Source organism: Simochromis diagramma, unplaced genomic scaffold (assembly GCF_900408965.1).
Source record: "Simochromis diagramma unplaced genomic scaffold, fSimDia1.1 OVJJ01000321.1, whole genome shotgun sequence".
NCBI classification, from domain to species: domain Eukaryota; kingdom Metazoa; phylum Chordata; class Actinopteri; order Cichliformes; family Cichlidae; genus Simochromis; species Simochromis diagramma.
This window is the reverse complement of record NW_024386772.1, coordinates 8,583,129-8,643,466: the sequence shown is the minus strand read 5'-3', so window position 1 is coordinate 8,643,466 and position 60,338 is coordinate 8,583,129. Positions and strand designations below refer to the sequence as shown.

General features: G+C 38.2%; 1 protein-coding gene across 1 annotated transcript; it reads right to left on the bottom strand.

Annotated features, from left to right (window-relative positions):
- Positions 1–288: 288 nt before the first annotated feature.
- hs3st2 (heparan sulfate (glucosamine) 3-O-sulfotransferase 2) lies at positions 289–33,037 on the bottom strand. The gene is made up of 2 exons (XM_040046872.1): positions 31,746–33,037; positions 289–1,765 (listed from the first exon to the last, which is right to left on the bottom strand). Exons 1-2 carry the CDS (start codon positions 32,252–32,254, stop codon positions 1,147–1,149), a joined length of 1,128 nt encoding a protein of 375 aa, XP_039902806.1. The 5' UTR covers positions 32,255–33,037; the 3' UTR covers positions 289–1,146.
- Between the last annotated feature and the right edge of the window lie 27,301 nt (positions 33,038–60,338).

Genomic DNA, 60,338 nt, shown 5'->3' with positions numbered 1-60,338 from the left:
TGGAGAAGTACCAAGGGCTCAGAGAAGAGCTCGAGAAGATGTGGAGGGTGAAGATATCAGTGGCCCACTGGTAATCAGAGTACCCGGTATGGTGACTTCCATGCTAGGTGAGTGGCTCCAGCAGATCCCAGGAACAACATCGGAGATCTCTGTCCAGAAGAGTGCAGTCCTGGGAACAGCTAAGATACTGCGCAGGACCATCAAGCTCCCAGGCCTCTGGTAGAGGACCCGAGGTTGAAGGGCATACCACCCGCAGGGGCGAGAGGAGAATTTTTTTGTTTTTTTTTTATCTCAATAGATTAGATGGTTGTGTATAAGTGATCTTGTATGATTAGTGCTTTCTAACTGGGACAAATGTCTTTATTATATCTCTATTATAAGATTATTCACACCAAGAATTTAAAAAAGATAAAACCTTGAATGTAGTCTTTTATTTTGATGATCACAACAAAAATGTAAGCACAGCAAGAGCTGAATGAGTTCAGCAAATTCTAACCTTTATCAGTAATACAGAAGCCTTTTTAATAAAGATGATGATTTTTATTCACATTTTATTTATTTTATTCACACAGTTTCTTAATTTTCCTTGCGAGCTTTTTTCAACAGTAAGGCAATAAAATGCATTGCAGAATAACTGACAGGTTGGTTTTATTATCAGTTTGGCGGTTTGCTGCGACATCATGTTGAGTGCTTTTTGACAGTAAAGACAGTGGTTCATTTCCAGCAGAAATACTGAATAAATAAGCAATCTTGTTAATGAATATTCAAGCAATCTTTTTATGTCTGGTGTGACTAAATGACTAAGCCTTCTAATTCATTAAGAAGGTGTTGGCTACTTCTTAATGAATTAGTTTATGGAGAACTATTTGCATGTTAATGAATTCCTAATGCCATGTATGACAAGAAAACTGTGTTTGTATATATTAAGTGTTTTCTTAAAGAAATTTTTGTCCCCAGAATGATCGGGAATGTTGTGAAATCATTTCTATATTTAAGCTTTGAAGTCAGAGTTCTATGTCATTTCTTTTAGATCTTTTCTTTAATCTACATATTTCAATAAACTTTTCTTTCAAATATTTTGTTAAAGATACATTTCTCCAGTGGTACAGGCATTTTAATAAACAACACTCTCTCAATAAGGTACATTCAATCCCACTTGAAGTCTTGTCCTACAGTTTCATAGAATTTGATGTTAAATGGTCTATAAAACTCCTGCAGCTGTTCTATGACCTCCTCCTCAATCTGTACATGAGTCCTACCCTTGGATTTACCGAGGCATCGTGGCTGGCTGCTGCTCTCTGGTTTCTTCAGGCAGGGGAAACCTTTGGTTCGATTAAAGTAGAAATGTTTGTCCGTAATAATTCGTTTCAGTCCCAAAAAGTCCTGGACACGTCCCATTTCCCCTGCTGGATCTGTTATCAGTCGCTCACCGCTCACAAAGTGCATTTGCGACAAGCGAAAGTATTGCAGCCAGTTCTCCAGGTGCACAATATACATCCCAATCCGAATGGCATTCCAGGAAGTATCAACAAGACCTAAGCTTCTGTTCTTAAAGGCCAGCTCTTCAAACGTGGGAATGTCAGGCTTCTTGGAAAGCGTCTGTGTGTAGTCAGAAATGGCTCTTGTGACTGGGTTACGCACCACAACGATCAGCTTGGTCTCATGGGACATGCTGGAAATGCGTCTGGGAGCCTCTCTGGTAACAAAGTAGCTGGGAGTCTTCTCTAATGTGATCTGGCTGTCTAGTGTACGTGGCATTAGTCCCCTGGGAAGAAAGACAAAAAATAAAATACACATGAATGAGTCACCAGGAGTTGTTATTTTCATGTCCAGGAATATTTCCACATGCTTTTATGTTTTATGACTGAAACACACACACACACACACACACACACACACACACACACACACACACACACACACACACACACACACACACAATCTTTCTTAGGTGGAAGTTTAAAGGCTGTCAGTTGGATCACAGAGCTAAAAAAAAAAGTGGGTGTTCAAATATTTTTAGGCAAGCAGCAATTCTACAGTGAGGAAGATCCAAAATCTTTGGTTAAGCATATTGTCATTAATCACAACCAAAATCAAAAGCACAAATTATGCATAATGGCAAATTAAAATTTATACTTAGTGTGTCTCTAATTGTTTTTATTATAGTTATAAAATTATTACTCACAATTGACAAATATGTCTTTTTTGGTCTTGCATTGAAAATATTAATTAATAATATAAGGAAAGAAGAAACAAAAAAAGCATTAATTAAATGTCAATGTCAAATCTTACTGACTTTTGTATAACAGCAAGAGAAAAATACAAAATATTTAAGAGCTAACAAAGAAAGTTGTCCGTCTTTTGCACTGCATTGTTAAACAAACACCCAAATAAACACGGTGTGGATGTATTTGTTAGGCATTCGATGCTGACAGGACAGCTTGTACAACCAAAACATGCATCATAATTATCATCATCATGCTGCCAAGATAATGGCTTTGCAAACCACAGGCAAATGATTTTATTCGTCCTATTTGTCACAAGAGTTTCCCTTCGCAGTGTAATATGTCATTCTGCTTTGGCACTTTGGTTCAATAAAAGTTGATTAATAACCATCTGGTGTTGGCTGTTGAGACAATGGATCGCCTGTTCACGATTCAGAGATCATCCATACTTCTCTATAGTTATGTCTTTGCTCTACATATTCAAGTGACTGCTGTAGCTTTGGCAAAATAACTCACCAATTTGATAGGAACAGCTCCGAGACAGTTCTTTTAAAATAGCCTTTTATGTTTATTATTACAGATGACAGAGTACCTGAAAACATAGCATTAATATTTTGTGTCTGCAATATGTTTGATATTTGGTGGTTAGGACAAATGCTGGGTTGATGGCATGTTAAAAAGAATGCTTAAATGTCTGTACTGTAAATGTCTGTGAAGGGTCTCAGTCATCCAGGTCATCGTAGTCTAAGGAGCTTGGGAAAAAAAAGCGTTTGGGCTTATTTAAGTTTCTTGAAGACATTTCACCTCTCATCTGAGAAGCTTCTTCAGTTCTAAGAGCAATTGGTGGAGAGTCCCAGATGAAAGAAGCCATCTACGTCCACTGTGAACCACCCTGCTTGAACAGAGGGGGTGGCTCACGACACCAACTGTCTGCCATCTATGTGGAGATAAAGTATCGAATTTCAGGAGCGGGACCACGCCTCCAAACATGTTTCTTCCGGTTCTTATCTATATATGTTCCCCCATTTCTACAAGCTGTTCATTCTCGTTTATGTGCCAATTCTTTAACTTCTTCACTTCTATTTAGTACATGGGGATCTGCTAGGCCCGGGAGCCACCAGCAGTCCCCTTCGAGGCCTTCCCCAAACCACTGCTCAATTCACGTCCAAGCCATTCACCTTCATCTACTAAAATGCTGTCTAACCTAAACTGAGGATGTGGGCCCAGCTAGTGAAAATCCAGCTTTGAGATCCCTTCCCAGACACCTTAACACTCACTCACACATTGGGCCATTTGTTCTCAGTAATTCACATGATAGGATGGGGCAAGGTCTCACAATCACCTGAAACCTTGGCTGATTGTGACCCACACCCGTTTTTACACCTTGGCTGTGATTAGGCAGAGGGGACAACAGGGAGTCCAAGACCCTCTTAGGGATACTCCCAATAGGGCTTAAAATCTGGGACTCGCCACCAATTGCTCTTAGAACTGAAGAAGCTTCTCGGGTGAGAGGTGAAACTTCTTCAAGAAACTTAAAGAAGTCCAGACGCTTTTCTTTCCAGCTCCTTAGACTCTGTATTGTACATGAAATCTCAAAACAACATACACCCAGATATAGTGTATGCTGTAGTAGACTGCACCGGGACACCTAAACCTCCAGGAGCTGCTCGTCTATAGAAACCCATGCTGTGAAGTTCCTGGCATGCATTTTTTATCACAGATGTTAATGCAAGAGGAGGTTTCAAACTCTGCAGTTGCTGGGCCAACAGAGTACTATGTAACTTTATGTTGTCTCTGACTTTGTTGCTGAGTTACTGTGCTTCCTTACACCTTCCAGTTTGCAATAATACCACTTACAGCTGATTGTGGAACAGCTAGCATGGAGAAAATTTCATGGACTCACTGATCACAATGATGGCATCCTATTCCAGTACCACGCTCAAATTCAGTGAGCTCTTTAGAATGATCTATTCCTCCACAGGGCAGACTGCATGGTTACTGGCTTGATTTTTGTACACTTGCTGCAATAGGACTGATAACACCTGAATTCAAAGATTAGGGATTCTGGCCCAGTACTCTTTTATCCACATAGTTTATCTAAAGTTGTGGTTGACACAAAGTTCACACTGAAACAATGCTGAAACATCAGTAAAATGTTTAAAGATTGTAAAGTGTCAAACCCTAACTCCCTTGTGTAGCGCTAATTAAAACAAACGACAGGTAGTGAGAGATGTTCAAAAAACACTGACATTAACTTCGGATGTTGGCGTGTCAGAAATATAGAGACCATTTTTGATGAGCCTTGAAGCCTTGGAGAATGCTTTCTGTTTGCTAGTCTTCAACATTCATTTGCATGAGTACTTAGAACACACACATAACATACTGATATGCTTCATGACTGGATCATATGCATCTGTGGAAAAAATACTATCTATGGTATTGTGGTTAGTAATTAGCCACATTTAGTGTCCATATAACCTCAGTAATTAGGTTCTGGACATGGCAAAAATAAACATTATACTTTTGATCTGCAAGTCCAGCACAGTGCTGGGTGACTTTAAACCATGTTACATAGCTACATTCTCAGCATGTGAATTGGTTTCTGGATATCAGATACATTACTACACAGTTCTGATGATAAATATCAAACTTTCTTTATTATTACCGGAGGAAGGCTTCGATTAAAACCTAACCTTTCTGAAAGCCTTTTCTTTCAAGGTAGGGGTAGCCATAGGTTACCTCTACAGTCTTGGAATTATTGATCCATTTAGTTTTATTTATGAATCCTTAGTTGTTGGCTCGGGTGCCTCGGGGCCACCAGGGAACTATTAATCTTTTATAAGAACAGCACCTTCCAAGCAAACAGCTTTGCTACACACTGGAAAAATAAATAAATAAAAATAAAAGGCGGTGCAGAACCTAAAGAGATCTTCAGTTGTCTTCTCGAATAAGTGTTTTTGTTATCTGATTTGTCAATTCCTTACGTTTTTACCACCCTCAGAGATGAAGATTGTGTAGTTGCAAAATAAATTCAATATGCACTGGTTAAAAACTGCAATTTAATATTACACAAAACTTAACATTAACACATACAGAGAAAGGGCACATAGTGTTTACTGTGCAAGCATATACAACTCTTTTTCTATAGAGAACATGTTAACACCTTTGCAGTGCAGGGAGAAGAGGCTGGGACTGTGACATTTATGAAAACGATAAGGATGTCAAATTTAGAAGATATTTGACAGGGATTCCTAACTCCCACTGGTAGTGAGCCTGTCTTTTAAGCTTGTTTATTCCCAGTGAGGCGCAGGACTAGACATGGATATTGTATTGACAAGATCTCCTTAAAGAAAAAGAACAAAAAAAACCACGAATCTCAAATACATTTCTATTTTTAAGTTAAGGGAGGAAAGGATGTTATAAGCTACTGTGTTAATAAAGCCCAGTTGTGAAGCCATCATCATCATCATCAACAACATCTTGGTGTTCTGAAGCCCGATGAGGCACGGCTGAGAAACTGAGGCGCACTGTGCTTTAATACCATAGCAACATGTCAATCACAGTCTAAAGCATACCTCCCGTATCTGCTGTTGAATCGTATGTGAGGCTGGACCAGGAAGTTGTTTTTTGTGAAACTGATCAAGTGTGGCTTGGAGTAATTGTCCTGTCTCCATCCTGATGGTATTCTACAAAGCACAATTAAATCATGTTATTTTGAACTTAAAGTTTTCAGTGTCACAAAGTTGGCTCCCTTTGTCCCTGATGCCAAACACATGAAGTCATCTGAAAATGTCACATTGTCTTTTATTTACAGTTTGCTTTGAGTTTCTTCTGAAGGAATACATTTATACACACAATTTTTAAACTGTCTTAATAACACTACTTGTAATATTACCAAATGAAAACTAAGTTGCAGTATTTTATTTTAATAATTAGTCCTTATGTGCTGCACCAGTGTCTTTTACACAAGTGGAATGGCAGCTCAAAGCACAGAAAATTGATCAGTTATTTTTGTAGGCTATTTATCACTCAGAATACTCAATCAATAACATTAATTTCACATTGATCTGCTATTTTCTTTATTAGTCAGGAGGGTGTCAGAACTCAATGGTCTAAAAATCTTGCTGTTTTAAAATTATCAGAAAAAAACAAAAAAACAAAAACTCTAATATGTTCTAAATGTTTTAGAGGCAGGTGTGGGTTATATATGTGTGTGTGTGTGTGTGTGCTACAGCCTTGCCTTTTTTACGTGTCTGCTTACATCTTCAACACATTCATTGTTATGTGTTCATGGTGAAAAAGAAACTGTGGCAACAGAACCAAAGCATAGCTACCTGCTGCCAAGGAGAGAGTGTAAATTAAGATTTTTTTAAAAGTGCTATATCATTTAAAGTTTTAAACTTAACACTGATCTATGACTCACTGTCACTAATATGTACGGAGGAGGTCAGGAGAGCAGTGCGTGTCTCCAGCCGTGTGTAAAACATCAGAGGCTCTGTCATGGTTTGGGGCTGCATTTCATCCAGTGGTGCTGTGACTCTTGTAGAAATTGAGAGAATTATAAACACAAAAAAAACCCCTGTCAGATTTTGATCCACCATGCAGTACTTCCTGGATATCATCTGACTGCCAACTGCTTAATTTTTCAGAAGGGTGATGATCCCAAATACACTGTCAGTGGAAATAAAGCACACCTGGATACACACAATGAAACAATAAAAGGCAGCCAACACCCAAAAAAGAGCTTTGAATGTGCTTCAAGAAGCCTGGAGAACTATTCCTGGAGACTACGTAAAAAAATTACAAGAAAGCTCGCCTAAGAGAGCTCACGCTGTGTTGAAGAATAAAATTGGACAGAGCAAATATTGACTGTTAAGCTTGTTAGAATTATACAAACTCTGTTTTCACCTTATATGCCTTATGTCATTCTATTTTTGCAGATGTTTAAGTGTTTTCTGATATTTTTTCATATTTCTCAGACTTTAACAATGTTGGAAATCAGCCATAGAGCTATACTTATCTACTTATAGCTTGTAGACCAGGTTGACTAAATCCACAAAGAGCGCAGAGTACTGGAGTACAGCATAGGCCAGCTGATCACAGTGTGCTCACAAAGAAAAATCTACTGGAGCTCACAAAACAAATTATCATGTGTCTTATAAGTCATTTTTTTTCATATATGCACTGTTACACCCAATCTTAGATGCTCGATTCCACTTTAACCTCTCGTGATGCTCAAAAGAGTGAAATGGTATGTCACATTTTATGCGAACCTGAAGCAGGAAGACCAGGTAACGAGAGAAACATGCAAAATACTTTTTATACTGTCATTACCTCTAAATGGAGTTTGAGGTTTTTGCCAAGAACGCCCAACTACATTAAACCTGCTTTGTAGTACACCGCTATTGCTTTTTGTTTCTAATAGGAGTAATCCACCAACCAGATTAAACCACATGGTCTACTGGCTTTTTTCATTTGTGACCTGCTTCTCCTGTTCTGGTCTTTTGTTCAAGACAAAAGGTTTTTACTTGAAAATGCACGTAGCTTTTTAAATAAACATGTTCACAGAGAAAACACTGCAGTCAGCCCCATGTTAAAATCACATTAACATTTGAAAGTAGGGTTGCCAACCGTCCCTTAAAAAACGGAATCGTCCCGTATTTCGAAACAAAAGTACACGTCCCGTATTGAGCTAATAAGGGACGCACTTTGTCCCGTAATACAGTGAGAATCAAAAGTAGTCTATAACTTTTAATGGAATTAACGCTTTGTTTGAAAACATAATTCCCAGCCCCTCTCCTGCTTTGTGACCAATGAGCTGACAGCACACTTATGACAATTCAGATTACGGCTCATCTCATTGGTCGAGGAAAGGTCGCTTACGGAGAAAATACCGGAAGACAACAGATGACCACAACAAGAAGCATGGCCAACAGGGAAACAAACGCCGACACTGCGGTGCAAGTCTTGGACAACAGTACACCTAAAGCTGGGCAAACACTGTGCGATTTTTTCAGTCACGTTATTCAGCTCCTGCTCAAACTGCACGATTGACTCGCAGGGGTTAGAAGTTTGCAGGTCACGATGCAGGGTCTCACACTATACGGCCCGATGCTCTGATGCGACCTGAGTGCTCACACTGTGCCTCCATAAAATGAAGGTTATAACAGAAATTCTGTCGCTCTCCCGCTCTGTCTTTCACTCACACAGACACGCACACCACCACCAACTTTGCTAAATTGCTAATGAAAAACATTAATCAGGCAGCTGTGATTGAGCAGCATGTAAATCCAACTATTTTCACGGTTGTTGTGGTCGTGATAATTTTGTGATGCCACATCGAAAAGGCTCGGATGAGCTTTCCAAAGTTCTACAAGTTGTGCCTCCATCGTTTGTGTCCAGATCACACGCTGCACTGCCGTGCTGCTCCGTCTTTTTCACCGACGTTTACGTGTTTGCGCGTGAGCAGTGTGAGCGGCTGTGGTGACACCCTCACGAGCGATTGATGATCGGGAGCTGGTCGTGAGGTGTTAATCGCTTCTCCTTACCCCACGTATACTACACGATGCACGATGAAGGCCAAAATCGGGCCGATCACCAAATCGGTCGCACGACTCAAAAACCGTCTCAAAATGGGCCAAAAATCGCACAGTGTAAGCCCAGCATTAGAGCAGCAATGTTTGTTCGCTCAGAGAAAGAAAAAAAGGCTTCAAAAGTACAGGGAGGAATGGGAAAAGGAAAACACCTGGCTGGAAAAGTGCACGATAACACCCATAAAGCGCACTGCACTGTGTGCCGGCGCACTTTTTCCATAGGCATGCTTCTAGTGGTGGGCACATGAAGAACATGAGGGGCGTGAAAGCTCGGGGAACCCTTAACCAATTTCTTGTCCACCAGGCCACGGCAGAAGCAGATATGGTATGTAAACACTGGTTTGTTTTTTTTAAACCCTCTGGTTAAGGTTAATATGGGCATGTGCAGTGAATATCAGCGCTATGTGGCCAGAAGTGTAATAATATAATTTATTTTGTGTAATAAACAACTGCAAGGATAGATGATTACAACAAATAGATGACTAATACATAAAAGTAATACATAGATGAATAATGATGATTAGTTAAGATGCTTAATCATGGGAACAAGCGGGTTTACAAACAGGAGCAGCTGATTAGCATTAGAAAAGCTGAAATAATACCTCAACTGAAGCCAATTGTACTAAATGCACTATATGCGCACAGTTACAAGAATATTTTTCATTCTATTGTTTTCTGTTAATTTATATAATTTTAAGTTGAGCAGGACAGAGTTCTTTTAAAGAAAGATTTACTTATATTCTCAAAAGTTAAGCATGACAGGCTTCTGTTTAAGAAAGAGACCTGTTTTACTGTGTTAATGTTGTCGTTTTGAGCTAAAAATAAATGGCTAAATGATCATTTGTTTCCCATATGGTCATATCACAAAGAATATGCATCTGCTTAAATCAAATTCAAGTCAAATGGTTAAAAAAAATTTCACACACAAAAAAGAGCTACAAAATTCACCACACTGGGAAGGGTGAACTGGGTTGCCGGGCCCTGGCCATGAGGTGTCCCTTATTTATTTTTCAGGGAGTTGGCAACCCTATTTGAAAGGTGCTAATGCATGCAGCATACATTTGAAATCAAATGCATCTAAAACACATCTGAAGGTGGTCTGACTCACAGTGATAGCAAGGTGTAAGTGTAATCGGTGTAGGTTTAATAGATTCTTCAGATATCACATCCAACATTATGAAAGAATTAAAGTAATGGATTATTTCCTTCCAGTATTAGAAAGTAATGACCAGTGAGCACAAAATAGCAATGTATGATTTCTTTACGTTACATACACTTGAACAAAATGCATTTTCTGCAAATGCAATCATTGGAAAACTTTGAAATAATGAATACATGTTTAGAATTTTAGGTTTTAATCTATTTAGTCCAGAAAGATTTATAAAATCTAGATTGAGTGGTAATAGTTATATAAATTTTTCCCATCAATGTGTGCTGGGAGGTGTTCAGCTGGTTTAGTTAATCTCAGACATGGATGCTTTCTACCTCAGCTTTTGTGTACATGTTTTATGAGCCCAAAACCAGGAAAATGAGACGAGGCCATTTAAAATATATCTTCAGGGAACATCTAGAAATCTATTTCAGAATTGAATAGGGCTGATTTCCCAGCCTGTACAGGATATCTCCACCAACTTTTCTCAGGCCTGAGTGGAAAGCATTACACCAGCAGTGAGTGTGATTCCTACTAAAACTATTCAGGCTTTTACAGTAATTGTCATTAATGGATGAATAAATCTTATATGAGTTAATTATTGTTTTCTGAGGGAATTTCTTGAACGAAGCACAATTTGTTACCAATTATGAAACAAATTGTGTTTTTTCTTCATTATCTGTTTACACAGGATTAGAAAGACAAAACAAAATTATTTTTACATTTATCTTCGGCTTTGCATCCTCCGACTCTCACGTTCTTTTTATGATTCTTTAAATAATTACCTGATGTTTCATCATATTGTTTAACTAGCTATAACTTCAGCCAGGGAGCAAAAAGTAAAATCAAATAATCAAACAATGATGGTCCTCTTTTATATATTAAAATCATAACCATTTAACAGGGACACTTTTATATTAGTGAGATATTTAGAGAGATGTTAATCATTAACACTGGAGCAAAAGTTTATTTGTCTGGTTATCACACAATTCGGTCGGGTATGGCTGATTTTTAGCTGAAACAGGCTGAATATTTTATTTTAATAAAGCATACACCTTTGCTCACTTAAACACACAGTAGTAGCAGACTCATTTGTGTGTCTCTTCATTACCGAGATAGCAGGAATCAAGCCCAAAGGAGAATATGCGATACCTGAGGCAGGTGTCTGAACCCATCGTCAAAAATTGTGCTTTTCAGCGTTTTTGTTTTTTTTCCCCCCTCACCATACCAAGAAACTATCAGCACTGCAGACGGCATCTGAAATAAAAAGATAAAACTGAGGGTTCCTGCAGCAGCAGGTATGCAAAAGCTGCTCACGAACTCTGTGGATAATAATTATTTGTAACTACAGAATATATAGATTTTAATTCCCCTAGACTTGCTTAGGGGGCAGTCACTGTTTCTGAAAGTTTGAATCAAAATGCTTCGAATTAAAATACACTCCCATTTGAACACTTTGCTTTTTGGACCTGCGAACACAAACACATGCACAAAAACCCAGACACACACCTTGATTAACTGACATTTGAGTGAAGTGCCTTGATTGATTACCACCTTCTCACTCAGAATAAGTAGTAAATTCTTTGGGGGTAATTTGCAATCTACTTCACAATTCTTGGTCAAACTTTAAGTCAGGATGCATTACAGTCTTGGCTCTGACATTTTAATCACTTCAAGAAAATGAACTCATGGGTGGAAGATCTGCTCAATACAGTAAATGAGGCCGGCTCCTGGAGAACATGGATGAAAGCTAATTTGTTCTGGATGCTTCAGCACTGCATTTGAATCTGCAATTGCACTTTTTAAAAAAAAATTAATTAAAACATTCAACAGCTGATTTAATGTAATAATGTCACAGTAACACGTTTTCACTTCTTACCAACACACTTATAATTTTAAAAACACTGACTTAAATGATTGAAGTGGTGACATTTAGAATTTGTGCTGGAGTTAGTCTTAGAATAACTACTCTGACCATTCTGGTAATAATGAGCGTCATATAAAAATGAATTTCGAAAACATTACAGACGAGCACTGTGGTAGAATATTAATGAGAAAAGGAAGAAAACACAGAAATGAACATCCTTTTGCATCTCTTATCTACAGCTTTGTTGGGGTCAACTGCAGAAAGCACGTCAGTCCCTGCCTCTCATTAATGAAGTGTAGTATGCTGAAAGAGTCTAAATATTAAAGTGAACCTGAAAAAGCTTGCTGGCTAGTTTGCTCAATGATTTTCTCTGTTGGCAATGTGGAAGCAGGGGGTTTGGACTCCATGCTGAGTTCCCCCCAGATGCTGCTATATCATTACAAAATTAATAACCTACAAATATGAACATCTTCATTTGAAGTACCAAGGATTCCCTATTAAACCCGGGTACAGCATTTTCTTGTTATTATCTGTTTATATATATATATATATATATATATATATATATATATATATATATATATATATAAAACCTCTCTGAAGTCTTTAATTGGAAGTTCAATTTTTCAACACTATTTGGATTTTGTCCCAGTATTGTAAGTTCTGTATTTTTGTAGTGTTTTTGGTTTCATTATTATTCATAATTTCTGATTAATATAAACATATATAAATATAAACATTTCGATTTCCTGTTGGTCCTCTTTCTCATCTAGTATTTTCAATTTCATTCTTGTTATTTTAGAAATATGTTAAATTGTTATTAAAATATTATATTTCTTTGCTCAGTTTCACTGTGATTCTATGTGCTTTTTTCCCCAATTGTGAGCCTTTAGTTCTTGTTGTAGTTGAGTCCCAGTTACTGTTACATGGAGTTTGTTATTTGTGTTTAGTTTCCTCAGTATTCCTTCCTTCCTTCCATTAGTTTTTTCCTGTGTCATTGTCTTGATTGTCTACACCTGTGTTTAGTTTGCCACAGCTGTCGTCACTTCCCTGATTGCCCTTGCGTGTAAACAGGCCTGCCTTTCCTGAGGCTTTGTCACAATATCTGTTGTTATTTCTGTGTGCCACCTGAGGGGTATATATTAAAGATGATTTCATTCTGTTAGCTGCTTTGACAAAACCGAAGATCCCAGTGAGAGATAATGGGTATAACAACAGTGGTTATCAGCTTTCACACTTAAACTGAGTTTTCTGTTTCAGGCTCTGAGCATGCTCACACAGAATAGGGGGTTTTCCACATTATTATATGACTCTGACGTTATATGACTCTGGTTTCTATGAGTGCCACCTACTTCAATCAGAGATATTATCACATGATGATAAAATGGTAATAAAATTCTTTAGAGGACACATAAAAAATAACAGTAAAATGCAAAAGTGTTGACAGGAAATTAATGCCGGAGGAAGTCTTTAATCTTGGGCTTTAAAACACAGTGCAATTTAAAAGAAAGAAAAACAAAATTTTTTAATTTTAAAACCATTTTAATCCTGACTGTTTTCTCTGTGCTGCTGTTTCTTTCTAAAGTTATGCTTGCACATTCAAGCTCTGAAACTATAAACTAGATACTCTTAAACATTAAAGGTGATTGAGTGTGCTCAGCTCTGACTTTGTCCAATAGCATAATAAAGATGTGGAAACTGCTTCACTTTTTTTTTTGACAGATCAAAGTACAATGAATGCTACTGACGGAATAGGAGTTCTTGGTGTGTTTTGTGTTCTAGCAGCTGCAATGTGAGACTTATCACAAGATTAGAATCAAGTATACAAACCTTTACACATTTCCTGCATCGTTAGCTAAATATGTACAAATCCCACTAATAATGCGACACAGTTTTTGCAGGTGTAACTTTACAGGTAGGCTTCATCCCTGATGTTGATGGTTCAGCTTAGCAAATTAACTATATATTAAATCTATATTTCGCTTTAAACACACTGTAAATTAAAAAATTAATGAGAACATGGCGCATCTAGCCACATGTAGTTTTAAACTGAAACCCTGAACACACAATCTCCTCTCGACCATGTTATGTGTATAGTATAGGATACCCTAATCATTTAGCCAGGAAATAAAGAACACATATGAGACAGAAAAGTCACACTAGCAAGCTATATCAAGCTTTAAGCCATTCAGTCTTCCATCTTAGTACCTCCCTCTGCCAAGTCATGTTTCTTTTTTGTATTGTTGTATGTTTTGTACTTTCACCAATACTATCACCAATAATACCTATTCAGATAGTAAAAATTAATTCCAATATTGTCTCCATTTTATCATCATCATCATCATCATCATCATCATCATCATCATCATCATCATCATCATCATGTAACGTCTCTGATTGGAGCAGGTGACATTAGGGATCATTTTGTGAAGAGTATGAGTCATGTAAAGAAAAACACCCCTTGTGATGTGAGTGGCACAGAGCCTGAAGTAGAAAGCCTAGGTTAACAAATGGTTAGATAGCGCTGATAAAATTCAGCAGAATTTAATTTAAAACTGTTAATGAGGAAGCAGGCCTTTATGTGGGATCCTGCATGTGTGCTATACTGTTAATAGGTTACAAAGTGTATAGCTGCAAATTGCTGTATATGCACAGAAAGCAAAAAAATAGCACAGAAAGACTGAAGCAAAGAAAGAACTGATCTTCTCCAGATGTGCTTTGTTGAACAACTTAAACTTCCAAAGAGCAATGCAGGTTCATCAGGGATGCAGACCATCAGAACAAGTAAAGGTCAGCTTTGAATCATCTCCTTGTGAACAATCAATGAACTCAGAATGTATTACTGTCATTTTACCGTGGCTTGGACTTAAAAAACACTACTGCATTTTGCCAGTTCAACATAAGTTCTCTGTTCATTCTCTCAGTGAAAATATAAGTGCATCTGTAACTTGTGCATTACTCATATATACCGTAGTCAGCATACCAGATGGGAAATTCAGAAAAATGAAGCCAATGCAGAAGTTTCTATAGTTTATCTCCGACTTAATTAAGATAGCAATAGTTGTGCTGTACCTGCTCTGTCCATATTTCTCTTCTGCTAATGGAGTTGACTTGGATTGTACTTAACAAGCCAACCTTCTTTCCTGGCTAAAAACACACCCCTTTGAAGTGGGTGGAAGGAGCACTACAGCCACAAAAATCGCAACAATCAGTTGGGCATGACAACCTGGGAAATTGCTGCAATTGCTGCTGTCTTGGATGCAGTTTCAGTAAAATACAGTTACTTTTGAACCGGTTTGGTTTGGTCGAACTATTCTGTATTCTAGAGTTGACCTTAAAGATTTTTTTTTTCTTCTTTAAAACTCATACCAAACTGTTGTTCCTGGCTGGCAGCTTCATTTTCAATCCTTTCAATCCCACTGAATGTGGAGATCTTTGTCAAACATATCCACTATCCCTCCTCTGCACATTTCAAAACCATCTCACTCTTACCTCTCTATCTCTGTCTCCAAAACACTCAACCCAAGCTATTTCTCTGAAACTCATTTATATTCAAATCTCGTCGCTCCCAGTGCTCCCAGTGAAAACCTTAACATCTTCAACTCTCTCAGCTCCAGCTCTGCCTCTTGTCCTTTTGTCACTGACATCATCTCCAAACCACACATCACTTGTAAACCTTCCCTTTCACTCTTGCTGCTATTCTTCTGTAACAAATCACCCTGACACTTGTCTTCATCCAGTCCACCTTGCCTATATTCTCCTCTTCACCTCTCTTGTACACTGTCCATTGCTTTGGATGGTTGACTCAAGGTATTTAAACTCATCTGCCTTCACTGCCTCTACTCATTACAAATTCACTGTTACAGCTCTCTCCCTCACGTATTGCATTCACACATATATTCTGTCATGCTTCTACAGACTTTCATTCCTCTTCTCTCCAGAGCATGCCTCCACCTCGCCGGGTTCTCTTCTACCTGGTATCTTATTACTCTCACTACAGATCACAATATCATCTGTGAACATTATAGTTTGAGAACTTCTGTCTGACCTCAACTGTCAACCTGTTCATCAATATTCCAAATTAAAGGCTCAGAGCTTATCCCTGTTGTAATCCAATCCTCACCTTGAGCCCACCTGTCACTCCTACCACACACTTCACCACAGTTTGGTTATTCTTATACAGTACTTGACATACTTCTGTCATTCTTGACTTCCTCATACAGTACCTGTTACGGCCCTGGGCCTCGGAGGGAGTGAGACCGCCTTTTCCCTTCAAGCAAAGCCAAGAGTGCCAGGACTCTCTGACGATTGGCTAGCTGGACACTCATGCCAGCCCCTGTGCATGCAGATTGCACTGTGGCAACCCACATAGACGATTGGCTTCCTGGGGATCCTGTGACACTCTGTGAAGCAATCAGTGGCTGATCGTGCTCACCTGCCGCTACGAAACACTGGAAATCCTTCACTCAGGGCGGCTGTTTTGGAGAGTGTGCAATTTGCCCTTCCTGCCTCCCGCTGTGAATTGTGCTTGCTCAACTCTGTTCATAGTGGTGAACTTTGTGGGTTAACCCCGGTCTATGGTTGAGCTTAGCCTGTTTAGACTTGTCATTTGTTATTCTCACCTGTGTTTGCCTTATGTGTTAATTGGTTGCCCAGTGGCGTGTTGAACACAGCCCTGTCAGTTTTCTGTTTAAAGTTTGTAATAAATCGTTTTTTTTTTTTTTTTTTTTTTTGTTAACTGATTCCCCTCAGGGTGGCCTTGTTTGTGTTCGTCTCCTTAGTTATGTTGCGGCTTTTTATTTTGTGGCAGTTCTTACCTGGCACCCTATCTTACACTTTGTCTAGATCCGCAAAGAAATGATGCTCCATCTGACCATCTGTAGTGCTCTTTCTTGACAGGAACTGATCATCAGTTCTCTTCTTAACCTAGCTTCAACTCTTTCTCATAGCTTGACATGGCTCATCAACTTTATCCCTCTGCAGTTACCACATCTCTGCACATCACCCGTCTTCTTGAAAATTTGTACCAGTACACTTCTTCTCTATTTCTTGGGTATCCTCCCCTAGACCCCATCCCTAGACATCTCCATATATCCACAGGTATGTCATCTGGACCAACCATGTTTCCACTTCTCTTCCTCTTCGTAGCTACCAACACTGCCTCCTTAAAATCGAAGACTCAATGTGAGATCTTTGCTACATTTCTGTGCTTTGTAGTGTTGCTCTATTAATGTGAGATATGTGCCATGTTTGTGGGGTATTAATGGCTGCTCATTAATGATTTTTGTATCACAGTTGAGCTTATGGAGCGTGAACATTTTGCTTCACTATTTAGATGTACCCATTAAAACAATGATTCCAGTGGGGGGTTTTCTCTTTCTTTTTTTAAAAAAAAAAATTAATCTAAATTATCATTATTATATTCCATTAACAACTATTGTTTTCGACATTATTTTTTATAATTAGCAAGAAAACACATTTGACTGTGAGAGCTAAGGAACTAACCAGTGTTTTCTGCACACCATTCTTCCTATATCTTTTAATCAATCAAGGTGTTGCAACAGAGTATGACTAATAAATCAGTTTAATGAGTTGGCAAATCTGTTTGGGATTTAGCTTAGAAACCATTAATCACAATGTGAAGTGTTTCTGCAGGGGCAAGGGAATTTAGTGAATGTCTTTACCTCCCATCGGACAACCAGTGTTTGCCATTAGAAGGAGTAATAATGAACCCTGCCCATTAAACAATATGCAAGCTCACAGACTGACCGCAGAGACGCCCAAACTAAAGTATCCATTACATGCCGTGTTTATCCAGTCTCAGGAGTAATTTAACAATGAAACAGTTACCCAATAAATTACAAGAAAAAGTCACTTGGGCTCTCATTGCCAGTGTGTTATCAGAATAAGCAGCATGCAGAGTAATGATAGTCATACGCCTTAGCAATGAACAAAAAGTTGGGTGTAAAAGCAAAAACATGGCATTTTCTAGAATGAACTTAAACTTGTATGGCAGTAGTGCATGGAGAAAAATGTTTATTACTGAGTCGAATCATTTACCTAATGTTAAAATCTGTTTAGTGTAAACTCTTATAATTAGTGGTTGAACAATGTACTGTTTCAGTGCCCTATTATACAAGGATTGGTGTAATTTTTTTAATGTCTTTGGATACAATGTTTTTAAACAGAGTCTTCATCTACATTACTGTTTAATTTAAGATCCAGCAAGTTAGATATGATGAATTTACTTGCATCATTTAATCACTTTTTAGATTGTGAAGTCTGAGCTAGTTCAGATAAGCAGCTCAAGATGCTGTGTGCCATACATACTTTAAATTCTTCACTTTCCTCATAATGGATTGCATTTATATAGCGCTTTTTGGGGCCCTCAAAGCACTTTACAATTCCACTATTCATTCACTCTCACATTCACACACTGGTGGAGGCCCTGGGGCAGACTGACAGAAGCAAGGCTGCCATATCGCGCCATCAGCCCCTCTGGCCATCACCAGTAGGCGGTAGGTGAAGTGTCTTGTCCAAGGATACAGCAACCGAGACTGTCCGAGCAGGGGCTCGAACCGTCAACCTTCCGGTTACAAGACGAACTGCCAACTCTTGAGCCACGATCGCCCTCATGTCATATATTGAATGCAAGTATCCAGTTTCGCAGATTGTTTAAATTTCTTCTTCATACAACCCCTCCACCACCACATCATCTACCCGTAGGCTACTCTCTTCAGTTTTATATGCAACATATTTATGGAGCATGAACACCAAACTAACAATGTTCTGCTACTGATCTAAATTAATCAGTTCAAACTTGAGTTGTCCAATTGGAAATAATAAAAAAACAGGTTCCAGTGTTTTCAGATGTTTTTGTTTGCATGATTTCTTTGAACTGTACAAACCATTTGTCCTGAAATGTCCTGAAAAGCCAATACCACAGATGCACAGACCTGCTCCATGGCGTCCAAATCCATTAGCACTTTGTATTACACAGGTAGACTGTGCAGAGAAAATGTTCTTATGCTGCGTGATTCTCATAATGTCTGTGACAATGCGCTTCCTAAAAATGGCATCTTCCTTTTTCCTGATATGACAGCACAGATCCAGTCTCCACTGGTGAGGCGGCTCTATTATTAAACTATCACTCACTTCGATTACAGCTGTGATGACATTTGATCATTAATCACCAGCAACAGAAGCCTGCCACCTCAAAAGTCTATTAAGAGTTAACAAAGGGCAGTCAAGGCGATTACAGCAAACCTGCGGCCAGCTCCGGCTACGTGAGGCAAAGAGGTGAATAACAATTCAGTGTCCTGAGAATCAAGCATCTACTTCTCTAATTTAATTGGCTGAAAACAGCAGACTAACTGAGTCAGATGTGTTGCAGCAGGGGTTCATTTTGACACCAGGCATGTCGTCAGCTACATTATAAAATCAAAACATATCTAATGCTGTACAATGCAGTACTGCAGCACTGTAAAAAATGCATGAAATTTTTAGCCTTAAACAAAATCCTATTGAACTGCTGTCATTTCAACTCAAGACCCCTGTTTTCCTTGAAATAACAATTATTCATGGTTTGGCCTGCAGAGGGAAATGACTGACACTTGCTCTCCTTGAGCAATAACACGTTCAATTGAACTGAGTTACGAGCTGTCACATTAACATGTGGCAAGGCAAAGTATCCATGGACACTGAAGACACTGAGACAGACAGGAAAGCCTCTGAAATCCTAAACTGCATATTCTCACCGGAGGAATACAGCTCATTCCATATATTTTTTAAACTCTTTAAAATGAATTTAAAGCAGTTGGGCTGTTGCTGAAGTTCCAGCTGATGAACTGCTATATTCATATTTTTGCGTTATTTGTATATCTACAAAAAAAAAAAAACTGCTTTAGTATCTTTGAATTTACATGAAACCCACATTATGACATTGTGAATGTCTTATTCACTGATAAGCAGATTACATTTTGTCCCTTCACACTTCCCCTCAGCTTCTCACCTAGTTGTTCATCTTTACAGCACCATCTTAACTGACATGAATCAAGATGCCATGAATTTACATCAACACAGAAGCCCTTAGCATTTCTCTCTGAGTTTACAGTATAGCCTCTAGCAATGTGACAGTCAAGGATATTTATAAATGACGAGAAGCACATTCCACACCTTTAGAGCTTTTCGATGTTTACTTAGATGATGGGAAACTACAAAAGGAGAGAGCAAAGGCAGAAGAGGAAGCTCAGACAGGATTTGATCCCTGCTCAGCAGGGACATGCTGGGTTAGCCAAGAGGAGAAAGTTAACAAGCTGACGATTACTAAAAGTGAGCTAAAGATTGCTGACAGCAAAATATTTCCACAACCATAATGTCAAATGATAGTAATTTGAATCTTACTATTTAGTAGAGGGATGACTGAAACTAAAAATTAGAATATATATGTATTGTTTTCTATGCATCTAACGGCACAGTCAGATCACTGTCAGACATGTGCTGCTTGACAAACAATATATTTACAATATCACTACTTGTTTCTTAGAACAATTAAAGGTTTTGCTGAAGTTTATGTTCAAATCGTCTAAAAAATAGTGTGTACCAGTAAACAACAAGCTTACCTGATTATTTTCTGTAAAAGGCATCAAATAAGTTGGGCTGAAAAATTAGTATTCTGTTCTTTATGGTACATAATAGGGAGTAAATGATGGGTGCACAATATATAGGACGTTGACTCTGGTGACAAGGATTCACATCCAGGGTCATGCCTTGAGATTAAGCCTAAGAAAACTGCTTACATTATCGAAATGACAGCATGAACTATATGAACAACATTGTTCACCATGTTTAGCAAATTTTGAGGCTGGTTTGCTTGACCTGTGTTGAGTCTTCCCCACCCTTACTGGTTTATCTGTTACTTATGATCATCCCACAGGTGTATCTGGTCTGATGAACTGCAAACCTATAAATGATGAGCAGGAAGTTGTCTTCGTCTCTTTCTCTGGATTAAATTAGAGCGGACACCAAATCCCGCAACAATTCTCAGGTTGTTTTGAGTCATTAATTTTGGTCATTTCTTTTGTTTCTTAACAAATGTGGTGATATTTGCAAGAAATCCTCGACTCTTTCTAGTTATGTTAAATTTCGTTTGTAGTGATACATTCTGGAAGCTTCTGCCACAAAGATAGCCAAAGGAAGTTATTAGAATTCTTCTTGAGGATCATGTGAATGAATTTCACAACAGTCTATCTTACAGGAAAGCCGGGGTTTAACTAAAGTTATAATACATTATCTGGGGACTGAATCTGCAGAAAATGTCATGGTAACAGATATTTCTGTCTGGACCAAAAGCTAACGTCTGGGGCTTGATGTATGACTGAAGTATGTGCACAAAAAATATGCTTTTAATTCTTCCAGTTTCCTCATGAACTAGGAATATTGAAAAATGAAGAATGTGCGGACCTTGGATGCCGCCCCCCCATCATTTTCTTTACCTCTGCCAGCATCCTTCGCTCAAAACTTAGAGAACTGATATCCTCCATTATTTTTTATCCTTCAGTAGTTTTGGTCTGTCCCTGATACAGGGAAGCAGCCTGTTTTAATTGCAGTAACTGTGCAACAAATTATATAGTTATTTGCAAATAGTATAGGAGTTTCTGCAGGCATTTCCGACTAAAGACAGGAGTGAAAATCACCTTTGGGCACTTGTGTAAAATTTCACAACAGCTGACATTATAAAAATTATTATTATTTTATAAAACTGATGACACAAATAACACACATCTGATTCTAACTAGTGAATCTTCACATAGTTTTATGCGTCTTGCTGCAGGTTGAACTGATTTACTCATTACTAATCAATAATTAATAAAGTTGTGGTGGAAAATGTGATTTTTCAGCACAATACCTTGATCTATGCTGAGTTTATGCGTGATCAGATTATATCCTGAACTTTTCTATAAGGATAAAAGTGCACTCTCTTGGTTCAGGCTGTCTACGCAAAAAAAGTAGTTTGGTAATTAATGATAACCACTGCATGTCTCTGAGCTGCGCTAGAATAAAGACAGCTTATTAATAATGCAGAGTTAGACTTGACCATCCCTCAGTCTATAATGCGTAGTTTTCTGTGTTAAATGAGAACCATCTAACTTTCTGTCCTCATCAACCTTTCTGATGATACTGTTCCAGAGTTCCCTGCCTCCCCGAGCCAATTAATGTGGACCAGGAGAATATTTGTAGATGCAGCCTCTTGTACAATTTCAACACTTTTCAGAGAAGCAACTGGAAGTGCTTCTGACTCCTGTGAAATCAATAGAGCTGAGATGCCCTTTTAAGTCTTGATGGTGTATGGCAAGGTTTTTTTGTTTGATCTTTATGATTCTGCGAGAATGGAGAAAGTGGTGAGAAACGTGTGAGGAAATTGGTGGCAGAGAAATGTCTGTTTCATCAGGTCCTGTATGGTTATGCGAGTACCCTCACACAAAATAAATGAGGCCATGTGTGTGTTCTGTTCAGGAAGCACAGTAATGAACACTGAACCATTTTTCTTCTGAGCCTAAATGGTCTGTCACACGCTTAATGTAACAAGACAGACTGTGCAAAACAACTGGCCACTCTACTGAAACTTAGGGGAGTTAATTTCGTCTCACATGTTCTATGTTTTTGACTGTTTCTCAGTTATAAGCTGCTGAGAATGAATGTAAATAGAAGAAACAAAAGAAAACGATCTATGATTTTCTTTTAAAGCATCTTCAAAAAAAGGATGTTCCCAATTTTAAAGGCATTTTTACATATACATGTACTGGCTACTTTACTAGGTACACCTCTTTGCTAATTTGTACAACTGCTTATTAATGCAAATAACTAATCATCCAATTAAAAGCAGCAACTCAACGTCTTTAGACATGTAGACATCGTCAAAATTACCAACTGAAATTCAAACCAAGAATCAGAATTTGGAAGAAAGGTTCAAGTGACTTTGAACATGGCAGAGTTGTTGATGCCAGATGGGCTGAGTATTTCAGAAAATGATCTACTGGGATTTTTCTCACACAACAATCTCTAGGGTTTACAGAGACTGGTCTGAAAAACAGAAAATATCTAGTAAGCAGCAGTTATCTGGGTGAAAATAACTTGTTGATGCCAAAGGTCAGAGCCTGGCCAGATTACTTTAGGCTGAGAGGATGGCGACAATAAATCAAATAGCCACTTGTTAGAACAATGTAATGAAGATGGGGATCACACCAAAAAACAGGAAACTGAGACTAAAATTTGCACTGGCTCACCAAAACTGGAAAATAAAAGGAAAAATGTTGCCCCGTCTGATTAGTGTCAATTTCTGCTGCAACCTTTGGAAGGAAGGATAACACTCAACACATAACAGCTGATCTGTACCAATATCAAACCAAGTTTTTTTTGATTACCGTGTATTTATCTTCTGATGACTGCTACCAGAAGCATCTTTGTCACAAAGCTCAAATCATCTCAAACTGGTTTCTTTAACATGGCAGTGAGTTCACTGCACTCCAGATCACCAGATCAATACCTGGTTGAGATCTTTTAGGATATGGCAGAACGGATTACTCACATCATAGATGAGTCCAACCGCAACTGTGTGATGCTATCATGTTACATTACGGTCAGGTACAGGTACAGGTACATTACGGTCAGGTTTCCATCATGGTCCCTGACAGGACCATGATGGAAACCTGACCGTAATGGGAAACCTGACTGTAATGACGAGGACGGCATGAGTAGTAACGCCCCTAAGCAGTATTCTGGAAAAACGGAGGCACATTCATTTACAGGCTTGCTACACAAGCACTACTTGCGCAATGATATGTAGTACACGTGTGTATTTCTGGCAGAAAGATGTGGCGCTTTGTTCTAAACATTTCGATAGATTAATAAGGTCAGTGAAATGCTGCTGTAGGAGAGAACCACGAAACTCTGGCACTCTGCTTAAAACTACTGGTAATCCTTGCCATTTACGAGTTCCACATTAGTGGTCACAGTCCTGCCTGCATAGTCAAGTTGTCTGTTTCTTAACATATCACTTTGGTGATTTAGTTTAATACTCCAAACATTTTGCGCTGTGAAAGAGACACTCCAAATGCAACAATGGGTACATGTCCTGCCAATAAGTGTCCAACCTGCAGTCATTAATTATTTATTTAGCTAGTTAGTTTTAAGTGAAATCTTCATGTGCTGAAAGGTAGGAGAGCAATAACAGTTATTAGCGATCAACCTGGTCTTAATGAGCGACTAAGCAAACAGCGCTCTCTGCCCCCAGAGAATATTATTATATTATTAACAGTTTGTCTTAAAGAATGGATTGTGTTATCTTAACCGCCTGTTTTTGTTTTTAACTCTCCTTCCAAGTTCTGCACATCTCTGATAAATCACTGAGTGAATTTTAAGGCCAAAACTAACTTTTACACACAGGTAAGAGAGCGCAGACTGTCATTAGCATCTCAGTGGATTCCTTCAGCACACATTACATTCAAACAGCTCTCCAACCCCTGATTTTAACACATGTAAATGGTATTCCAGGAATCTTTGACAGAAAGTATTATGACTATTATGAAAACAATGATCTTCTTTGTATTTTGCTGAATTTTATTACAAGCTCAAATGAGGGATTTTTGCGTTTCTCATTTCATCTGCTGAGCTTCATTTCACCTGTTAATGATGTGAATAAGAGCCTTCTGCAGACAAGCAAACAGGAATGCACCATGAGGTTGCTTCTGTTTGGTCAGTGTTGTCCCACAATTCCAAAGACAGCTCCCACAAAACCCCAAAGTCCAAACAGCTGACAAGAGTTACACACCCACACACATATGTCAAGTTAACACTGGTCTAATACACTTTCATTTTTGTGGTTGCAAGTAAAAGTAGAGCTTGGAAAGACACCACCCTCTAAGGTACAGGACTGAAAATGACTTATAAAGTAGGAACTGTCCAAAGAACAGCTTTGAAATACATTCATAAAGTCTGGAGAGCACGTAAAAAAGAAACTAGGTGAAAGTCGCTCCTCTATATGCAAAATATAGAGAAATTATGGGTCACTCAAGACTTTTGTACAATTTAAGGTTTTAAGAAACCTTAAAAGAAAAAAGAAAGAATACATCAAAATAATCATTTGCAACCTAACAGGAAAAAATGCTCCTAATCATAGGAGGTCTGAAGAAGTAATAACCCAGCAAACAATAAGCTAAATGGAAAATTAAGTTTACCAGTCTCAGAAATTACCTCCACACCTGGCTTGGGATCTACGAGGAAGCTTGTATGCAAGAATAATATTTTTCTGTATTTCATTTTCCAGGAAATAGTTTTAGTGGTTTGCAGTATAAAATGTATAAATAGGCAAACTGACTGGAAAGTTTTATTATTTAATAAAACTTATTATTTTCAAAACATAACTTTTTGTATTTTTGGGTGGGTTACAACGAAAGCTATCAAAAGAATGTGAAATTCAATTTCGTTTTTTTATATACATCACCAAATCGAAACAGTGGCTTCAATGCACTTTCTTATAGAAGGTAAAAACCATACAATAATACTGAGAAAATCATCTATAGCGAACGATTCAAGTCAACGTTTAAGAAAGAGAAATGACATATAGTGAAATGTAGATCCCTCCCAAGGGAAGGAGGGGTGACTCCCAGCTGCCAGCTGACCTCTGGCTATTTTGAATGGCTGTATTTGTATTTCTTAATCTTTAAATTCAGGTGTTTTTCAGTCCTATTTGCCACAGATAAAAACATTCAACAAGTTCTGCAGTCTGCCTTTGTAAACATTTGTAAAAATAAATACATAAATAAGTAAATACAACAAAAAATAGAGTGGTGGTTCTAAGGAGATCAGTGAATTTGAGTACCATAATAGGGAGTCATGATTACAAGTCACTTTGTCTTCCCTTTTTAGCTAGTCTACAATCAACTGTAAGCAGTGGCGTGCACAGACATTTTGGGGGGCAAGTGCTCCAGGGGGAAAAAAGGGCACTTTTTGCATATGTGGAAAACCTTTTCTTTGTATAATAAAAAAATCGCACAGGTTAAATGCAATTTGACTTTTATTTTCTCCTTTCTCAGCCTCTCTTTCCTAGGCATTATGCTTGCTGAAATTAGTAAATAAATAGACCAAAATGTATGAGAACGAATAAGACTGACTGTGGTCATTACAAGAACAGGGCAGAATGGTCGTTTTCACAGGCAATTGGGAACTGCCTATTTTTCCTTTAGCAAATTAATGTGTTAATGTTGCCAATATGTTACACCAAAAAAAATTAACATGTCTAACCAGTGCTTCTCAAAACTTTTAACATGCACCACCCCCAACACCGTACCCTTCAAACTACCAATAACAACGTCACTGTTCTGTCACAATCAGGTCACAACACAGTGCGTAAATGTCTGCGAGCATCGCTGAGTCAGTAACAACCAGTTAGGCTAAAGACTGCATCTTTAGACAGTTGGACGGTGTTCTAACTTTCTCACAGGAGACACCTACTAAAGACAGTCAAAGACATTAATTTCAATCTTACCAAAGTAGGACAGTAGTTGACGTTAGTTATGGAAAGGCTAATCCACAAAAACGGAGAAACGTCCATAATTCTATTATTCATAATCATGTCAAGGTTTTAGGTTTTTCTGCAGTTCCATCTCTAAAAAGTGTGATGTCTTCCCGTCACTGACTTCAGTTTGAAAACTTTGTATTTATTCACAGATTTCCGTGAGATCATCCTAAAATTTGTAACGAAAAATGGGCTCAAAAGAGCCCTCTGCCTAACGGCATGTAGCCTATAGCATAACGTGATATTTTCAATAGTGTATGCAAAAAGGTCGGAATTGATGGAGAGTGGGGTTGCCTAAATGGTTTAGGTTACATTTTAAATGTGTCGTTTTTTTGTTTATCCATATGGATGGATGGAGGGGGCAAGCTGGCAAAGTTTGTCATGTGCAGTTTCTGACAGGCTACTTCACAACAAAACAATTGCAGGTTGGTCTTAGAGGGCAAACAGAATAATTTCACTCGATTCATGGGTTACCTGACTGGTTGGGAAGGGAAAGAGCTGCCGTGTTGTCCGCCGTGGCTCCCAGTCGCTATAGTTAGCCTACTATGCCTACTCCAAGTAGTCCTATGTCATGCCGCTGCTACACGCCTCACAACAAATGAACTGCAAGCGTGTTCACGTGACACGGTGACAGTGAAAAAGCGACAGGGTTCGGGTGTCTTTGAAGAAGGGGCACAAATCAAGCCATTATTTCCACACCTTTTTAAATCGCGCAGCTTTAAAAAAAAAAAAAAAATCACGTCTTTCAAAAGGGCACTTTTTTGGACTGAGGGCAAAAGGGCAAGTGCTTCAGCACCACCTCGTCTCTATCTGTGCACGCCAGTGACTGTAAGCAGCGTTACTGCAAAGTGGAAGTGTTTAGGAACCACAGCAACTCATTGGCAGACCATGTACAGTGTGTGGGTGTAACCAACCTTTTAGAGTCACGGCACATCTTTCACATTAGAAAAATCACACAGCACACCACCAAACAAAAAGCATAATTTTTCCCTGCGTATCTGGTATAGTGGAACTGGTTCAGTTTGTCCCCAGTATACCCCTTTTCCTTTCTTCTGACCACTACTCATGCTAGGGCCTTCATCTGGGTCGGAATTTTCTCCAGGACCCAGGTCAGATTGACAGGTCAGTATTTCTTTTCAAATACTAATCTATTGCGTGTTGCATCTCACAGGTGTAATTTCTTCTTCATCTTCTTCTGTTTTACTGGCAGTTGGTAACCCATTTAATTAGAGCAGGTAGTTGTACTGCCCTCCAGTGGAAGAGAAAGTAATCGTTCTGCCCGTTACTCACGCCAATTGCTTAGAGTACTAATCAGATAAACCAGATAATCTTCCACGGCACACCTGATCATTTCTCGCAGCACACAGTGATTGGGAATCACCGGTGTAACGTATACGTGGCTCAGTACTCTTGTCCAAATAGAGAACCTTTGTAATGGAAAGTCAAGCAATAGCTTTCAAAATCCTTTACTTTAAACGTGTTGTAAATAAGCAATGGAGAGCCACATGACCAATGTGGGTAAAATATGCTCATTTACAACTTCTCAAATAATAATGATGGTTTATTTTCGCTTTTCATTTCAAACATGTCTGACACTTAAATTTTTTTCATCAAAATTTAATATTTTTTGAGTGAATCATTTGATTTCTAAGCAAACAGTGAAAATGGCTGTGAAATGTCCTAAAGCCAAGAATGACATCATAAAATGTCTTTTTAAAATAATTTTCACCAAAGTGCAAAATCCCAAACTAATTCATGACTATAAGAATTGAGCTACTTATTAAAGCAACTGATTATTATTATATATATTTTTTATTATAAAAAAAATCAAATGAGGTATGATCTATTCAATAAAATTGTCCAATATATTAATATATATTTAAATTAAACTGCAATGGCTTATTAATATTCACTTTGATAGGCTAGAGTGGGCAGCTTGCTCTTGAATAAAGGGGATACCACAAGCTGTGGCATTTTCAGTTTGTCTCATTGTCTACTCTGAATTTGAGTGCTTTTATTATTACTGTGGATTTCTAAACACTACTCTTTAAAATTTTATTTTATAGATATTTAATTACATCTCCCCTCAGTTTTTTTTTATTGCAAATTAGTTTGCTTGTTGAATTAATCATTGCAGGTATTAAACATGCAGATGTTTTGTATTGTATTTATTGCTTAACGAACAAAAATCAGTTTAAACTTGTGCAGAGTTTATTTTGTTTAACGTCCTGGCTAAAGCCTGAGAAACGATGACTGAGTACAACCTGTTATCGCTTGCAAAGTTTTGCTAGATGTTGTGAACGTCTGGTGTAACATTTTGATTAGTTGGGACCAGATTGTTTTATTGTTTATGATAATTACAAATTAATTATAATATATTGTTTACTATAATTAAAAAAAACAGCTGTTTTTGACACACAGTGATAAACAAATATGCCAGTTGATACGTTGTGTTACTGGAGAACGCTCTGTTCTTTTCAAGGAAAATGCATACAGCCTATATAAATGCATTATCTTCTTTGCCTTTGGAGAGAAATGCCACAATTAAATGAAATTTGATGTGCTGCCAAAAACCCAAACATTGTGACACATAATCACTGAGGGCCAGTCTTATACAATGAACATCCCTCAGTAACTCAGTAAAATCCAGTTGAATAATAGTTGTTTTAGCCTTAAACAGTACCTTGGACACAAAGTTTCAATTAATTAAGTTGTTATCTCGTGTATATGAACTGTCAGTTTGCCACAAGTGTGCAACATTTTAGCTTTGTAATTTTTCTACAAGTTCTTCATATCACTGAGAGACCTCGGTTTATTTATGTGTAAATTTGGAGTGACTCAGTGACTCAGGAGCAGAACTTCTAGTATGGTAGTTTGCGTACTAATGATGTGAACAGTTACTGTTGTGTATCATTAAGCTGTATTAAATTCCATATTTAGACAATGGGAGGTTGCTGTAGTAAGCAATGGACTAGCAGAGGGTCAGAAGCTTCATTGTTTTGTATTGAAATTCAGATGTTTGGTTCTTCTGTAATTGTATTGTTGTTGTTGCTGTGTGGATGCTCGTTATTGTAAGGTCTGTGTATGAATATACTATGTACGACTGGCTCAGTTGCATTATGTCTACACTGTGTTGTGTGCAAGTGTTTTCATAAATTAGCCACCAGTTTCAGCAATGAAAAGATGCAATCCTCTGGGCCTTTCTGAAAGTTTACTGGGTGCTTGCTGAAGTGTTTAGCCATCTTATCACCTCATGCTGTTTAACTGTTTCCAAGATCGTTTGTTTGTGAATGCATTGTTTCTAAATCAATTTGATTTGCAAAACACACAACAATAAAGACTCCATGTCCATAAAGAAACTGGTTAGAAAGTTCGACCCCACTGTTTCAAAATTAAGTTCCTTATTGAGCATGCAAACACAATTAAGTCACAATATAAGGTTCATAACAAATGAAAGCAAAAATAAGATCAATCTCAAAAAGTGGCAAAGTCTTTAGTAACGTGAAAATATTGTTAAATAATTAAAGGTTTACTATTTTAACATTGCTGGGGGTTTCTGTGTTACCTTTTATGTCTTTCTGTGATAAGTTTTTTAATATTAGCCTCTGGTTCACTAGATTGGGATGAAAAGGATTTTCAGTTCTCTTTGCATCAGTAGGAATCTGCTTTTGTGATAATTCCATTGTATTAGAAGTCTTTAGGCCATCATTGTGCGCGTGCGCGCGCGTGTGTGTGTGTGTGTGTGTGTGTGTGTGTCTGTAGGTGTGTGTATGTGTGTGTGTGTTGGCGGTTCTCTTATGTTTGCATCAGTACAATTTGTTCATACAGTATTCAAGAAAAACGCATGTATTATAAATATGGAGTTCCAACATATTCTATGTGGAATCCACAGATGATGAATATTTTCATCAAAAATCATTTTTGGTAAGGGCTAAATTTTTTTATTTTGCAACTTTATACACAACTTTAATTTTAGGAAGGGAAAAAATCTGGTGTGAAATGATGACCTAATAGTGAATTGGATGTACTGTAAAAAATAAAAATGTTGGTGTAGTAGTAATAGTAGTTGTAGTAGCATTAAAATTATAAGTTAATTCCAGAGATGTGAAAATTTCAAGTTAAAAGATGTTAACATGAGTTATTTTAAGAATTAGCTGTCAATCAATCAATCTTACAGCTTTTAGCAGCTCAAATTCAAGTTAAACAAGAGATTTTATTGTCCAAAACTTTAACATGCAGATTTTATGAATGTGCTTTAATCTTGCTGCTAAAAGCCAAAAAATGTCTCAAACTGCATGTCTGAAGACATCTGAGAAAACATGAACTGAGCCGTGATGGACAGATACTCATATACATGATAATTTGCTGCAGTCCGTGGTGTTCATTCCTGCAGTGCAGGCTGAGAACAGACTTCCTCCCTGTTTTGCAAGCAATGGCATGCACAGTGCTGATGCCATAGTAGGTACGTTTTTGGGAAGATGAGCTTCAACAGTGCGATGTGATGTGAGACAACAACCATCAAGCTGTTTTAGGGAAACACTTGCAGACTTCACGCTTTCATGGCAATTAGTGTGCTTTTGGTTTTGAGGATACTTTTTACTTTCTGCTATATAATCAATTTGTTTCTTAGAGTTTAAGATTTGGAAATGCTCTATGGGTTAAAAACAAGTCAGAAAGGTGCCGTGTCAGACTTATAAAAGGCCATGCAGATGGGAATCTAGTGAACACAACACACCTGTAGGCAGAGATGAGCCCTGGGCTTGTTGCGCTTGTGGGTCCTTTCACCTGCCAATGCAAGAACATTCTGTGCTCTGGTGCAGCCTGTTTGAAAGGAGCTGCGGGCTGCCTTTGTCAACTGTGGTGTTGACTGTGATGTGTGTGTATGTGTGTGAACTGCATCAGTCTACATCAGCCTCATGGCGCTGTCTGCTCAGCACCATGGAGCTCTGACAGCTAACATGTGCATGGCTGAAAAAACACAACATTACACCTTGTAAAAAGTAGAGCCAGTGTATGTCCTTAGAAGCTGGTGTAGGTGTGTTTGTAATACACAACATGTGTATGTGTTTGTGTGTGTTGTAGTCCCATCAACTAAGCTCCTTCAAATAAATTTTAGCTTATTTAACAGAGAGTAAATGATAAGTGCTTTAATTACGCAATTTTGCTTTCCAGAAATCCACTTTAATGGACCTGGAAGAGCTCCCGTATCATAAACCAAGTCATAAAGACAAAATGAAAGATGTGCGATATTTGGCCATATCGATGACAACAATGTAAACGCTCTTATCTTAGTGAAAGAACAATTAGTTTTCAGTGTTTGCTTCGTTTTTCTCACCTGTACCAATCTAATCCTCTGTCATAGTTTCTGTCGAAAAAGTGCGGCTCTGTTCCAAGTGCGCGCACATCTGGATGTATCCGGATGAACTCCAACACCGCCCTGGTTCCTCCTTTCTTTACACCGACTATTAGCGCGTTGGGCAGCTTCTTGTTCCCATATTTTTGCGCAACACTCATGTTTTTCAACTTCGCGTCAGTCCAGTGACTGTCAGAAGAGGGGGCTTTACTTTGTTCGCGGAGATCGCTTGCTCCTCGCTGGGCAGCAGACTCATCCAGTGTGGACCTGGCTTTCAGCAAAGCGCAGTGGTCCAATTTTCCAAGAAGTTTCTTCCCTCCTGCGTTCTTGCCTGGCGGACACCGTTTCCCCTCGTAGCCCTGATTTGTCATGATTGTGCCGCGACAAAAAATGATATTATAGCATAAATAGGTGCAAGACAGTGACACGGTGAATATGAAGGCGAATCTGGCGCTGAATCTGTTCGCAGATGAAAGGAACCTATGTGCCATGTCTCCATGGGTTCAAAGTCCTGCATGATTTTCCATGGAGCTTGCCTCCTCTGTTGGTCTGCGGTCGGAGTCCGGTAGTAATGTGGGTTCCAAAGTCAGACAGGCTGGCATATGAGGATAGGGGTGGTTTCTTGGAGGCATCAGCTGCGCACAAGTCGTGTTATTTCTTTTCATAGGCTGCCCAGCCGAATATGATCACAGCAGAGAGAGAAAAAATGGGTCACTCCTTTAAACAACTTGTTCTTAAGTAGTTTGAAGAGAGTCATTTGGATCAATTACTGATGGCACTGTCTCGAAACGTATACCGAAGGAATTCGACGCCCATCATTACCCTCCTTCTCTTTTTCTCTTGTGTCAATTGTGTGAGAGAAGAAAAAGTCCAAGGCGTCCTCTGTGTCTCTGAAACTCTTTGCAGCGCGAGCGTTCTGCTTGCCTTCGTGGGGATTGTGATGCGTGGCGCGCCTCTCCCTTTCATAATGAAGTTGTGAAGATATATGCACTTAGACTACCAGGTATAAATATTTAATCAACCCTCTGACGTCATGCACAAGATCATAATTCTATATACGTTTATCTTTTAAAGGAACATCCCAAATATTTCAGGCAGGGGATCATTTCAACGTGGGTTTCATTATAAGTGGGTGCAAAAGGTAAACTGTGGTTGAGCCTATTGAAACTTGAGCCCATGATGACGTGTAGCTTCATAATATCTTGCAAATCTGCCCTAAAAGTTTGACACTAAGCAACTTGCGAAAAATATTTTATATAATATGTGGAACATTTAGGCGAGGAAAAAAGAGTTAGAGGAAATTAAAAAGTGATGAAGATGGGTGGGAAAGACTTGTTGCAGCCATGGTGACTCACAAAGTTAATTTCATGAAATTATTTTGTGTGCTGCTTAAATCTGGGTTATATTTTTGTGCTCTTTCTTTTCACCACCCCATCCTAGGCAGCACACACTGTGTGGAATAATGCAGCCTGCATAGCCCCCTTCCATTTGCCAGATCTGGATGACAAACAAGCTGTAGCAATTTTCTTGTTACCCAAAAATGAACCAAATAAACCAGAACTTAATCTATTCTGGGCCCGAATTAATGTGTATGGTGGCTCAGATCTCCTAGAGCCAACACTTTGACTTTAAAGCTGTTCACAGCTGCTTCCAAAGCCATAAAAGAAGTTTCCTGTTGTGCGTTACATATTTAACTTCTACTTTAAGCAAAATGACTAATCAAGGTTGAGTGGAATTCTCTACATGTCGAGTGTTTTTTGTACGCACACCTGAACATTAGATCACGTTTCCTCAGTGTCGCTACAATAAAAAACTGGATGTGGGGTGGAATGCAAAGATATTTGTCTCTTTCAGTGTCATGGTCAAAGTTTGTTTAAATATGTAGGAGTGGATAGATTTCTAAAGCAAAAATATCAATGTAATATATTACTATTCTGTTTGCGTCTCCAGCCTTGTGCAGATGCATCCCTGCCTTTTTCATGAAGTTTGGGATCCATTTGTAGCAGCTGTGTGTTGTATCGGTGTCCTCTGAAGCACAGTCTAAGCAACAGAAAGGGTGTGAAATGGTTGGAAGGGGAGATATTCAGAGCTGAGTTATGTAGCAACATAGAGCTGCTGCTTCAAGGCACAGAGTCTACAAAAGAGTGAAGCACGAAAGTGAAAAAGTTAGTTTTATAAAGGATTTTAATGATAAAAGTGTACTCAAACCGTAATACATAAAACTAAATAGCAGCTAGGTGCATGGAGGTGAAGGTGAAATTCCTCATAAATAGAATGAGGCAGAAGCTTAATATTGAGTATATGCATTTTCTAACTCTTAAACTGCACACAGAACTAAAAGGTCACATTCAGTATCTATATGTGCATATAGTATATTTTTCCCTTACTTAATCATTAACTTGCTGCTTTAATTTAAAATAAATATGTAAATAGGGATCATGTTGCACAGAAAAACAGCCAGTTTTTATTAATTAATACACAAAATGGTTGAATATACCTCCTGCTCACATTGCTTACAGCTAATAGATTTAGTCAATGTGGGATTGCCATTGGGTTTATATTGTTTGTTGCTACCTTGACCTATGCAGAAAAAAGGCTATGTATATTTATGATTAGCATTGTTAAACTGATGTTTTCGTCTGATTAATGGTGTATAAATGTATTAATCAACCAGTATGGCTTGATTGCGTGTGTGTGAATATATGGACACGGTCTTTGTACGGTACCTTTTTAAATACACGTATCAGCAGTAAGTGAGAGAGTGTGTTGGAATTATATTTGTTCTTCAGAGCTTTTCTTCCAGTGCACCTGTTGCCCATTCAGAGATTTTTGCAGAGATTTTGAACAACTTGCTTATTAATTAATTCAGAAAACATCCACATACATTTTGGAAATATTGACACACAGCAGACTCAGTGCTGTTTTATAAACAGACTGCATTCAGGGCTCCTTGGGGTTTTCCACCATGCTGCTTTGCTGTGTTTTTGGAAACAAACAAGTGGCAAGTTTTTACTTCTACTGCAGCTGAACAGTTTTAATGAAATAATCTGTCAGCCCCCCTGTGCTGCTTACCAGACAGAATCGGTTCACCTGAAGCTGATGTTGGATGGTGTCCAGGGATGTAACCAGCTCCAAAACATTTGCAACTCAGAAATGCATTTGCTCCTTTTTTCCACATTTGTCTTTCTGATTTCAGCTCAAATACAGAAAAATAGTTAATGTTGTTCTTGGAAAACAGGCAGTAAGATAGAAGTTTTAATTTTTTCCCCCCTGTAAATTCCTAACTCCTGACACATACCTGAATGTTTGACCAGACCAGTCTTTCATGTTTGTCTTCACCAAACATATGCATCACTTCTATAGAGACAGTAATAACTAAAGAACAAAATTGACAGACTGAGTCAAAGACAGTTCAGTTACTGTCACTCAAAAATAAAACATGAAAGAATGGCTCTAGTATGCAAGGACATTCATACTTGTAGCTGCTTTGAATGTGTACTTGGAATTAAAATTCAAGAGCAAAAGGAGGAAAAAATTTAAATATATTCATGCTTCAATTTTGAAACACTATTGACTTTTTACTCAATGCAGGTAAAGCTTCAACTTCACTCCACAAACGCAAATAAATACACACCTTCTTTAGGAAACCTCCTTCTCACACTTACACAGACAGAAGGTATTAAAAGGATCTTTATACAACACTTGAGCTCCTGTTTATCTCCGACAGTGGAGTATAAACAGTTTTCCAATAATGCTCATGATATATAACCATACACAGATCCATAACAGGAAATAAAAACAGAAACAAACACATTTATTTACAGGGCTATATAAAATAACACAACACTTTAGGAATCATGATGGTTATTTTTTTGTTTTCTGATCACATAACTGCAATCCCATTGAGTAATGAAGCAGAATATTATAAAGCTGTTGCCTGATATGTGCTCGTATCCCACAGATTGCTTCTAAATACAAGTTTCTACAATATCTGATACTTTGTTACACAGATTTCAGAAAATGACATTTGCAGGGCAGCATGCTGACTTTCATGCTGTGCCTAGTTTTGCTCATACTGATCCTGCTGCAGAGCAAAAGTAACACACTATTTCCCTGTTGAATTAATCTGAGTTGACCACTTGCCACTATGGCCCAATTAACCTCAAATAGTATCTCTTTGCTGCTTTACCATTTCTGCTAAACTGCCAGCTGGATCCTGGGTGAAACTTCTCTTTCAAACAGAGAATACTATTCCAGGGGATTCAAATAATCTTCTTTTTTAAAAGTTGATATAAACCACTGAGAATAAGCAACCTTGCCAAGAGCACCCTGTGGTAATGAAACACCTTCCCTTTCTTCTTTCCATCATTCTGTAATGCCAGGGATATCAGGATATCTCACTTTTTCATTTAGTTTCTTGCTTTTCAGAGATTATAGGATCACAGTATCTGTGTGATATCAGGACTTGACAGCATTAAGTTATTCCACCCACTCTATGTGAAAACCTGACATTATGTGGCAAATTATGTGGCTTCCTGTAGACTGCAGGTTTGTAGATAAACTGAAAAAACAAAACAAAACAGTGGTGTAAGGACAATAGCTGTTGTTCCCTTAGGGGTGGGGGTGACAATGACAGTGATGATGGATTTCAGACCTCAGGTTATACAGCAAAATATGCCATGTTTATTTCTGGTTAACTCTCACCCAGCAGTCCCCACTCCAGATCAAGAGTCTTTACTTAATATCTTCACAAAAAAAAAAAAAAAAGAAAAATAAAAGTTTGTGACTCCATGGTGTAGTGGTTAACACATTCTCCTTATACATAAAAAATCTGTTTGAGAGTGGGAGTAGACAGATCCAGACTCAGGGGGCCACAAGCTAGCACACTTCTCGGGCTAGTCCCAATCTCAGAGAAATAGGAAGGTTGCATCAGGAAGGGTATCCAGTGTAAAAAAATTCAAACATACTGATCCTTCTACTGTAGTTACCCCTTGGGGAAATAAGGGAGCAGCCAAAAGTATTAAAAGAAGATATTTTGACAAATAAAGAAGAATTTGCAGAATTGTAGCAGTTACAACAATGTCTTGTGTCACTTCGACTGCGCTAATGTTTCAAACATTAAAAACAAAGATGCATTTCTCTCTGTCTTCTTTTTTTTCCTCTCACTGAATCCATAACATGTTATTATATAACTACCGAACAACCCTCATCATAATGTTCTGGCAGTGATGCAAGTGCGAGCTGCTGTAAATCATTGGTGTGATAAGACTGGAAGAAGCGACAGTTTGCTTCTTCCTTCTATTTTAGCTAAGACCTTTCTTTTTCTGCTGCCAGCTACGCCTGCACAATTTAACTAAGGCATTTCTACCCCAATTAGCCTTTTCTACCACCATTATGGTGCCATCAAAATTAATTTAAAAATGCTAAATAAATTTAGTGGCACTCTATGGGGTTTTTTTGTGGTCCTTTCGGAGGATTGTATATGTAGTTTAATTATCTACATGTTGGTGTTTTAAGGTCAGAGAATTACGCTTGAATTACCAACTGGTGGTCATTTAATGGTCTATTGAATGTATTAATAGTTTTATATTCATTACTTAATTAACAAATGTGCTAGAGCTCTTTCTGTGCTGGGCAAAAAGGGAGGGGTGTGTGTGTGTGTGTGTGTGTGATTAACAACATAAAATTTCCTGACTGACTTGAACCACTAAAGATATGTAATTAAATTGTGTCACTTCTACTAGACTGCTGGGTGTACAAGTGCAGACCATGTTATCTCGTGCATGAGTCTGAGCACTATGCACATGCACCGCCTAATAAACATATTGTATTAAAATGCAGAGGGTAGAAGAAGCTATGTGTTTTGTTTAATAATTAGGGGGAAAAGTCTTCTTTTTTTCTCCATTAGCCACCCAAAAGCTTTTGCAATAAAGACGCCTTGACTATGAAACCTGTTATGTGCTGAACTTCTGGAAGCAAAATCATCACTTTTCAGCTTTCTCATAATTGAGTTTTGGTAACTTGTTTTTAAACGTGTATTCCTTGTATCTGCAGTTCAAACCGGTTTCTATTGCCACTATAACCATGATTATAACAACTCCTGTTTTTTTTCCTAAAAGTTCTTCTTCCTCTGAATTTGCCATGGATTTATCAAGAAAAGACAACAAGAACAAAAGCCAAGCATCGACTAAAGGCCGTTGAACAGCAGGTTACCTCTCTCTTTGTCAGCTGCGGTGTCTGTTAATTGCCGCTGACATTTTGCCCACGTTGTTTAAATCCAAACTATTCTGATGCACCGCTTTCTTTTGTTTCTTCCCGAACGGGGGACATAGTTTAGAAATGCCACCTTCTCCGCTGTCTGCTGAGAATCTCAATATTTGACAAAATCTTCTAATTATCACACCGTTTGTTTTGACAGTACTCAGCAGTTTTCCTAGATGCAGCAAACATTTTTGATCCTCTTGCATGCAGAGTGAAGTTAACACCCACAGATTTTACCCCCTAGCAGGTGAAAAAGACTCTTAACTGTCGAGAGGAATCCTGAAATTCAAATTAGTTACAAATTTAGCAAAAAAAAAAAAAAAATAGATTTCTTTTATCTTTAACACTGCAGAAATTTGATACACATTTATTGATAAAATAAGCGACACTGATTCTAAGCAGTAGATGCTCTTTTTAATTGCACTGGTGAATAGTTTCCAACACTGACTTTTTTAGAAATGGAAATCTTGCCATTGCTTTTTGTCTTAACCACTTGTCAGTTCATAAAGTTGTTTAGGTTATGGAGAAGCTACTCAGTCATGCTTTTGATCAAGTGTATCTGCATCATTTTCTAGCACCGACCACTGCAGTTTGATGTAGCAGCTGTCTGACGGACAGCTGCCTCCAAAGAAGGACATCGGTGTGGTTAAATATGAAGCAGTCGCTTTGCTGCAAGCACTTCTGAACACAGTTGCTTATTGATTTAGACAGACCACATGGCTGATGGATTTTGTGCACTTTATTTGTGTCTCAATGACAGAGACAAAGGGTAGCTTTGCTGAATGATTGATCACTGTGCAGAGGAGGCTACACTCCTGTTTCTGTTACCTAAATGCGACAAGAGTAAATTGATGGCTGTGAAGAGGATTTCGATGTCCTTTCAGTATCTCCCAGATTTGTATTCTCTGATTGCATCACAGCCTCTTTATTCTGGATGACCAGCATCCTGTGAAAAACACACAAATGGGGAGTACCTAATCCCCTCTGTTATTCTGGGGCTCAGCAATTCTGAATCCAGACAAAATGAGAACTGTCTTTCACTGGGCCGTTGTATCACAGAACAGAATCAAACTGGGGGAACAGTGAGAAAGTCCGATAATGACACAGACCACCACGAGTCTTTCTGTGAAAATTAACTGGCTGCTATTGCTTGGTTAAGAGAAGTTTTTGTTGCACGACTTTACTATCCAGTAAAGTCATTGTACCTTTTTTTTAAAATTAAAACATTGGTTCTGCAAAGTTAAGAATGAATGCTTTAGATGTTATTTCTTAAGACCCTACATTTCGGTTTTAGCTGTTCCACCTGAGGAGAGAATTAACAATGACAAATATTGGTTGGGAAGTCCAGCAGAATTTCATGTCCAGCGGAGATGAGAATGTTTAATTGGCTCATATTTTGCTCCGAGCAAAGCTGTAGATTGTTTAATTTACACACACGCTGAAATGGCTGCATGATTAGAATATTATATGAAGCGTTTCTACATTTCCCACTCAAGCAGTCTCTACATGAACATACAGAGCAAAAATTAGGAATATGATCATATGCTACATGCATATTTAACAGCAAAAAACCCACACATACACACATACAGATAGATAGATGGATAGATCAATTGATATGTAGGCCTGAACCCCCTCAGTGAGATCATTAACAAAACTGGCTACAGATACCGACTACAGGATGGAGCAATTTTCAGCCACCTCTGCTACATGGATGACATCAAGCTGTATGCCAAAAGTAAACAAGACTCTGAATCACTGATCCAAGCCACCAGGATCTACAGCAAGGACACTGGAATGTCATTCCTGTTCGAGAAGTGTAGTCAGACGGTAACAACGAGAGGGAAGGTAGTCAGAGCTGAGGGGATCCATCTACCAGAAGGCAACATTGCAGACATCGAGAACAGCTTCGAGTATCTGGGAATCCCATAGGCAAATGGGAACCATGAGGCCACTAGGAAAGCTGCAACCACCAATAACCTGCAAAGGGTCAGGCAAGTCCTGAGAAGTCAGATGAACAGTAAGAACAAGATCCAGGCTATTAACACCTACGCCCTGCCCGTGATCAGGTACCCTGTTGGGATAATAAGTTGGCTAAAGGAGGAGATTGAAGCCACTGACATCAAGATGAGGAAGCTCCTGGCCATGCAACCTACCGTGTGCTCAGTGAATACCTCAGGCAGCAGAGACCCAAGAAAGCGGAGCAAGAGGAGGAACCGTTATGGAAGGACAGGCCCCTGTGTGGTATGTACCACTGGCAGATAGAGGAGGTGGCTGACATCCAGAAATTCTACTAGTAGTTGGACAAAGATGGACTGAAAGCACATGTGCATGACTATCAAGAATTTTTGCATGGCTTTCATCATTAAATGTGGAAAAAACTCTCTGACTTCAATGTCCCTGCTGACCTTTTTGATTTTCCTGTAATAAGCAGACTGTTACATGACAGTAATAACACTTGGGGGAATATTCCTCCAACTCTAAACTTCTCCCTCTCTGCTGAAAGACTGAGCAGACTATTTTTTTAATCATTCACTGATTATTATTTTCATCCCCCATCCTCAGTCACGGAAGCCCTTTCCATATTGCTGCCCATTCCTCAAGTTTGTGTTTTGCTAAAACCTTTTACATGTTTAATGTTTTCTTTCTTGCTATGGCCAACAAGCTATTTTTCAAACCTTCAATTTGGCCATAAGAAAGAAAATTGCTACTTTTTAACAGCATGAAAGAAACCCATACTTTTTAGAAACTCAAAGGGGTTTGGCTATGTTGCAGAGAAGTTGTTTGATATGTAGGCCTGTGAAGAGCAGAGATGAGATAATTCCTAAATTGGTGATTGACCAGAAACCATTTGAAAACCCTTCCATCTAAAAAAACAGAAGAGGAAAAAAAAACATAAAGTTGGTCTTGTGGTCCCTTTTTTTCCTTCAGCCTTATTTGAGGTCCACTTTGTCAGCTGATGTTTTCTGTAGATGGTGGATCATTGCTGTTTTTCTGCAATTGTATTCCACATTATTTTTTCCTACCTGGTATCTTGTTAGAATGCACAGCTTATTGGGCCCTCAGCTCCTTAATTATCTCCCAGTGGGCCTGAACATGAAATAAACATGTATATACCTTGCAGTTTGCCTGAAATTATCCTGGTAAGATGCCTCAAGAAGTAGTTTTTACTTTTCTGCACAGGCATACCAATATCCTCCCATCCAAAATGCAGGTCACATTACGTGTTATGACTGAGGTGACTGAGATGGGCACAGAACCTATCTGCCTCTATCCATGCATACATTTTTAAAGATACCTGGTACTGACTCCCCTAAAGCATGCTATTCCTTGAACAGAATTTTTTGATTTTCCCAAGAAGTCTTGCAGTTCATCAGACATCTCCGCATATGAAAGGTGTCAGTGCAGGAAAGAGCAGATCTGCTCTTACAGAGCATCCCGCTGTGAAAACAGAAGTGAGAACAGAAGGTGTTTGTAAAAAGTATCTTTTTATGATAGTGTATATGAAAAATGTGTAAATCTAGCACAAGTAACATGCAGCGCAGTGCAAAGATCTGGGACTTGGTATAAGAATGTTAAAATTTAAAAACAGCTTATTTGTCTCAGGTAAGACACCTCTTTTTTTCCTCTCCAATAATGTGAAAGTTAAGAGCTTAAAGATATTTCATTTCTTCGCAAACAAAACCAACAAGCCTGAAGTAAATGCAATAATTCAAATTTATAATATCGAATCCGATAAGTAAGGCTGTGCCTGAAAATAACACACTGATTTCTGAGTTCATGTTTACTAAACAGGAAATGTCTAAACAATACTGGAAATCTCAGTCATCTAACGTAAAAAGGAACAACTGCTGTCATCAGTCCTGCAAACACTGGTGTATAAAACAGGATTGGCAAAGCACTAAACCATATCTATTATTAAAGTGCGAAGGAGAATTTTTAGAGCACTCTGAAATTCTGCTGTATTCATAATTTATTTTTAAATCCTTCTTGGTCCCCACTACATATTCAGATCTCATTTACTGTCATCCGTGGAGACTCACCTCTTTTATCCTCCAGGAATCTAGTCTCAATTAATGTTCTTATTGGGATTTCAGGGAGGATTTGAAAGGAAAGGTGCTCAGCAGTGACCATGGAAACAGGTAGCAGAAACAATCTGTGTGTTCAGACACAGACGGTGGAATAATGGAATTATTTTTGCCTTTTTTTTTCTTCACCAAGTTCCTGGAAAATCCTTGTAAGTTTATCATAAGTTGGTAGATATAACCCTACACAATCTGAAGAGGGACTTTTAGAATCGCTACATAAATATTTTATCAACTTTTATATAAATTGGTTGTTGCAAATAGTGATGGAGGTGTTCAATTTTCTGCCTAGTTTGTCTTTTCACAGAGGGCTGACTCTGTATCCATACATTCCTGCACTGCTCAGGGGAAACTCCACTCACAGACGGTGTCTGTCAAAGGAGATAGTGTAGCCACCACGCAGAAGAATGTGGAAAAAATGGTTGGGTGAGGGGGTAGGGGAATTCAATCATTTATCACCTTTTGCTGCACCAGTGTCATAGGGGTGGAGATTCAGAAAACAAAGAACAAGGGCGAGGGATGATAAAACTGCAGAAACAGAAGGTGGTTTAGTGATTTGTCATGTTTTGCATGGTAGACAGAAATGAAATGCTACATATTTAACTCTGAGGAAGAACTTGCAAGGCCACACGATCACAAGGGTCACATTTCTTTGCTTCTCTTCAGAATTATTTTTCCAGTTTTAAAGCCATAAGAATATGTGGAAATGTAACAGATAATCAAAACACAAACAACCAATTTTATGAGCCAAACATAAAAGCTCATAAAAATGATTAAAGTTTTTTTTTCTTCCTTTGTAGCTGTAGTTGGTTGTGGAAATGAGTTTTCGATTCACTTGCTTGCCATTTGCTACTTGTTAGCTGATGGAGAACACATCAGTGAGTGATTTGAATTATTTATCACGGGCAAATGTTTAACACTAAATTTAATTATGAATAAAAAGGGCCCACATTTCACTTTAAATTTTTTTTTTGCAGCTTTAGGTTCTTAGGACGTGAAAGCTGTGCTGCAGGAAGTGATTTGTCGTGATAAAAGTTTCCTGTCATACACCAAATTGTTGTGACATGCACAGCCTAAATATTATTTTTCCCCTAAAAGTGACACCTTTCAAAGGTGAGGCTACCTGCTGAAACATATGTGTTACAGCTGCAGCCAATGTGCAACAACAGAGATTATGTTATGCCAGAGCTTCCCAAAGTGTGGGGCCCACCCCCTGGGGGGGGGGGTATGAAAAGGGAAAAAAAAAAAAGAACACTTGGACACTGCTAACAGAATGGACAGGTGTTTGACGGGGCTCCCACACAAACGCAAAGCAGGAGATGAAGCATCGCTGAATATGTTTCCAAATCAGCTTCATTCTAAGCCAAAGACTAGAAGATATGGTTGAAACATGTCTTCCCTTTGGCTTCACCTGCACAAGTGCCAAGGTAGGTCTCCCCTGCAGAATTATTTTTCCTAGCACATGCTGGGCTCTCCAAATCACGGGCAAACAGTATCCCACATTCTTGATTTTTATTTCACAAACACTTGTTGTAATGACTAACTACTCCTGACATTTTGGAGATGTTAGCTCTTTATACAGTAAAGTTACAGCAGGATACAAATAATCCTGCCACGATTTGTTCCCTCGGTTCAGATCACGGACAAACAGTATCCCACAGCTGTTTATGTTTTTAAACCCATTTTGCACAGAGAGGCATTTTTTGAAAAATGTATTGATAGCAATGTTGAATATTATTATACAGGAAAAAAAACCAACTTCACGTAACATAATTGCACCGTGATGCCTCTGCCTTTCTAAATGGAGGGACAGTAACTGCGTGTGTATATGTAAGCGTGTACATTTTTTGCGTAAAACAAAGGGGGGCCTAGCAAAAAAAGTTTGGGAACCACTGTGTTATGCTGTCTATTGATAGACAATATAAATGATGCAGCTTCTGGGTTTAAAAAGTAAAGATGAGGCAGGGGTTCTTTCCTGATGAGTTTATGAGCTTTGCTGCTAGTTTGAGGTTTTTCCAAATAGAACATAAAGTCCATTATGTGAAAATATGGTCAGATAGGAGGAAAGGAGGTCTATTACAAATCCCCCCTAAAAACAAAACAAAAACAAAAACAAAAAATAACATGTTGGCAATGGAGAAAACACTCAGCATGAGGCTTCATAATGAGACTTCATAAAACAGTGGGTGAAGTCCCCATGGCTACGTCCATCTTTAAATCTGCTGATATGTTGATAGTTGATAATCTACAGTACTTTCCTCAATATGTTGAACACTTGCATGCAACAGCAAAATGCTATGCAAACACACAAGTGTAACATTTTAAAGATGTAAACTCAGGTCAGAGGCATAGCACTGACTAGTTTTCATTAACACGCTATAAATTGGCAACTAAAGTTAAGGTTAACCCATTAAGAGTCTGCAGGGATATCCTCTGAGAAGATGTATGAGAGCTTTGCATACACTGTACGCTATGCGAAGGTTAACTTGAGGATATTTATCAGCAGAAGGTTAATGTGATTTGCGACTACTGAAATTACCATATGTGCTCTGGAGGCACTGAAATAATTCGTATAGCCGGCGGTATGGTGATATTTACTTTGAAACGTGCACAATTAATTACTTATACCTGTTCAGGATTCAACAGCTGAGGATGCTAAGAATAATCTTCTATTTTCCACTTAAACTTTCACTTGAGGTTTCGGAGACAAAAGCAGGCAGAGTAGGGATTATTGCTAAGTGGATTCATCATTTCAACCCATAGTTTATAGTTTAATATGAAGAGATTGTGAATCACACTGTAGACATAAAGGCTTACATATGTTCTTTCAGCCTGGCTTCAAAAGAATCAGAGACATTACCATCAAGAAGTGATGAGTGCACTGCTGTTCCATAAAGCCCCCATAATCAGTATTTTTATAATGACAAAATGAAATCACAGCATGAAATGAGTTGCTTTTATTGATGGCCATCATGTGAATATGCAATAATATTCAGTGTTTTGTATAGCTTTAATTTCAGTGCTTTGGTACATTCATTGCTCTAAACAACCTGGTGCTGAATGCCCAGAAGACAGTGGAGATTTTTGTGGACTTCAGGAAGCACACAGCCCCACTCCCCCCCATCATCCTGACTGACACCCTCATCACCTCTGTGGACTCATTCCGCTTCCTGGGTACCACCATCACCCAGGACCTGAAGTGGGAGCCCACCATCACCTCCGTCATAAAGAAAGCCCAGCAGAGGATGTACTTCCTGAGGCAGCTGAAGAAATTCAACCTGCCAACACGGACGATGGTGCAATTCTACACTGCAATCATCGAGTCCATCCTCACCTCCTCCATCACCGTGTGGTACGCTGGAGCCACTATCAGGGACAAACAGAGACTGCAGCGTGCTGTGCGCTCTGCTGAGAAGGTGATTGGCTGCAGACTCCCATCTCTGCAGGACCTGTACACCTCCAGGACACTGGGGCGTGCAGCTCGGATCACAGCTGACCCTTCTCACCCTGGACACAGTCTGTTTGACCTGCTCCCCTCAGGCAGGAGGCTCCGGTCCACTCGCACCAGAACCTCTCGCCATAAGAACAGTTTCTTCCCCTCTGCTGTTGGACTCATGAACAATAACCATATGACTGTTCCCACCACTAACACATGACCCTACGCTGTGTTCACTGCATCATTCCATGTTTGGCACTGATCACCACCTGCACTCATGTATATATCTGTCTACTTAGCACTTTTAATTCTTATTTTTATGTCTATTTAAGCATTATATGACACTAAGTACCGAAGCAATTTCCTAATGTTGTAAACCTGCTCAACATTTGGCAATAAAACCCTTTCTGATTCTGATTCTGATTCTTTTAGGGTGCAGCAGACAAAAAAGTTGTAAAATCCAACTGTACACATCTTGCTCATCACCAAATAGCTGGCAGATGCAAGAAGAAAGAGAAAAATAATTCCCAGCTCAAAATGATTTCCTGTTAATTTTAGTGCAGCATGCTTAAATAACTAAGCCTTTGGTTACAGGTCAAGTATATAAACTTAAAGTGTTATGACTTGTCAGTGTTGTGTTCGCAGTTTGTTTAAAATCCCAGAACTATATCAATCAAATGCCCAAATTACACCACCGAACTATTAAATTTGCAATATTGTATTAGTTTATTAACTTTATTTTGCCCTACATTATAGTGTTTTAAATTCTGGAACAAATGCTGCTCACCTTGATACACATTTAACTGTTCATACTTCTATATGCTGTTGTTTTCTCTTTAAAAGAGAAAGAGCACTAGTGAAGTGCACAAGTGAAGTTCCATGATCCCCAGGCTGAACAAACTTGATGTCCTAATGCATAGACTGAAATATAGTTCCCTAGTCCCTATCTCAGTCAAGCTGAACGCATCCTTTTTGAAGAAGATGGCAACTAAGAGGATCCAGATGATGGAGCTGACACATCCAGAGTGCAGGCTGTGATGTGACTGTACTGAAGCTTGAATTTTTGCCACACTATCAGCGTAAGACTGCTTTTGAAGTGAGTTGAAAGAACTTAAATCCAATGACGACCGGGTGCACTTTCGCTGCGGAGTGTGAGCGTAGGTACACAGCAAACCTAATGAGGATGCTAACGTATCACTTTTCCTCCAAAACAACCTTCAGAAATATTGATTATGTTTTCATCATATGTTTAGTATTTCAATATTATTCAGTTGCAAAGGGTTCTATTAAAATGCAACTCTCACTGAAACAAAAAAACAGAGAAAATACTGAATATAAACTGGTCCAATAATCTAAGAGGTTATTTTTGTTCATCATCCTTGGTTAGGTTTCTTTGTTTGGATCACAGACTTTATTCACGCTTCTTCTTTTAGAGGAGTTTTTTTTTTTTTTTGCAAATTTCCATGCATCATTCATGCATGATTTAGGAAAAGAAGTTATAATTAAAGACACAAAGTATAGTACGTAGAGGAAGGAAGATCACTTTTCAAGTATCTGAGACAAAGGGGCATATAGTCAACTATGAGTCAGTGAACAAAGATGGAAGAAGGTGGTCGAGTTCAGAGTGAACAACAGAGCAATTACTCTGGCCCGAGGAGACAAAGAAAGCTAATCACACACTTGTTATAGTCTTCTAATGAGGAAATGAAAGTTAGCTTGACATTCATCAAAGCACACCATCTTGATATTTTAAGGTTCTTCAGGATATTTGCGCATTATCCTTAAGAGGCTTTTTAATTTTTACATTCAAACAATATTTTAACTAATACGAATGCAACGGGCCTTCTAGCTTTTGTTCTTCCTTGACTCTTATCTTACATTCCTGCACCTCTTTCTGTGACCTCCTTTTTTATTCTTTTTTTTTTTTGAAAGTGCTTCCACTAATATTAACCAGTCTGTCTATGACTTGAGGAAGGCCAGAAAGCCTGTTTCATATTTAAACAGTCTGGTTTCAGCAAACAAAGATGGACAAACACTCATGCCATAGTTTTTGTTTAACCTTAACTTTTAAAGAATGATATTTTGGATGGATTTATTTTGGATGGCTAGACACACACTGACTGATTGCTTAACTCCAGAGGTCTTTGTTTTAAACAGAAAAAAACTGGCATTGCAATTTCATGGTTTTACATTAAATATGGAAAATGAATTGTGTGGAAAAAGGTGCTCCTTGTCTGTTCAGTTTCACTGTTGACAGAACCCTGAAATTAAACCTGCCAGTCTACATGTTTCCCTCCTATTTTGCAATTTCATATTTGCACTAACTGTAACAGATGTCCAAACGCATCTTATATGACTTAGATATTTAGGGCATTGAAACCACGAATGCCTAATTTTTCCAAATTTCTCTCAGGTAAATGACATGTTGCTTTAGATTTTTGAATGCTGAGGATGGGAGCAGATGAAGGGCAAAGGTTCAAAGAAGAATTTTGGAAGGCGGAGTGCAGGAGCACAACCACAGACAGCTGAGAGTCAGTGGTGCTAATGTTGGGTCTGAATGTGTAACCTCACTCTCAGCGTGCTCTGATTAAAGAATGATTTATAGGCCTGCTGGAGAGCCCCTCAGCAATCCGTCTCCTCAATGAGATTTTTTTCCCCTTTCAAGGGGTTTGGTAAATCAAGCCATCTTTGAGAGGATCTCGGGTAGACAATGTCAATGTGTTACTGAGAGGGAGCCATTAAATGCTATAATCACGAAAGCATGGAGGGGGTTCACAGGTGCATATAGACACTTGTCGCATACAGTGTTAGATCTGACACCTTCACTGGAATACATCAACCCATAGAGACAGCCGCACATTTATCATTTCCACAGACAGATTATCAGACTAATTTTAGTGTCTCGGCTTTAGGGTTCATTTGCATCTGAAGATTTAAGATATTCTGTAACGAGAGGGTGGAAATATAATATAATTCACCCTCCTTCATACTCATGCTACACTGAGTTTTTAATATTGATTGTTCAGATGTAAATATATGACCCGTGAGTCGACAGCTGCGCAACAGGACTAAACCTCACTGAACTCCATTGTGTAATGTGAGTGTCCCCCCTGACATTAGTGAACCCTAAATGTCATGTGTATCTATAATAGCTGACGGCCATGCAAGCGGCTTAATGCTAGATGTCGATTCCACTCAAAAACAAAAAAAGGAAAATCTTGGTAACAACAAGAAAGTAGTATCACCTTTTGGTGATTGAGGGATTATTCAGGGATACTGAATGTTCCCTAATTAACACGAGCCAAATGTCACAGAATTCCAACCAGTAATTTGGGGGTTATTTTAGTATGACTAGTGAGCCAATCACTGAAGCAAAATTTCACCTTCGTCGGAAGGAATAAAAAAATAAATAATGAATTGGAATTTTGAATGAAGGAAAGAAAAAGGAGGCAGAAATTCTCTTGAAATGCAAAATAGCAATTTGCATTGAAATCAAGTTCAGACCCTTTCAATGCTCTGCTCACAGACATAAGGGACAAGGACACAATAATCATCAAAAATAGAGCATAAGATTGAAATGTCCCTTCTGGTATAAAGACTTTGCACAGTTAAAAAAAAAAAAAGATGACAAGAGTCACCATGTAAAGTCAGTGAGTCCTCTGACATTCCCATCAGTCATTAAGATATCATCCGCAGGCTGAATGCTATCTATCAGATGTTGTCATGATGCCATTTGTTCAGTGTGTCCAGTAGGAAACTGGTCTGCATTAGAAATGCAACAGTTATTGCAACAATGAATAGCTTTTCATTTCCATATCATCTCCAAAGAATACAGTATGTCTGAACCGGGTCACAATATTAAATTTCACGTAGTTCGCTTATGATTATGTTGCATTAAAGTTTGTATTCAATGACCGTGACTCTTTTATTAACCAAAGCACACAACAGCTCTGTGTGATGCTTCCCAATTATCTCTTCCTGTTCACCCCATTACATTAATTAGAATGCATAGTATTTACATAACCCAGAACAAACAAGCCATTGAGCTAAACCTATTAAGCTTGAGTGAAAATAATTACTCCACCTACTGTTGCCATTGTCATACTGTAGCTACATTTGGAAACTACATTCGGAAACTGTTACCGCATTATTTACCAAGATGTAAAATCAGTCTATTCAGTGATGACAGGATGTTGATGATGATCATAGCCTGTAATTTTGCCATTTTGAGCTCTTAGTTACTTTTACTTTTTAAATTAGAGTTTATTAGTCTTTTCAGTTATTTCCCCTGCTTTTATTCTTTTACTCTGTATCAAGTATATTTTCATGTTTGAGTTTTCCAGTTTAGTTATTGTTACTTACTTCCTGTTTTACTTTGCTAATTAGTTGTCTTTAGTATTACTTCCTCCCTTGTGATTGTGTTGATTGTGTGCACCTGTGTCTCATTCCTTCAGCATGCGAGTATAGTGGTGCTGTCTTCCCTTTGCACTTGGATATAACGTCTTGAGGTGAACACTACAAACTTTGGACTTCCTTACTGAACTTTTCTCCACCAATAAAGGTGCACTTTTTTGTTTGTTCCACCTGCTTCTTGAGTTTGCAGACCATCACAGGGTGTGTGTTCTTTAATTCTCCAATACAACAATGTACCTGTGCATAAAAAGTTGGACATATTGCACTGGTAATCACAGTGAAACTACATTTTTCATGTAACGAATTGTGGCTAAATATGTTAGGATACTATGACATGAAGTGCTGTGAGCTCGTGCACCAAAATGATCCTACATCAGGCATCAGAATACCAAAACATTCCCATATTCAGGTCAAATATATTCACGGGAATTTTATTAATGCAAAACCATTTGTCCTCTGACTTCCCAGTGTGACAATGTCTTTTATCTACTCAATAACAATGTAAACAAAACCAGCACAGGGACAATTGTATCTCCACTGTGCTTCACTCTATATTTTCAGATTTGGCCTTTAACAATGTAGCCCACGTACAAAACTAACCTGCCTGAATAACAGTGATTAAACTGGCCAAACGGCTTGCTCATCATTATAGCACAAGGAGAGGGCAGTCAGAGAGTGCTTGAAGGTTCTTAACAGTCACAGAACACAATATTTTTCTCTGCTGATTAGCTTGCAGAGAGCAGAGGAGCATGGGCGATGATTATCCCTGAAGATGACAGAAGCAACATTTTGAAATGCGATGTAACTGTGCTAGTTCAACAAATGTTGAGGTAAGCATCGTAATTCAGTGTTTTCAGCACAAATCTCCTTTCTGTGTATACCCGCCAAAGCAAATGCACATTTCAGGTGAAAATATGCCATAGTTTACAATTACTCAGAGTAGCCTCAGTAAAGACTTGAGGGCAGGGCCAATTGCCAGCTGACAAAAAGTGGAAAAAAAATGTCACTAAAATTGCAGTACTTTATTGTGTTATACATATTACAGCAGTGCTTTTGTGTGATTAACCAGGTAGCCCAACTTGTGTGCATATGGCAAAGCCTGCAAACATAATGCCCTTAATCTCTAAGAGATATTTCTGCAAAAAGTGTCTGTAACACCCTGAAACTCAGTTGTCTTTCTGGAAAAAGTGCCAATTAAAACATTAAAGCTGTCTACTAGCGACCTTTTTGCATTTGCTCTGTATGCTATTACACTCAATCAAGAAAGGTCAGTGGAGGACGTGGGCCCCATGCAAAACATTTTTTTCTTATTGTTTTGGCTGTTTGTACAACTGGATGTCATCACTGCAGTGGGAAAGCACATGGAAATGTGCCTGACTCTGCATTCGATTCAGTTCTTTAATAACATTTACTTTATTGATTATGTTGGATTTTGAAACTCTGTGTACTGTACTTTTCTTACACTGCATAAAGAAGTAAAATAAATGAATAAATAATACTCTGACTATAAGAAGTCTAAACAAATGGATGTTTTCTTGTTAACATTTTTAAAGACATGATTTTTTTTTAAATAAAAGATGGAAATATTTGTTTAAATAAAAATTTAACAGGTTAATCTAATTTTGTGGTTATGATCAAGTAACAGTGAAACAAATATTTAGACATGTTCAGCTATGACTGAACATTAGAAACTGGACACTGGTCTAAATTTCTCTTGCATTAAAGAAAAAAATCCATCTACATTCAAAAATAAAATCTTTCCAACTTTCATGTTGCATTGAATATTCTGGTATTTATTTATTTGAGAGTAAAAAATGTGATTGCTCTTTCTTTTTTCTTTTTTTTTTAACAAATGAAAAGAGCATACAGCACACTGTGGCTGACTAACATTCAAAAGAGTCAAGCTGCTTTGCATAGTTATATCAGCGTTTGAGGAGGGAGCCCCTTGGTGGGCAAACTCTGAATTTCTCCCTGTATCTTCCTAATAAAATAATACAATATAAAAATAAAATGATAATTTTTATGACTATGGACATCAATTTAAATTACTAATCTACACAAAGGTAGGTATCCCAAGGTTGGGTATCAGCTAAAAGTCCATATCATTCATTTGAAATTTGAAAAAAAATTTTTTTTCCATATTTGGTGTTTTGATTAAAGATGAAAGTTTTCAGCAGATTGATCATTTTGAAACCCTAAATGAAGTTGGAAATGAATAACAGTCCAGCTGTGTATGTCTCATGATTTTTGCTGCACATAGTTATACATATCTTTACATTGTTTCTGCTAAAATATTTAAATGTGCAGTTTGAATCCCTGAAACTTAATTTATGCAACTTTTTAAAGTATATTCTTCCTGATTTTTAACAGTACTCTTGAGGCTGTTTCCCAGTTGTTTGCATCAAATAGCAAATTGACTATATGTTGGAAGAAGTTAAGACAACTCATTTATTTGGGACTCAGTTCATCTGAAAGTCCCTAGTTAACAGATTGCTAGATAGCAAAGTAGTGATAACCCAAGCACAAAATGTAAGAATACTATATTGAATAATAACTCAAACTTCTCTTTTTTTCAAGTGAAGTCTGTTAAAGAATAAACTCAGGTAGCTTCTGTTCTGCAAAGGTCAGTTCTCAGCTGAGCTTCTCAAAGTCTCTACAACATTCAATACACTCACCAACTGGTTTAGTTCAGCCCATGAGATTTCATTTAAGTTTCTCTGGAGCTATACAATTTCAGGGAAGTCTCCAGAATTCTCCACAGGTTTAACACCCAAGCATGCTTATTCTGCTCTAAGGTAAATTTCTTCAGAAGGCTTTGAGATAGGCAGGTTTTCCAGATCACATCTGTGATCTTCAGATGGACAGACAGAGTAAGTAATGTTAACTACAAAAGCTAAGGTAGCCTGAGTACTGCAACAGTCTGATAATGACTGAGGGATAAAGACTAGGGAACTGAAGTAGCAGCAGAAGAGAGACAGAGAGAGGGATTCATACCTGGAGGACAGGAGGGACCTTGACAGCTGCACGTTTTGTATTTTCTTGTTTCTAATTACAGAGAAACTCCACGTTGTGGCAAAACAATGTCACCTAGTGGTGACATTCATTTTTAGTTCTATTCTGCCTATTCTAATAAGAATTGGTATCTTTAATGATCTGCAATATTAGTGTCACTTTTCTCTACCACTGGATGTGTCTGTCTTTTAGGTGCAGTCTATGATATCTGCTGATTATAAGCAAGTAATTATTTATTCCCGATGCTTAGAATAATATACATCAGAACCCATTTTTCTCTTTAACCTCTTAAGCCCCAAGCCTAACTGATCTCCTGCCTTTTGCCCCCGTATCAGGGGGCGTTGCGGCTTAAGAGGTTAAAATGTAATAATAATAATGAAATAAAAATTCAAACCAGATGAAATAAATAAACTGATTCCATTGTTTCCTCTCTTATTATATTAAAAAAAACTTTATTTAAATCATTTGTAATATTATTTAAATTCATGTGCATTCAAAAATATGCAAACAAAAACCATGACTTGCGGTTTGCCACAAGGGACAAAACGTATCCTTTTATTCGATTTGAGTTTTATCAAATCACTTACAAATGTTGTAATTTATATTCTGATTGAAATCAGCGAGAGTGCATTATGATGGATTTTAGATTTTCCTGCTAACAGAGTCTGAAAGTATCTGCAGCCCAGGCATTGTACTTACTTTGCAGTCAGTTTAGTACAATGACAAAGTTGGCAGGCTGCACTGTAAGTGTTACTGAATGAATATTCTACCACTATTGAAAATCTTTCATCTGTGAACATTTGGACTCGGCTCATCTATTTGTCGCTTGCAGCAGCATTATAATTCTGTCTTTTGAGAATACATTTTGTTAGTGAGAGGAACTCTGTTTGTGGGGCGCTCCCTTCCTGTGTAGACAGAGAATGTTAAATCTTGATTCATCATTTCCTATGGGTGGAGAACTGTCTACTGCTGAACACAAGATTTTATTTTAATAAAAAGGGTGCATGAATTGGTCTCAGTGGGAAATATGTGCTAAATTGCTGTTAAGGCACTATCACAAGTACACATTTACCACTGAATACATTTACAGTAAAGTCACATAATAAAGTCTGTCATTACAGAGGCAAAGTAAATGACAATATAAGCCAAAACTTAAAGGATGAAGCGTGTTTCAATCACAAATGCACCGTTTGTGTAACTGAAAATGAAACAAAAATGTTTGATCACTTCTCAATTTAAGGTTTAATGATGATGAAATATCTGACAAATGTATTACAGCAGGCAGTTAAAAGCACATTAATACATTTTTCATACATTCCCCCCCAATTTAAATGAAATGCGCCAAATAACCAAACATATATTGACACCTACAGTACACTCGCATTGGCTCTGCTTAAAATCGGTCATGTACGTAATGCAGCTAATTTTCCTTGATTAGCTGAACTACCAGTCAAAAATATGATTTTTACACACTGATGTGACCTTTGCATGTTGAACAAGATTTAATAGTACTAATACTGCTTCCTGAGTTTTTCTTTCTTTCTTTAAACACATCTAATTAAATCTTAATTATAATACCTTCTGGCTGCCTATGTTTTGTTAGTCACTATCATTGATGTTCATGTTTAAAGTATGCATTTGAATGCTGTAAAAAAACTGTTACAGCATTCTGTAACTGCTGTAAAAAATATGATAGTTGCAACAAAAGAAAAGTGGTTTTGCTTTGATGGATACACATTAGGGGGAGTTGGTGTATAAGCAGAGCATGGATGCTGTAATATCTAAACACAGATATAACAAAGTTGTAATAACATTTGTAATAAATCTTTATTTGAGGAGTTGAGTTAGAAACATGGGTGCAACTGATGGGCTGGAAGTATTAGTCCAATGGTCCTTGATGTCCTTGTACTGATTTCAGTGACCTCTTTAGGGATTCATTCACAGCTAATCAATTCACTGATCAGAGCAAGCTGAGCTCAAAATAGCTCTTGTAACCACATCCCAGGCCCTCACATTATACAGATGTCAGTATAAAAAAATGATCAAAGAAACCTCTCGACTGCTTCTTATTTCAGAAACTCTTTTAAAAATTGACTCAGATTGCATACTACAGATATGTGATTCAAATCCTACAGTACATTAAAGTAAAATGCGTATGCTCAGTATATAATTAGACAGGAAAACGCGGTCACAGAACTGTTAAAATACAGACAACAGTGAAGATTAAAGTCAGCTGGGCTTTTAACGACATATTTCCAGATAGAGTTACAGATCAAATAAAGCTGTTTTAGTTTAGGGTCTTGCTCAAAAGTATTTAATTGGAGTATACACTGTCTTATGAAAGGTTTTAAACACAAGAACGGACATGTTTGTGCTGCTCAAAAGCCTTAGAACCTAGTGAAAAATTATACCAGTAACATACATTACCAATGCTTTGGGCCACTAGAAATTAAATTATTGGATTCAGAGACGCTTAATGAAGTGTTTGATTGATTTTTAATGAGCTACTATGCAACACACTTTACCATCTTTGTCAAACAAACAGATATGATGGGAAGCATAATAATGATCACCCATCCCTCTGCTGGTGGTGTTGATGTAGTGCCACCCATAGACAGGTCAATATATTACATCTTCACGCCACACAAATAGCAGACTGAGAAATTAGCAGCAGCATGGTATTTGCATCAGAATAACATAAAGCACTGACATGATGTAAGTGGTATTAGAAATATATTTAGACTTAGTATATTTAGGTATTAGGCTAAATAAATTAATAGTATTAATAAAATGTTTTCTAAAACATACATTTTCTAATAAGTATGTAATAAATAAATATGTATACACACACACACACACACACACACACACACACACACACACACACACATATATATATATATATATATATATATATATATATATATATGCATGCTCTTAGGTCCTGTTTAATGGATATAGACATAATGTGTCTATATCCATTAATGGACACATAATGTGAAGACTTTCTTTTTAGGGTATCCCCTTTTAAGCTGGATGAAGGGTTTGGGAGTTTCAGCGTCCTAACATTTGTTAAAAAAAAAAAAAAAAAAAAAAAAAGTTGGACAGTTGACTGAAAGGCTATTTCATGGGCCGGTGTGGGCAATTCCTTTGTTATATCATAATCAATTAAGCAGATGGAATTTATTTGGGGTGTGGCACTTGTATTTCGAAGATTTTGCTGTGAACAGACAACAAACAAGGTCTCCATGCAGGTGAAACAAGATGAAAACAAGGCATCCTTATGCTGCGAAAACAGAAAAAAAAAAAACATCCGAAAAATTGCTAAATTTTAGGGAGTGTCAAAATCTACAGTTTGGAACATCCTAAGAAAGAACTGGTGAGTTCAGCAATGCAGAAAATCTGGAAATCCATGGAAGACAACAGTGGTGGATGATCACAGAATCATTTCCATGGTGAAGAGAAACCCCTTTACAACAGTCAACCAAGTGAACAACACTGTCCAGAAGGTAGGCGAATTGATATCCAAGTCTATCATGAAGAGAAGACTGCATCGCCTTGAGGCGACTTTTGTTGTGATTTGGCACTATATAAATAAAATTGAAATTGAATTGCATGAAAGTTAATACAGAAGCATCACTGCAAGATCCAAGCCACTCACAAGCCTAAAGTACAGAAACGTTAGACTGGGCTTTGCTAAAAACCATTTAAAAAGACAGCAAAGTTCTGGAAAAACAGAACAGTCTTTGAACAGATGGAACCAAGATCAACCTCTACCAGAATGATGGCAAAAAAAATTATGGAGAAGGCATGGAATAATGGATTGGATTTATATAGCGCTTTTCAAGGCACCCAAAGCGCTTTACAATACCACTATTCATTCACACACTGGTGGAGACAAGCTACAGTTGTAGCCACAGCTGCCCTGGGGCAGACTGACAGAAGCGAGGCTGCCATATCGTGCCATCAGCCCCTCTGGCCAACACCAGTAGGCAAGTAGGGTAAAGTGTCTTGCCCAGGGACACAACGACCAGGACAGAGAGCCCAGGGATCGAACCGGCGACCTTCCGGTTACAGATGCGATTCCCAACCCCCTGAGCCATGGTCACCCACCGTGGCTCAGGAACAGCTCATGATCCAAAGCATACCACATCATCTTTAAAGCATGGTAGAGGCAGTGTGATGGTTTGGGCGTGCATGGCTGCCAGTGGCACTACGACACTAATGTTTATTGATGATGTGACACAGGACAGAAGCAGCCAAATAAATCTCAGAGACATCCTGTCTGCTCAAATCCAGCTAAATGCAATCAAATTGATTGCGTGGCGTTTCATAATACAGATGGACACTGACCCAAAACGTACAGCCAAAGCAGTCTAGGAGTTTATTAAAGGAAAGAACTGGAATATTCTTGAATGGCCAAGTCAGTCACCTGATCTTAACCCAATGGAGCATGCATTTCACTTGTTGAAGATTAAACTTTGGACAGAAACAAACAGAAACTTAATGTCGCTGCAGTAAAGGCCTTGTAGAACATTAAAGAGGAAACCCAGCATCTGGTGATGTTCATGAGTTCAAGACTTCAGGCTGTCGTTGGCAGAAAAGAGTTTTCAACTCTTTTTTTTCAGTCGTTTAATTTGTTTACTTTTGAGCCCCTGAAATGAGGGTATTGTGTTAAAAATGCTTTAGTTCCTCACATTTCTTTGCAATCCCTTTGTTCACCTCACTGAATTAAGGCTGAAAGTCAGCACTTCAACTGCATAAAATTCATTGTGGTAATGTACAGAACCAAAATTAGAAAAAAAACTTACCCCTGTCCAAATATTAATGGACCTAACTGTGTGTGTATGTGTGTGTCTGTATCTTTGCTGTTAGGACTGTACTCATCAGGACAGAGCAGAGATAGTGTGCCTGGAATCTGCTGGAGCCACTCTTGCAGTTTGGAATTTACTCTCCATATCTACAGTTCAGGCCTTCAGTGCCCAGCACTTCACAATTTTCTCATGATCTTCTTTCTTGTGTTACTGTCAACTGAGTCTGTCACAACTGAACACTTCTTCTCCTTGTCAACCACAGCTTTGATTAATTGCAGCTGCTTGTCTGCGTTAAACTCGAGGTTTCTTAGTCCTGTTGTTCTCAACCACCTTCTGAGGCGTCTCTCCATGCTTTGTGACATCCAATTATTAAGAGAATGAAAGGTGCTTGTTTTTCAAAAGGATTTTGTTTTTTGTTAAAGAATCAAAAGTAGAATTCACAATATTAAAACTGTATGACCATAAACAATGAAACAATTAAATATTTAAATTAGTTTAATCTATAATGTCATGGTTTAAATAATAGATGCATCTTGAACTTCTCTGTTGAGCATACACAGACGGTTATTGTTATCTACATAGTAAAACAGCAGATAGACAAAATCCCAATTGTGTTAATCCTTTAAACATATATGTTCCTTTTGGGATTAGAGGACTGAACCGTGACAGTCTAACCATTAGACCCAGGAACCATTAATTGTTCTTGTGGTGAGGCAAAAAATGGTTCCAGATTACTTTCTTACATGCATTTTCCTGCACTAACGGCTCTGACACAAAACATGTCCTTCTCAGGCAAAGAGTATTTTTTGTTTACTATATACTGTGTTGAACAACATTCCTAAAAAATGGTCACCATACAGTACAGTTTCCTAAAACCATACATATTTATTGTCAGTTGTCTGCGCTTCCACCATAGTTGCTGTGGATTGATCTGTTCTTGCAGTAATGGGGGAACATTCACTGTCAGCCTGCAGGCTGTCTGTGGGTTCCACCACATTGGTTTTGCTTGATGGTAGATGTCAGCAAGACCATAGAACAAAATAGTTTTTGAATGAATGCTGGCAAATTGAATTCCTTCTCCATTTGTTGGATGCCAGTGTAAATGGATGCTTATTGACATCCATACTGTGGAGGCCAAGATGACCGGCCCTCAACATCATAGATCGATAATATAAACTAAGACGTCCCTACAGTGAGTCTGTGTGAATAAAGGACAGGAAGAAACAGCCGGCATGGACAAAAATGAAGAGGTAATGCAAAATGTGATTTTTAATGGGTTCATTTCACGGAGGTACACGGTGACCCTAGACACGACTCTGTCGCCTTTATTAAGGCTTCTTATTTCACCTATTCATCTTTGTCATCTTGACAACATTGCCCATCGATCAATAGCCATGGAACAAAGTAGTCAACATGAATAATGTGCTAAATTAGGATCTTTAGCAAATATTGATTATGAATTTGCCCCTGCCCTTGAGCTCCCTCACACAACTTAACTGGTTTATATGCAAAGAAAGCTTGATGTCCTTTCATCACAACAGGAGAAACATACAGTATAGGTCAAGCTTTGCAGTCTTCCATCTATTTTTGAGTGTTGTGGATCGTGTGCATGTCTTCACAGTGAGGCATCCTTAAGCACTGCCCTTTAAAAATGGGGAGGCGAGTAAAGCATACAAAGCTGCAGTGATTATCTCCATCCTTTACCCTGGTGGAGAATGCGATGTAGCTTGCCAAAGAGAAAGGGTTGATCAGCCCAGAACATTTTGTGGAAAACTGGCTTTGCTGCAATCATGGCATGAAGCTCTTGCAAAATGTGGCCAGGGACACGCAGTCAGAAATTATGTCTCCTTTCTCCCAGAGTAAACAAGCCAGCACACATTCATTAAAGAGCTCTCGACTGGACCTCAAATGTGTATTGACCAGCTGGGGACAAATGGGAACCATTTCCCTGTATGAATTGAAGTCATTTGTTACAGTTTAGATTGATTCTTTGTCATGGCAACCACCAGTGTGTGGTCATGAAATAAGAAATTACATTATCTCCACAGAAATTGATTTAAGATAAAAGAAAATGGTTGTGTTTTGACAGAGTGAATGACCCCATCAAGACTACATAAAAGTACTCATGTACTTGGGTTTGTTGCCAGTTATTGTACCTCTTTTACAACATACTCTATTCACCTTGTTATTCATGAATATTTATACTCAAGTCCTATATTTCTAATGTAGAAATATATCAAATGTTTCTCACAACAAGCTCAACTTTCACCATAAAATGCCACAAAAGCTTCCCTTGTGTTTTGAATATGATTCTTTCCCTCTATTGCTTAGTAACTTGATTTTAACATGGTAATGTCATTCTCTAATTGGAGCTTATCCCAGGTGACACTGGGTGAAAGTTGAGGTATCGAGTCATGTGTGAATACATAATGATTATATGACTTTTTATGCTTATATAATACAGTGAATCCAACATGCACCAAATTGTAACATGACACACAGCTCTGTGTACAAATAAAGTAATTCTAACATCAACACATTTGTACGTGAATGA

Bases quoted from the DNA above. Each gene is read 5' to 3' on its own strand.
- hs3st2 (XM_040046872.1), bottom strand. From the start codon at position 32,254: ATGGCACATAGGTTCCTTTCATCTGCGAACAGATTCAGCGCCAGATTC. The intron at 1,766-31,745 runs GTGAGAAAAACG...CTTTCTTCCCAG, and splicing joins AGAGGATTAGATTGGTACAG to GGGACTAATGCCACGTACAC.